This window comes from Triticum aestivum, chromosome 7B, assembly GCF_018294505.1.
Source record: "Triticum aestivum cultivar Chinese Spring chromosome 7B, IWGSC CS RefSeq v2.1, whole genome shotgun sequence".
Classification (NCBI taxonomy): Eukaryota; Viridiplantae; Streptophyta; class Magnoliopsida; order Poales; family Poaceae; genus Triticum; species Triticum aestivum.
Genome location: NC_057813.1, coordinates 414,592,318 through 414,664,406, shown reverse-complemented (window position 1 = coordinate 414,664,406; position 72,089 = coordinate 414,592,318). Strand labels below are relative to the sequence as shown.

The following is a 72,089-nucleotide window of genomic DNA, read 5'->3' as shown; positions in this document are numbered from 1 at the left end:
TTTGCTCGTGAGAGAAGTTTAGTCAATGGGTCTGTCACATTTAGAGCCGTATGTATTTTGCAAATATTCTATGTCTTCAATGCTCTGCACGGAGCTACTCTAGCTAATTGCTCCCACTATCAATATGTATCCAGATTGAGACTTAGAGTCATCTGGATCAGTGTAAAAGTTTGTATCGATGTAACTTTTATGACGAACTCTTTTATCACCTCCATAATCGAGAAACATCTCCTTAGTCCCCACTAAGGATATTCTTGACCGCTGTCCAGTGATCTACTATTAGATCAAAATTGTATTCCTTTGCCAAACACAGAGCAAGGTATACAATAGGTCTGGTTCACAGCATAGCATACTTTATAGAACCTATGACTGCGGCATAGGGAATGAATTTTCTTTCTCTTTCTATTTTCTGACATAGTCGGGTTTTGAGTCTTACTCAACTTCACACCTTACAACACAGGCAAGAACTCTTTCTTTGACTGTTCCATTTTGAACTACTTCAAAAAATTTATCAAGGTATGTACTCATTGAAAAACTTATCAAGCGTCTTGATCTATCTATATAGATCTTGATGCTCAATGTGTAAGCAGCTTCACCAAGGTCTTTCTTTGAAAAACTCCTTTCAAACACTCTTTATGCTTTCCAGAAAATTCTACATCATTTCCAATTAATAATATGTCATTCACATATACTTATCAGAAATGCTGTAGTGCTCCCACTCACTTTCTTGTAAATACAGTTCTTTCCAAAAGTCTGTATAAAACCATATGCTTTGATCAACTCATCAAAGCGTATATTCCAACTCCGAGATGCTTGCACCAGTCCATTGATGGATTGCTAGAGCCTACACACTTTGTTAGCATCTTTAGGATTGACAAAAACTTTCTGGTTGCATCATATACAACTCTTCTTTAATAAATCCATTAAGGAATGCAGTTTTGACATCCATTTGCCAGATTTCATAAAATGTGGCAATTGCTAACATGATTCAGACAGACTTAAGCTTCGATATGAGTGAGAAAATCTCATCGTATTCAACACCTTGAACTTGTTGAAAACATTTCGCAACAAGTCGACCTTACTAGATAGTAACATTACTATCAGTGTCCGTCTTCCTCTTGAAGATCCATTTATTTAACATGGCTTGCTGATCATTGAGCAAGTCAATCAAAGTCCATACTTTGTTCTCATACATGGATCATATCTCAGATTTTATGGCCTCTAACCATTTCATGGAATCTGGGCTCATCATCGCTTCCTCATAGTTCGTAGGTTCATCATGGTCTAGTAACATGACTTCCAGAACATGATTACCGTACCACTCTGGTGCGGATCTTACTCTGGAAGACTTACGAGGTTTGGCAGCAACTTGATCTGAAGTTTCATGATCATCATCATTAACTTCCTCACTAATTGGTGTAGTAATCACTGGAACTGATTTCTGTGATGAACTACTTCCAATAAGGGAGAAGGTACAATTACCTCATCAAGTTCTACTTTCCTCCCACTCACTTCTTTCGAGAGAAATTTCTTCTCTAGAAAGGATCCATCTTAGCAACGAATAACTTGCCTTCGGATCTGTGATAGAAGGTGTACCCAATAGTTACCTTTGGGTATTCTATGAAGACGCACTTCTCCGATTTGGGTTCGAGCTTATCAGGTTGAAAACCTTTTTCATATAAGCATCGCAACTCCAAGCTTTAAGAAACGACAGCTTAGGTTTACTACTAAACCATAGTTCATACGGTGTCATCTCGACGGATTTAGATGGTGCCCTATTAAACGTGAATGCAGCTGTCTCTAATGCATAACCCCAAAACGATAGTGGTAAACCGATAAGAGACATCATAGATCGCACCATATCTAGTAAAGTAGGATTACGACGTTCGGACACACCATTACATTGTGGTGTTCCAGATGGCGTGAGTTGTGAAACTATTTCAAATTGTTTCAAATGAAGACCAAACTCATAACTCAAATATTCGTCTCCACGATCAGATCGTAGAAACTTTATTTTTCTTGTTACGATGATTTTTCCACTTCACTCTGAAATTCTTTGAACTTTTCAACTATTTTAGACTTATGTTTCATCAAGTAGATATACCCATATCTGCTCAAATCATTTGTGAAGGTTAGAAAATAATGATACTTGCCACGAGCCTTAACACTCATCGGATCGCATACATCGGTATGTATTATTTCCAATAAGTCAGTAGCTCGTTCCATTGTTCCGGAGAACGGAGTTTTAGTCATCTTGCCCAAAAGGCATGGTTCGCAAGCATCAAATGATTCATAACCAAGTGATTCTGAAAATCCATCTTTATGGAGTTTCTTCATGCGCTTTACACCAATATGATGCCACAAATAAGTTGCACTATCATTATTAACTTTGCATCTTTTGGCATCAATATTATGAATATGTGTATCACTACGATCGAGATCCAACAAACTATTTTCATTGGGTGTATGACCATCGAAGGTTTTATTCATGTAAACAGAACAACAATTATTCTTTGACTTTAAATGAATAACCGTATCGCAATAAACATGATCAAATCATATTCATGTTCAACGCAAATGCCAAATAACATTTATTTAGGTTTAACACTAATCCCGAAAGTATAGGGAGTGTGCGATGATGATTATATCAGTCTTGGAACCACTTCCAACACACATCGTCACTTCACCCTCAACTAGTTTCTGTTTATTCTGTAACTCCTGTTTCGAGTTACTAATCTTAGCAACCGAACAAGTATCAAATACTCAGGGGTTACTATAAACACTAGTAAGGTACACATCAATAACCTGTATATCAAATATACCCTTGTTCAATTTGCCATCCTTCTTATCCACCAAATATTCAGGGTATTTCCGTTTATAGTGACCATTTCCTTTGCAGTGTAAGCACTCAGTTTCAGGCTTTGGTTCAGCTTTGGGCTTCTTCGTGGGAGTGACAACTTGCTTGTCATTCTAGTTGAAGTTCCCTTTATTTCCCTTTGCCCTTTACTTGAAACTAGTGATCTTGTCAACCATCAACACTTGATGCTCTTTCTTGATTTCTACCTTCGTCGATTTCAACATCACGAAGAGCTCGGGAATCGTTTTTGTCATCCCTTGCATACTATAGTTCATCACAAAGTTCTACTAACTTGGTGATGGTGACAAGAGAACTTTGTCAATCACTATCTTATCTGGAAGATTAACTCCCACTTGATTCAAGCGATTGTAGTACCCAGACAATCTGAGCACATGCTCACTAGTTGAGTGATTCTCCTCCATCTTTTAGCCATAGAACTTGTTGGAGACTTCATATCTCTCAAGTCGGGTATTTGCTTGAAATATTAACTTCAACTCCTGGAACATCTCATATGGTCCATGACGTTCAAAACATCTTTGAAGTCCCGATTCTAAGCCGTTAAGCATGGTGCACTAAACTATCAAGTAGTCATCATATTGAGCTAGCCAAACATTCATAACGTCTGCATCTGCTCCTGCAATAGGTCTGTCACCTAGCGGTGCATTAAGGACATAATTCTCCTGTGCAGCAATGAGGATAAACCTCAGATCACGGATCCAAACCGCATCATTGCTACTAACATCTTTCAACACAATTTTCTCTAGGAACATATCAAAATAAACATATGAAAGCAACAAGGCAAGCTATTGATCTACAACATAATTTGCAAAATACTACCAGGACTAAGTTCATGATAAATTAAAGTTCAATTAATCATATTACTTAAGAACTCCCACTTAGATAGACATCCCTCTAATCCTCTAAGTGATTACGTGATCCATATCAACTACACCATGTCCGATCATCACGTGAGATGGAGTAGTTTCAACGGTGAACATCAATATGTTGATCATATCTACTATATGATTCACGCTCGACCTTTCGGTCTCCGTGTTCCGAGGCCATATCTGTTATATGCTAGGCTCGTCAAGTTTAACCTGAGTATTCCGCGTGTGCAACTGTTTTGCACCCGTTGTATTTGAACGTAGAGCCTATCACACCCGATCATCACGTGGTGTCTCAGCACGAAGAACTTTTGCAACGGTGCATACTCAGGGAGAACACTTCTTGATAATTTTTAGTGAGAGATCATCTTAAAATGCTACCGTCAATCAAAGCAAGATAAGATGCATAAAGGATAAACATCACATGCAATCAATATAAGTGATATGATATGGCCATCATCATCTTGTGCTTGTGATCTCCATCTTCGAAGCACCGTCGTGATCACCATCGTCACTGGCGCGACACCTTGATCTTCATCGTAGCATCGTTGTCGTTACGCCATCTTATTGCTTCTACGACTATCGCTACCGCTTAGTGATAAAGTAAAGCAATTACAGGGCGTTTGCATTTCATACAATAAAGCGACAACCATATGGCTCCTGCCAGTTGCCGATAACTTCGGTTACAAAACATGATCATCTCATACAACAAAATATAGCATCACGTCTTGACCATATCACATCACAACATGCCCTGCAAAAACAAGTTAGACGTCCTCTACTTTGTTGTTGCAAATTTTACGTGGCTGCTACGGGCTTAGCAAGAACCGTTCTTACCTACGCATCAAAACCACAACGATAGTTTGTCAAGTTAGTGCTGTTTTAACCTTCGCAAGGACCGGGCGTAGCCACACTCGATTCAGCTAAAGTGAGAGAGACAGACACCCGCCAGCCACCTTTAAGCACAAGTGCTCGTAACGGTGAAACCAGTCTCGCGTAAGCGTACGCGTAATGTCGGTCCGGACCGCTTCATCTCACAATACCGCCGAACCAAAGTATGACATGCTGGTAAGCAGTATGACTTGTATCGCCCACAACTCACTTGTGTTGTACTCGTGCATATAACATCAACGCATAAAACCTAGGCTCGGATGCCACTGTTGGGGAACGTAGTAATTTCAAAAAAATTCCTACGTACACGCAAGATCATGGTGATGGCATAGCAACGAGAGGGGAGAGTGTTGTCCACGTACCCTCGTAGACCATAAGCGGAAGCGTTATGACAACGCGGTTGATGTAGTCGTACGTCTTCACGATCCGACCGATCCAAATACCAAACGTACGGCACCTCCGAGTTCAGCACACGTTCAGCTCGATGACGATCCCCGGGCTTTGATCCAGCAAAGCTTCGGGGATGAGTTCCGTCAGCACGACGGCGTGGTGACGATGATGATGCTCTACCGGTGTAGGGTTCGCCTAAACTCTGCGATGATATGACCGAGGTGAAATATGGTGGAGGGGGGCACCGCACACGGCTAAGGAACGATCCGTAGATCAACTTGTGTGTCCTTCCTAGAGGTGCCCCCCTGCCCCCGTATATAAAGGAGCAAGGGGGGAGGGGGCGGCCGGCCTAGGAGGGGCGCGCCAAGGGGAGTCCTACTCCCACCGGGAGTAGGATTCCCCCCCCCCCCTTCCAAGTAGTAGGAGTAGGAGTCAAGGAAAGGGGGAAGAGAAGAGAAGGAAGGAGGGGGCGCAGCCCCTCCCCCTAGTCCAATTCGGACTAGGCCTTGGGGGGCGCCCAACCTCTCCTCTCTCTTTCCCCTAAAGCCCAATAAGGCCCATATACTCCCCGGCGAATTCCCGTAACTCTCCGGTACTCCGAAAAATACCCGAATCACTCGGAACCTTTCCGAACTCCGAATATAGTCGTCCAATATATCGATCTTTACGTCTCGACCATTTCGAGACTCCTCGTCATGTCCCCGATCTCATCCGGGACTCCGAACTCCTTCGGTACATCAAAACTCATAAACTCATAATATAACTGTCATCGAAACCTTAAGCGTGCGGACCCTACGGGTTCGAGAACTATGTAGACATGACCTAGAACTATTCTCGGTCAATAACCAATAGCGGAACCTGGATACTCATATTGGCTCCTACATATTCTACGAAGATCTTTATCGGTCAAACCGCATAACAACATACGTTGTTCCCTTTGTCATCAGTATGTTACTTGCCCGAGATTCGATCGTCGGTATCCAATACCTAGTTCAATCTCGTTACTGGCAAGTCTCTTTACTCGTTACGTAATGCATCATTCCGTAACTAACTCATTAGCTACATTGCTTGCAAGGCTTAAAGTGATGTGCATTACCGAGAGGGCTCAGAGATACCTCTCCGACAATCGGAGTGACAAAACCTAATCTCGAAATACGCCAACCCAACATGTACCTTTGGAGACACCTGTAGTACTCCTTTATAATCACCCAGTTACATTGTGACGTTTGGTAGCACCCAAAGTGTTCCTCCGGTAAACGGGAGTTTCATAATCTCATAGTTACAGGAACATGTATAAGTCATGAAGAAAGCAATAGCAATATACTAAACGATCAAGTGCTAGGCTAACGGAATGGGTCATGTCAATCACATCATTCTCCTAATGATGTGATCCCATTAATCAAATGACAACACATGTCTATGGTTAGGAAACATAACCATCTTTGATTAATGAGCTAGTCAAGTAGAGGCATACTAGTGACTATATGTTTGTCTATGTATAATTCTAGCATGAATAATAAACATTTATCATGATATAAGGAAATAAATAATAACTTTATTATTGCCTCTAGGGCATATTTCCTTCAGTATCTTGGGATCGTTCCGATATTCTTATGACGAGAACGTTGTTCTTGGTGCCTCCTGACATTTAGGGGTTGTGGCAGTGTCCCGGGGAGTTGAGCTCCAAGGTGTTGTCGTCATAATTTTATCGTTGCAGTTCTGGAATACCTGAGTTTGCCGACATCGAAAATCTCTGTTATGCAGTTGTTGGTGAGATAACCTCGACGTTACCCAGTACTGGGGAGTTCGGGAGTATTGCCATAGCTCGTATAACGGATGCTTTTCGAAGGTTGAGGTACATGATTTCCGGAGTTTTCTTGGTTATGTGTTGACGGATGGATACAGCTGGATGTAGGGATTGTTAGTTTGGGTGAGATATATTGCTTCCCATGTATCCCCAACACCAGATTACATAACCAGAAAGTTTCGGAAGTTTTATAGGTGGGAACTCAAGTAGCTCCTAGAATATCTTTCCGACAGATGCATGATATGGGATTGGGTAAATCTCTATCATATGTATTTGTTCCGGCTTATTTCTGCAAGCCAATCCTTTGTTTTGTTTTGAGTTGTGGTATTCGAGTTGCTTCAATGTCAAGTGTTGATTCCATACCTTTTCTAAACGGTGTTCTCATATTTCTATGGGAGTACTAATCCTTCATGATCATCGAGGTCGTCATGTTAATTCTTTTCCAACCGGCGTGCTTCTCTTCAAGTGGATCCGATCATTCCAATATTTGCGAGATCAATTCTAAGTTTTCTCAACGGTGTTTGTTTCATCTTCCCCAAGTTGCCTTTGTTTTCCCTCCCTCCCACCATTTTCTTCAAGGACTCAGATATCTTAATCAAGTATCCATCTTATTGATGGGAAGTCTCAACATTCTTTTTCGTCAATGTTCTTATCCGGTGATTTCCCATGAAGATGCTCGACAGTTTCAAGTCCATCATCCTTCATTGTTGTTTCTTCTCCGGTGGATCCAATTCAAGCTTTCGATATTTATCATATTCTTTTCCTCGTTTCTAATGCTTTCTCATGCCGATGCACCTCTTAATCATTCACTTCTTCCTATTCATTTGTTCTGGAGTGTTGAAGATATCTCACAAGACTTGTGTTTCCATTCTCAATCCGTTCAAGATATTTCGAGGTTGTTATCTCATTCAAGCCATTTAATTCAACCGGTGCAACCTCTCTTTAAAATTGTTCAACGGTGTTTTCTTTTGAGTGGGCCCTAACCCACAGGTCTTTTCCCAGGATCTTACCTGACTCTTCTAATTCTTCCGGAGTTATTCTCAATTCTTTTCAAGTGTGACGGAAGAATGGATCCCATCAGTCACATGCCTTCTCCAAGATCGATTTCAAATTATTTCATTGTTGCCTCAACCTCTTCGCTTTTCATTCTCCAGGAGTATCTCAACAATTTTGGTGTTGTTTCTCCTCGTCATTCTCGGATTTGAAGACCGAAGAAGAGTTCCTCTTAAATCCTTACCCGTTCTTCCAAAGATGTGTAGTTCAAGTTCGATGCCATCCTCTTATAATTGTTTTAGATTGTGGGAATTCTTTTCAGCCATCCGAAGCATTTCATGAGTTGTTTCCATTTCTTTCCTCCGAAGGCCATCATGTCATAATTCTTCATTCTCAGCGTGTAGTTATCGTTCTCCAAATCTTATCGGTGAATCGTTCAAATATCCTCTAATCAGTTCATGGCCTCTTCGTTCTCATGTATCTAAATCCCCTCAAGTATCTTCATTCGTTTTCCCATTCTTCCTGTTGAATTGTGCCTTTGCTACTCTCTTTTCCAATTTTTATGGTGGTTCGTTCAAGATTTCACTTCCTTTGTTATCATACCAATTCATTCGTTGTTTCCAAATCCCACTGGTGGTTCCATCAATACCTTCTCAAGTTCGCGCTATATCTCTCTTTAATCATTTCCAACACGAATAAGTAATATGCAAAATCCATTGCTTGCCATCAATTTAATTTGATGAAGGATAAGCATACAATAAATCTTATTCTTATTTCCTCGAGGTGATTCAATTCTTTTCTTCCGGAGATTGTTCATGATGAAGTAATTCTCGGTTCTAGTGTTTCATCTTTTCCTTTTCCGGAGTTCCAAGTTTTCCGCATTATCTCATCGCGAAGCTCCATCTAAATCATCGCAAGGCTTCACCTTGTTCTTTCAACTTCTCTTCCTTTCTATCATTCTTTTATTATTGGAGTTCTTCATGGAGGTTCTACATGGTGCTTCATCAAGGATTTAATTCATTCTCGAATTGCTCTTCAAGATCCTTGTTGGGGGAGTTCAAGCATTCTTCATCTTGCATTCCAAAGTGCAATTCTTTCTACCTTATCTTTTGAGGTGGTGTTATATCATTCTTGACAATTTCCATTCATGTTTTGTGATTCACATGTTGTCAAGAATGAGGTATTCTAAATCCATTAATCTCTTCGCTGGAGTTATCTTGTGTCATATTTCACCTAAAGCCTTCCCTAAGGAATGTTGCTATTGTGGTGCTTATCAATGACCCAAGTTCTCCAATTATCCTCTTGGTGAAAGAAGTTTCTCTTATCTTCATTGATCTCAACCAATCAATTGTTTCTGTTAGTGGCCGGTTGTCACCTCATCATTTTGAGGTGTTTGCCATAAGCCCATAACAAGCTTATCCTTTCGTTGTTGATAAACCAACAACTTCGTTCTAGCATTTCCTGTAAGCGTGCTCTTTCAAGATCAAGTTTTCCTCCGTTCATTCCATTCCATTCTTTTATTTCTTCCGGAGGCATTGTGATGTCGTGCTCTTCACCCATCACCTCGTTTTGTCAAGATCATGTTATTTTTCCTGCTTATCCATTTAACCGGAGTGTTGTGTCATCTCTTCAAGTTCTTTTCATCTTATCAAGTTTTCCTTCTTCTTTCAGTCGGAGTGCTGCCCAAATTATATCAATCTTATTCCTTCTCTATCTAGTTTTAACCGGAGTGGTTTCAATATCTATCTTATCAATAAACCTCTTGGTACTCGTCGTATCCCTTGTTCCTCTTTTCTAACGGAGTGTTTTCAACTTTGTTCATCTTTGTTGTTCTCTTTCTTTCATTTTGCTCAACCTCTCAATGTTCATGGTTTCACTCGTTTGTCGAAGAAGCAACTTAGTTTACCTCTTATCTTCCTCTTCCTTTTCCCTCCGGTGCCATCCTAGATCTCGGGACGAGATCCTCTCGTAGTGGTGGAGTGTTGTAACGCCCCGGATACAACTTTCCATATTCGTAACTCCAACTCTTGCCTTTTTCGGAGATGCGATATGATATTTCCTTTGTGGTTGGGTTTTTGTCTTTTGTTTTGCATTTTGTTCTTGTCATGCATCTCATCTCATGGCATCATGTGCATTGCATCCGCATGTTTTCGTAAAAATCGCACCCGTTTGTAGTTGCCGCGTTCCCCTTGCCTCCTTTGACCATTCCGAGACCAACCGGGTGTTTTCGTTCCCCTTTTGTCCGACCACCTAACCTCTCTTGCCAGCTCGCAGCCCCCCTCGCGCGCGTGTCTGAAACTCCCCCGAACCCAACCCGCTCTGTCGTTACCGTTGAGTCCGGATCATCCCCTAACATCTATAAAACATCTCTGTTTTCTTATTTGGACTCTCCCGGTGTATTTTTCTCGACCGTTCGATCTTGATCGGAGGGTCTGTTTTGCCCCTAAGCTAGTCCACCTAGCTATTTAAACAGCCCAACCCTAATTTCTAGGCCTCATGTCTCGTCCATCCCCACGCCGCCGCCACTCCACCGAATCCCCTCGGGATCCCTTCTCCTCGTTTTCCTCCAGCTACCAACCAGCTCTCCCCACTGCTCCTCCTCGATCTAGGTGCCCGCGCCCCTGATCCAAACTCCCCTTCGATCTCTCCTTGCCAACTAGTGCCTCCCCTGGATCCCGTCGTCTTCGTGTGCCACGCTGGAGTTCCACCTCGCCGGAGCACAGGACCTCCTCTGCCGCCGGTGAGATGCCCTGCTGCTGCTCCTCCGTTTTCCCCTGCACCTCCCGTGCCTCACATCTCTCTCTCGACCTCCTAATGCAGCACCATGGATGGCTGCAGCCCAAGCTCACGCCCGACCCTCTTAGATCCACCTTTGCTCCGCCTCAAGTCACGTCCTCGCCGGGCCTCTCGCGCGCCCGAGCCCCACCTTGCGCATGAGCCTCCTCGCTCTCCTCATCGACCCAGGGAGAGGAGCTCCTCCGGAAGCCCTTTTCGTCATCGCCGTTCGGTGCCGTCGGTGAGTCGTCCACCAAGCTAGCCCTCGCGCCCCTCTCCTTCATCTCCCTCTGCTCTAATCTCTCTCTCTCTCTCTCTCTCCCGGAGCTCTCATCTCTCCCTCCGCTTCTTCTAGCAGGAACCGGACAAAGCCCCAGCTCCCGTCGCCGCCCTGCTTTGTTCGTCATCTTCTCCGCTCGATCCAGCAAGGCTCTGCGTCTCCGGCCTCTTCCCGCCTCCAGGTCGCTGCGCCTCCGCCCGCCGCCATCTTCTTCCCGGAGGTCGTCCATCGCGGCAAGTCCCGCCGTCGTTCCGCTCTGTCTTGGCCAGTTCGAGCGGACGAGCGCTCGCCCGTTGACCGCATCGACCTCCCTTGCTTCTGCATCGAGCAGGAGAGGACGCGCGCGCCCAGCCGCAGATCCTCTACTCGTTGACCCTCCGCGCTGACCCGATCCCTTGCCTCCACTTCGATCTGCCTGCCAGGCCCGCAACCGCAGCATGCATCAGGCCCAGCTCGGCCACTTCCTCCACCAGATCCGGCCTCGCTCGGCCTGCCTCCATCAACCTGGGCCAGACCCGCTGGGTGAGCCTCCAGCACCCGCACCCTGGGCCAGATCTCAGTTTCGGGCCGTAGTGTTTTTTTCCTGCTGCTGCGATTTTCGCATTTATCCAGAGAAAGGTTGTTTTACAGATTGCACCCTCATGTTCATGCATTTAATAACTCCACAACCGTGCATCGGATTAAAATGATTTAAACATGTAAAATGCTTAGAATTTCGTGTAGTTTAATAATGTGCCATTTTCATCCATGTTTGAAACGTTTAAAGTGCTGTTGATTAAATTTGCTCAAATGTCATGCTAAAATGATTTATTTCATAACTAAATAACCGTAGCTCCAATTTTAATAAACTTCATATGTAAATGGGGTGGAAAAATGCCTAGTTTAACATGGTGCACTTTATTTTCCTGTTTAACAACATTAAAATATGTTTTAGGGCAGAACAGTAGCTAATTCAAAATATGGACATGAGGATTTTCCGGAATTGTTGTTTGTTATTCCGGCCTCATTTAAACCTTTCTAGATAGTTAATTTTTCATGTGCTTCACCCCTTGCCATCTTAATAACATTTAATATTGTTGGGTACATAACCGAGAGAGAACTAAACAATTGATGTGGTGTTTCGTCAATATGCAACTCGTTGCATATTGAGCTCCACTTAACTTGTAGTATTGTTTGTTGCACTTTGCCATGCCATGCCTCATTAAACCGGACATGCATCATACTTGTTTGTGCATCATGCCATGTTTGTGTTTGTGCATTTACCATGTTGTTTGTTTCTTTCCGGTGTTGCTTCTTAGTTCTGGTAATGTTGCGATTGTGAGGATTCGTTCGACTACTCTCGTTCGTCTTCTTCATGGACTCGTTCTTCTTCCTTGCGGGATTTCAGGCAAAATGACTGTCACCTTGGATCTCATTACTATCATTGCTATGCTAGTTGCTTCGTTCTATCGCTATGCTGCGCTACCTATCGCTTGCTCTTCAAGCCTCCCAAATTGACATGTCAGCCTCTAACCTTTTCACCCTTCCTAGCAAACCATTGCTTGGCTATGTTACCGCTTTGCTCAGCCCCTCTTATAGCATTGTTAGTTGCAGGTGAAGTTGAAGATTGCTTCATGGTGGACAGGATTATGTTGGGATATCACAATATCTCTTATTTAATTAATGCATATATATACTTGGTAAAGGGTGGAAGGCTCGGCCTTATGCCTGGTGTTTTCTTCCACTCTTGCCGCCCTAGTTTCCGTCATACCGGTGTTATGTTCCTGGATTTTGCGTTCCTTACGCGGTTGGGTGATTTATGGGACCCCCTTGACAGTTCGCTTTGAATAAAACTCCTCCAGCAAGGCCCAACCTTGGTTTTACCATTTGCCTCACCACCACCTATACCTTTCCCTTGGGTCGGCCAACCCGAGGGTCATCTTTATTTTAGCCCCCCCGGGCCAGTGCTTGTCTAAGTGCTGGTCCGAACTGAGCTGCCTGCGGGGCCCCATCGGGGAAACTCGAGGTCTGGTTTTACTCGTAGCTAGTCTCATCTGGTGTTTCCCTGAGAACGAGATATGTGCAGATCCTATCGGGATTTGTCGGCACATCGAGCGGCTTTGCTGGTCTTGTTTTACCATTGTTGAAATGTCTTGTAAACCGGGATTCCGAGACTGATCGGGTCTTCCTGGGAGAAGGATTATCCTTCGTTGATCGCGAGAGCTTATCATGGGCTAAGTTGGGACACCCCTGCAGGGTATTATCTTTCGAAAGCCGTGCCCGCGGTTATGTGGCAGATGGGAATTTGTTAATGTCCGGTTGTAGATAACTTGACACCAGATTCGACACATCAACCGTGTGTGTAGCCGTGATTGTCTCTTCTCGGCGGAGTCCGGGAGGTGAACACGGCTTTGGGTTATGATTGACGTAAGTAGGAGTTCAGGATCACCTCTTGATCATTGCTAGCTTCACGGCCGTTCCATTTGTTCTCTTCTCACTCTTATTTGCGTATGTTAGCCACCATATTATGCTTAGTCGCTGCTGCAACCTCACCACTTTACCCCTTCCTTCCCATTAAGCTTTGCTAGTCTTGATACCCATGATAATGGGATTGCTGAGTCCTCGTGGCTCACAGATTACTACAACAACAGTTGCAGGTACAGGTTATGCGATGATCATGACGCGAGAGCGATGTTTGCTTGTTTTGGAGTCCTTCTTCTGCTTCTTCTTCGATCAGGGGATAGGTTCCAGGTCGGCAGCCTGGGCTAGCAGGGTGGATGTCATTTGAGTTTCTGATTGTGTTTCATCTGTAGTCGGATGTTGCTCTTATGTATTGTGATGTTGTATTCATGTGGCATTGTATGCCTTTTGTATGTATCCACATTTATTATGTAATGTTGATGTAATGATATCCACCTTGCAAAAGCGTCTTCAAGATGCGCTTCTATCCTTGTTGGGACCTTCGAGTTCCTTTAGGATAGGGTCGCATCTTGGGCGTGACAGCTGTGCAACACAATACATTGACGGGTGCATCAGACACGTATATATGAGTACAAAAGGGGGGTCACAACCTCAACTATACAGAGAAACTAGGAGATGGACCCAAGACACAATATACACGTACACAATATATTCAACAACCTGGATGTGTGGACGTACTAGAAAAAAGGACCCCACTACAAATCTGACGTCATATTTTTTACCATAGTAAATTGAATGTTTTTTATGATAAATTATGTTCTTCGAGAAGGACAAGTTTTGTCGGTGAGCATAACAAGTTCACCTCAGCTAAAAAAATTATCAGAAAATTCTTTATAGGAGTAATGGCATGCATAATTGGAAGAAAAAAAGATGGCCGCACCAAATACAAAATGTATCTAGAAATCTGGGTGTGTAGATCTTTGATACAACTATGTGATGCTTAATTGCAACCAAATTGTTACTCTCTCCGTTTAATAATTCTTTTGTGGTTTTACTTTCCGATGGGCTGCGAATGGTGTTGTGTATATACACTGTCGATATTCTGCAACGTACTGTCATTTTGCTAGTTCCTCGTAAATTCAGGCAACCCCTCCATTTTTCGCTCCCAAAGGGGCCTAAAATGCGGACACGGCCAATAAATGGGAAACATGCGTGCGTTGCATCTAGGCGAACTTGGCGAGCTCGACGGCGAACGCGGCCGCATGAGGCTCCTCGACGCAGCGGAGCACCACCCGTATGCCCCCACGCTTTGGCGCCGGCGGCCTGACGTAGTTGAGCGACGCGACGAAGTTGACGTGGTCGTTGAGCGGGAACACGTACCCTGGCGCGCCGAAGCCGTAGTCCACCTCGTGGAAGCCGACGCGGCTCCAGTCTGACACAGTCACCGTGCTGTAGTCGAGCGGCACGTCGTAGTGATCGACGCCGCGCATCCAGCCGGCGAACCGCGCCGGGACCGCCTCCTTCGCTTCCCGTACCGCGCCGACGACCTCCGCCAGCGACGCCTCCCGGACCGCCTTGCCTGCCTTAGTGACGCACGCCAGGTACACGCAGTTGCCGTAGTAGCCGTCCACCGCCAGCAGCACGCCGTGGAGAAGGTGCCGCGTGCCGGCGGCGAAGGCGACCCGGACAGCGGCATCGTCAGGGAGCGCCGACGCCAGCGCCAGCGCGCGGCACTTGAACAACACGGCCGTCACCGCGTCAAAGGTGGAGCACACCTCCCCCCTCGATGTCGCGGCAGCCTGCTTGAACTCGTCCTTGACGCGCGCGATGCTCTCTGCCGATATGTCGGCCACCTGGGTCACGAGCCTGAACTCCGTGAGCTGAGGCGGCGGCGGGCTTGGAGGGTCCGGGATCGCGTCGCGGTCCCACACCGGAGTCACTGACGGCACCTGGAGCCCCCGCGCTAGCTCCCCCACCGCCGTGAGGAACTGCGCCGCGCCCTGGCCGTCGAACACCGCGTGGCTGAAGCTGATCCCGACGGCGAAGCCACCACAGGTGAACCTCGTCGCCTGGACCATGAGGATGAGGCCATCGAGCTTCTCGCCGGGGGGAGGGCGCGGGAGGAGGAGCTCCCCGGGGATGAGCAGCGGGCAGCAGTCGAGGCCGTCCACGTCGGCAAGCGCGCAGCTCGCGGCGGCCTCCACGAACCAGACGCCCTCACCAGTACAATCGACTGCAAGGCCACTCGGGGCGACGCGGCCGGCCACCGGGTACACGGTACAAGCGCCCTCGTGAGCCCGTCGCGCATCGCGGCCACGGCCGTGCCCGGCTCCTTGCGGGCGGCGGTGAACGAGGGCGGGGGAAATACCTGGATGAGGTTAACCAAGCCGGCGCCGCCGGCGGTCCTGTCAATGGAGGAGAGCGCGAGGGTGCCGCCTGGGGTGGGCACTGCCGGCGCGATGACCTCCGGCGGCGACTTGGCAACGGTGGGCCTGCTGGTCGAGCCAAGGAGGCAAAATGTAGCGTTCGCGGCGGCGGGAATGCAACTGGAGGCGAAGAGATTTGCCCCCCTCGGTGTATTATACTCCGCATCTTTGAATTTTCAGAAGAGTGCCTCGCCGGCGGCGACTTGGCAACGGTGGGCCTGCCAGTCATACGGAACTCGGTAATGAGCCAGTGTGGCCAAATGTCGTCGTTGGCGGCCGCGGAGACACAGAAATTTGTCCCCTCGGTGTCACCTGTTTGAACTTTCAGAAGAGTAACATTGTGTTGTGGTAGTATCTCCGGCCTGTGTTTGTCCACTGTCTTGTGATTAAAATTCAGAGATACTACTGCAACTCCGGAGACACTTTTTTTGCAGCAAGCAATTAATTAGTCCGAGCAAAATCCTCTCCATCAACTAGTAGTCTCCAAGAAAAGAAACGGACCCCGCGATAGCTAATTACATGTACAAGGTAGCGGCGAGGACGACGATGGCGAGCGAGAGAGCGAGCGCAGGATTTGATTTAAATGCTATGCTAGCTAGCTACAAGTAGGATGGCGCGACGCGGAGGCCCCTGGCGTCGGAGGGCAGGAGCACGAGCAGGAGCAGCACGGCCAGGATGGCGACGGGTACGAACAGGAACAGCGGCGGCGGCGGCGGCAGCGGGGGCAGTAGAAGCGGCAGCACCAGCAGCGCCGCCGTCATCAGCGCCAGCACCACCGCCGCCTCCGCGCCGAAGTACCCTCCTCCGTCGCTCTTCCCGCCGTTCCCCGCCGGCGCCGGCGCGCGTCGTTGCTTGGCGGTCGCCGCCGGAGCCGGAAAACTCCTCCTGCCGCTGCTGCCGTAAGAGGTGGGACCGGCGGCGTGGCCGCCCATGGTGGCGTCGCACCGGAGCAGGACGGCGTCTCGCATCTACTCCCAGCAATGCCGCTAGCTCGGAGATCCACCCGGCTGGACGCGCTGGCGTACGACCTGGATGTCTGGACTGGAACGGAACGGAACGGAAGCGGGGAAGATGAATTGTTGCGAGGCGATTGCTTCGTTGGGCTGGATTTGGAGTGGTTGTTAGCTTTGCGGCGAGCCGGCGAGGTCAATATATACTCCGTCACTCTCCTTCAATACAGGAGAGGGGGGATGAACCAGCCAGCCGCACGGCAAGGATGGCCATGTGGCACATTTGGCCACTTGGCCAGCGGCACCATCCACGTCCGTAAAAAGGAAACTATACTCGTATTTTTTTGAAGGAAAAAAACTTTTCTTAGAATCATTTGTAACCTTATTCAAACTCTTATTCAAACGTGAATAGAGCATATCTCGGTTGGTTAGGTTGAAACCAAACCACTAGTGTTCGCATTTTTCTGAATTTATTTTAGATTTATTGTAGATGTTTGTCCAATGACGGGACATGTCCCACTCGAAGACCCCTTGCCTCGCCGCACATGACGAAAGATGAGAGAACGAACAGGATCGCAGCAGATGCTCAAACCCTAATCGGCGCATGTCTTCCATGGGAGAAGAAGGGAAATTGTTTATCGAGATTCAAGAAAAAAAATGAATGTACTAGAAAAAGGACTCCACTACAAATGAGAGAACAAACGTTTTTTATGATAAATTATGTTTTTCGAGAAGGACAAGTTTAGTAGGTGAGCATAACAAATTCACCTTAGTTAAAAAAAATATCAGAAAATTGCCATGCTCACAAACTAAAATTGTCATTATCGCACCAATATAAATTGCAATGGAAAACATCAGATTTGTCATGCTTAGAAATCTGACGTTGGATTTTTAGTGTTTCTGTAGAAAAAGAATGCATGTTATTTTGCTTATGGAAGAATTGCAAATGTCATCATGCTTCCGGTCCCATAAATGAAATGAACGCGGACAATCCGGTTAAATTCTCACGTCCCCAAACAAGCGTTCATGTTTGTTCACAAAGGCGCGTGGTGCCACAACCAACGAGCGATGGACCCGACCCGACCCAGCCCAAGCGGTAGGGCAGGGATGCTGTCCGCACCAGCAAGCAAGCAAGCAAGCCGATGCATGCATCTGTCAGCAGGCAGGAGAAGGACGAGGCAGATCGGGCATCGGAAGAGAGATACTATCGTTCATTCATCATGTGGTGGTGGGTCGTGCCACCGCGACGATGGACTCGACTGGACTGGACTGGACCCGTCCCACTCCGCGGCAAAACCACGGGCGAATCCGTCCCCTGTTTCCGCAAGGTGCATGCACCTCCGTACCAATCTCTTCTTCTTCTACTTTCTTCTTGTGCTGCTGCTGCTGCTACGCTATCACTGTTCAGCATCGGTTCCCTGATCTGCCCTGCCATGTCCTCCTCAACTAGGGCGGGGAAAAAGCTCGAAGCTCGCGAGCTAAACAAGCAGCTCGTAACTCGGCTCGAATCGACTCGAACTCGAAGAATAACGAGTCGAACCGAGTTTTAGTTTAAAATCGTTTATAGACCAAGTTAAACGAGCCAATCTCACGAGTACTCGTGTAACTCGTTAGGCTCGGTACAATAGATCAGCCACTCCCAATACAAAAAAAGATCAGCCACTAAACAACTTGCGTCCCAGACGCACAACCCACGGCCCAAACATTGAAGGCCTAGCCTCCTAGGATACTCATGCGTTACAGGAAAATTACAATCGTTTGATGATATATATGTTTAATATATACATAATCATTTTTATCATATTTTGAAGGCTTTATATTTATATCTTTAACGAGATTAACAAGTTAAACGAGCCAACTCGCAAGTTATACGAGTCGAGCTAATCTTGGATTTGAGCTCGTTATAGTAACGAGAACGAATGCGACCGCCTGCTTTCTTGCTTGCTACTACTACTAGTACTAGTGCTAGTAATGCCTCCCTCCCAAAGCTGGTGGCGCGCGTGCATGCACCCAGGACAGGGTTAACTCAACCGCTAATTGCGCCTTCCCGTCCCGTTCGCACGTGTGGCGCTGCTGCTGCTGCTGAACTACTGCTACTAGTGATGAACTAATCATCCACCTGCCATATCTTTTGCATGATTCTACTCCTAATTCCTCCAGCTAATTAGGAGAAGTGCGCTTAGTTAGTCTTGCGATTAAACTAGTCCATGAGCATCATCGGTCCACAAATGGCTGCTCCATCCATGGAGCCGGACACGAATCGCGAATTCTCGATCTACCCTGTCTCCTTTGCTTAGTTGGTACATAGATTAGGCTAATATAGCTGTCAGCTGGTGCACAGGACGAAGCAAAGCTAGCAAATGGCGAGCCACGGAATTTTAATACGGCCAAGTGTGCGTCTCCTCCCTACGTACGTGATGGGGTTTATCATTACAATTCCAAATTGCCACATGATGAAACAAATAAAGCTGCTAATTATGCGTACGCTGGTCTGATTAACACAAGTGGATTGGACGGCACACCAACACATGCTGGAATTGACACTTGATCCCGCATAGGTTAACGCCATCTGTAAAAATAATTCTACTTGCCTTGATTATAATGTCCACGTATCGATTTTGCAAATATGAGAGATCAAGCGGGACGGGCGGGGAATAGGAACATCGATAGGTCGGTCGGTCGGTTCTTCGGCCGTCCTGACTTCCTCACTGATGTGGGTTGACACGAACAACCGATGTGTCCCTGCATGTCAGCCGAGCGCACTGTGTGCAGGAGCCAATTTTGCAAGGAAAATCCACATGGACGAACACGTGCCTACATTACTGCCTTGAGAACCACCCATGTGCACGTTGAACATCTTTGGCCAGCACAACCATGTCTTCGTCTGCGTTTTTGGGCGGCCACGGCCACTGTTCCAATTGCGGCACATGCATGCGTGGAGTGTGTGTATGCTGCGTGACCTCGACTGAACTATGTATGGTCCACGGGAAATGGATCCACGTTCTTGTGTTGGACACCTGGACGCACGTCGCTGAGTGGACCAAGTTATGGGCTCAGTCGGCGACCCGTCATTCAACTAGCTATAGCTGATCGGTGGTGGTCAATATGTTCTGACGTCACTCTTTCTCTAATGAAACTGAATCGCTGCAAAATTCTCTCCGTCCGGATTTATTAGGTCCCTTTTATTAATAAAATATAAAATATATGCCACAAAGATTATAATGTGGAAAACCTCTTTTGCAGCACGCCATCACTAACTTTGATCTAATATAAGAGTGTTGGCAGCCTCGTTGTTCCTCAAATAATTTCACTTCTCTGTCCATAAAAATATTCTCCCTAGCTAGCTTCTCTTAGTTTTTGATCTTCCCCTCCAAGCTATGTGGCCGGTAGTGGACCCACCAGATCTTGTAGAAGTGACACCTGCCCCACGTGTGAGCCCACGTCGCCGAGAGTGTTGGAAGATTGGAGCTCTGTCGCCTCTGCCCTTGTGGGCTCCGCCATGAGCTCACCAATCCAACATTATACTTTTTTAGCATATAATTCATATATTATTAGTCATATAGATGGTTAAAGTTTGACCCAAAATACGAGTAGCCCAGTAAACCTGGACGGAGTAAAAGTGAAGGAGAAAACATTTCTATGGTTACACTATTCATCCATTTGACTTAACAGAATGGACCACACTAAAAACCAAGAGTTTCTTTCCTTTGGTTTGAGTTTCATAGGAACGAATGAATTTTACAATCCACTCCAACCTCACAAAGGCCAAGACAAAAGGCCATAACTAGCGCATATTAACTTAATCTTACCTTTGCATATGTTTTAACCTCATAATTTGACTACTTTATGGGATTCATGTGTTTTTCTTATTCTTGTGAATCAAACATGCAATAATGCAAATTCATGTGTTTTCAATTTTTTTTTGTACATGCAATCCTATCATATTGATACGTCTTTCCTATTTTTATGTTTTTTTTAAAATCCCGAGTATTCTCATGAGATTTCTAAGGGTTTCTTTCATTCAACTGATTCTCCAAGGAGTTTTGGAGGATTTAATCCTTAGCAATTTTTCCTACTCAAGTTTTTTTATTCATAGGATTGTAAACCATAAGATTTTTTTTCATTGGATTCATTTCCACTAAACTTCATACGAAATTTTCCATCCACTCCAACCTCTCCAAATTATTTTTTGCATTTGCACAATTGAAGGTGGCATGCCATTCTATTTCCACATTTTTTTTCTATTCCTGTGATTTGAAAATCATGTGAATCAATGAGACCCAAAAGAAATGGAGGAATATGACCCTTAGTATTTTTTTTCTTAATGATAATCCATAGGAATTATCTTAGGATTCATTTACCCTAGATTTTATAGAAAAAAAATCATCCACTCGAACCTCTTGTTTAAAATGCCACGGCCGTATAGTCAAACATCCAAAAAAATATCCAGCATTAAAGATGGCCTGACATTCCATTCATGTGTTTTTCATGTTAAGGCGTTTAGAAAATCATGAAAATCAAAGAGGCCATAACCTTCCCTTTGCTAGCTCTACGATCAGCCCCACATGATTGTTGTGGTGGACATGGTCGAAATACCGGTGTGCTTAGTTTCCTACATAAAAACACTGTTGGGGAACGTGTAGGGTACAATAGTTATGAATCAAAAGTTTCTACCGCGTCACCCAGGAACAATATGTGAGTGTCATGAGTCTACCGCTTGACGGTTGATACGTCCAACGTATCTGTAATTTTTGTAATGCTTCGTGCATATCATCATTCAGCTGTGCAATTTTAAAACTTTTTAGGAACTAACTTTTTAATTCGGTGCCTAAGTTCCTTAATTATGTTATTTTTAAATTTCAGGAAATAAAATATCAATAGACTCCAAAAATCCAAAAACAATCGAAATACCTTAGGATGCCCGAAGAGGCACTGTGGCCAAGGCCCAATACCTACACACCCTAGGGCTCCCCCTCTTGCCTTCAGTGCTGCTTCCCTTGGAGTTAACGGCCATTTTTTCGCCGTCGCTACTTCAAGTACCGAGGCAATCTTCGTTTACTCCGCCGGAGTGGGAATTCATCTCCATCTTCACCAGCGTCTATCCTCACGCGCCTAGTTGTGACTAGTCCATCCCCTGGGCTACAAGTTCATGATAGTAGCCAAGATGTAATATCACCCTTTTGTAGATAAATACAATAACCATATAAGTTGGCCTACATGATTATGTTAATCTGATATAAATTCTAGGGTAATGTTGGTCATGTGATGAATTATTATTTTTAGATTTATGGATGCTTTATGTCTGATTTATAGATGCATAATTCTCTTTAGTTGCATGCTTAGTCTTGGTCAGTTTAGATAGATAATACATACCGGGAATGATGTGCATTAGTTAGTTGGGTTTAATCTTGCAAGTAAAGTATTGAAGTGCCAGAAAGTAAAAAAAAAACTTGTGTTGTATTACTGTCACTAAGGATAAATGTTTGTATGAGGACCGAAATGATTCATATGAACAATAGTATGTCATGTTGCTTTAGGTTGTTATTTGTGTTTCATACTTAAAATTTGGATGATGTAGAGGGTATCTCGACCCATGAACGGATTATTAGCTATTGATGCAGAGAATGTCTCGATCTATATATTTGTGCGCTATTGCTTATATAATATGAACACATCACTTTTTTTTTGAAAAGGACATATCACATATAATGTGGCATGATATATTTCATTCTGCATTTTTTCACATGACTATGTCACTTGCCACATTTTTATGCATTGGAGAGATATACACCGGATGAACCTATGAAACCCAATCCAGTCTTTAGCATAAAAAACAACTTCCAGTAATTTTTCCTACGCTTTTATTTCTAGTTATATTTTATTTTTGACAATACAAAAATATTGTCTACCACTTTATCTTTTAGTTTCCTAAATGATAAGTGCCACACATCAGGTGTGTGGCACTCCGGCCCTGGCGTTTTTTGATGACAATTCCTGTCACGCGAGGATGACGGATTCCGATGACACATGACAAGTTTCCGACAAAAAATAAACTGAAACATGAAGTTGGCATGCTTGCCAACTAAAGTTGTCATCTTCACGTAACTAAACTTATAATGAAAAAAACGTTCACAATTGTCATGTGTTAGTACCTGGCATGTGACACTTATCAGGGTCCTTTAATTAACTTGTACAACTAAGGCCAGTAGGGTTGACATCAAATATTTTTTGTGGGATCCTTGTTGGTATTGTTAAGACACAAGTTGTAGAAATTTATCCTGTTGCAGAACACCATTATCTTTATAGACTGATTGATACCTTGATTTTCATTGAAGGGGCTTGCTGCAAACACCTGTACTTGAAAGCTCAATTCACCGTTGTTGTTTTTTTTTTTTGCGGGAAACTCACCATTAAACTATGTAATATTCCTAGAGATGGTGCGGATATTTCGAAACCACGATCGATGCATTTCGTCTCGACTTGGGAAGAGAAGAAGCGACAAATCTGCACACCGCACCGTCGTCCTCTTCACTCCGCCGGTGCAAGCTGCGCATTGCTTCGTGGCGTGGCATCCCAGCAGGTTCAGCTCACTTGGCCCCTCCATGTGCCCTAGAACCTGAAAGCTCAAGCCCGAAGCCACTCGCACGTTGACATGGACCGTCATCACCTCGATCCGTACGCGCATTAGCGTACTGATCCTGTGTCGCAGGGAAAACACGTTGGTCGATCGAGTGCACCGGACGCCGGCACGTAGACCGCCGTCGCACCGCACAACCGGAAAAGGGAGCTGGTAATTGCGTGCGCGAACTGCGAACAGAACGCCTAGCGCTTATTGGGCGCTTACTTGTTCGTCACTGCACAGTGCCGTGCGGTTAATGCGTCATCCGTCTCCCTGTTCCTTGGCTTCCTTTCACCCTCACCTGTCTGCTGTCACTCCTGTTGATGGCACGACGCCGAGCTCCAGCAAGTGTTCTCGGAAAAGAAAGTTTGTTCCCGCTTGTACTACTATATGATGATGGAATAAGGTTCCGTCTGGCACGCGGGGAACTTTCCTGGTCGGTCTCGATGGAAATGAGCTTATTTGAAAGAAATGGTTAACACGACTGCAGCTTCCGGCTGGGAAGAACACACGGAGACGGAGATATCTTTGGTCGTGGACGGAGAAGATACGGGCGATCTGCGAATCGGATTTGTTAGCACATGACAGTATCTTCTCATCTTTATAGGGGCTAGGGACGAGCTGATACGATTCCGACTTTTCAATCCCAGCCGACCAACGCAATCACAAACGATAAACAAAGGTTAAAGGTTCTCAGGGTACGATTCACAGCACAGTTCCCCGGTGAAAAGATTCAGGGACCAATAATCCTGCAGCGTCAGGCATACTACGTGGAGAGGGGCTCTATAAGATTGAGAGACGAAAGATTTGCAGTGGTCTTTACAAGGCACAAGGATATGTTCCAGCACAAAAACGATTCTATCGTAACATTTCCGTGTCTACAGGATGCGGTCGACGTCAATTTGAACAACGCGTCTTTTTAACAGAGAAAACATATCATACACCTACTTTCTGGTATGCTGCACCATTGATCAGGGCATAGACAATGCTAATTAACCGTGAGGATCCAATGGCCATAAGCCGAGGAAAAATGAGCATGCTACAAACACAACACTTTCCAAGCCGGTATTGTAGTCTATCATCATCCTATAGACTGCGCACGTTTTGACGGGTGTGCTTTCTCCAACGCCGCAGCATATGAATGCAGCCCCCGGCAGACAAAAGGCCACAGGCTGCAAGGCCTAGAATGGTTGAATTTGCGATGTTCCCATGGTAGGCGCCCTGCACACACAAAATAAAGAGTGCTCTCAACCACTGTGTAAACATGCTGCACATCAAGATTTTACCGCCAAGAGTTCCCTCCAACAAACAAGAAAAAAAAAAGATTTACCACCAAGAGAGAGCTACCTGTATTAGGAAAATGAACATAGGTGCATTTCCCAGTGCTAGGGAAAAGCTCATCATGCCTCCACGTAGTTCATTTGGCAGGTACCTTCAGCAGTGTCAACCATGTAAATAGAAAGCTCTAACAAGTGACTTCAAGTTGAACTCTATTGACATCATTATTCAAAAACAAAAACAAAACTCTATTGACATCATTCCCCTTACATTGTCCTAAATCTTGCGAGCAAAGGTAAAATAAAGCCCATGGACGCATGGAAGATGCAGAACAGTATCACCAGTGTTCCAATCTCCTGTCGAAAGAAACAAGACTCATTAGACTCACGACACAAACTTTAAACTGTAGATGTATGTTGGCTTGCAGATATACATGGGCATTACGGTGTACCTGATAATCATAAGCCACAATTGACAAAGCAAGTCCAGCAGCAATGTATGCTGTTGTCAGGCTATCCTCGTTTTGGAAAGGAGCCATGGCTCCATAAAACCATGGAACAGCAGCACTTCCAAGCATTCTCGAGACCAGGAAACATGGGTAGATTAGTGACAGAGGAGCATCCCTTCCGTCAGCCTGTTACATTAACAGATCTGTGAGTGTATAAGTGTGACTTTGGTCTTCAATCAAACCCTGATCAAATGCAACAACATAAGGACAACTAGCAGAAAAAACTAATGTACAAACTCATACCACTATCGTTGGTGCCCAGAGGAACCAAAAGGCTGATACAGAGAACTGGACACTTGCTTGAGCTAAGACCAGAATCAGCACTCTTTTGTCTGAAACAAGCAGGAAATTCTTGTGAGAGATGAAAGTGAAAAGTGCAGACAATTGGCTGTAATCCAAGCATAGTCCAAGAAACACAAATAGTATCATATTGTTAAGGATAATAATACAGAAATCTCAATAGCCTCAAACGCAAAGCCACGAGACAATGACAGGACACTTCATACCTCTGCCTACCTCATCCTTTAGTTATTCGAGGACATTACCTTGCTAACAGTATTAAAGATCCATTAACAAAAATGATACAGAAAGCATGACAAAATAAACAGGATGGTATACTCACCACTCACCTCTGAGGACATGAGCATAAAATGATTTTTGGTAGCTTCCAATGACAGATGCATGATGGGCGGTACTGATACTTGGTGCTTTTCTGATATACAATATTCCTATTACTGACACTAAGGCTGCAAACGTATACGGAAGCAAGATTCCTTTGTTATCATCATCAAGCAATAAGTTTGTGATTCCTTGACTTCCAACAAGGGATATTGATTCAAAGAATGTCATCAGCCAGAAGGTATCAAACAGCGACTCTTGCTTCTGGCCTTGCTGAAAATTCGGCATAAAATGGTTAAAACTGGGACACCATTTGATGAAGGCAGAAATAGCAACAGAAAATGTCTAAGCAAACACAAACCTTCTCATGCTCCAGCACAATCCATGTCTCAAAACAGAAGCAGAACATTGAGGATGCAAGAGCCAAAATGAAATTGTTGACCCATGCACAACGAAGCCCACTGAAACTCTTCAAGGCACCCACTGCAAGCTGAAGCATCCAGTAGAATATGCAAGCATTCTGTGGTCCTCTATGAATTTTAGTAAACAAATGTATATACCGATTAGAACAATAAAAATAGATTCTCGTTTTACACAATATCAATAGGGAGAGAGAAGAATCAAATTATCCAATGGGCCTGAAATCCATGGAGATGCACATAACAGAAAATCATAACATATTACTCCCTCCGTAACAGTAACACAGACCAACTGATGTGGAACAGAAATATACAGAGGTACGCTATACAAACAATTAATTATACCGGTTTAAAGAAACGCTTAATCATACCAAGTTATAAATGTCCTTGGTAGTATGACCTACTCTCTGTATTATCAAAATTCTCACGTGACACTTTCCTTTAAGTTTTTGAACTTCGTATACCATTTTACAGATCATACTTTTTGGAAGAACATCTTAAAGGAGAATGGATGAGTAACAAATATAGTGCTAAAGGGGCGTGCATACTTAATAAACAGGTTACTTATACAGTTATTCTATATCTCATTCCACAGGCTTTTGTGAGGTGGGACATGACATAATGAAGAAATATAACTTTAATATGGACCCTTGATCGATAGAAACATAACTCTAATATGGAATCAGTCAGACTAATACCCTACTCTACTGAACAAAACAGCATAGAATTTCTAAAGTCGAAGCAGAGCTCTATAAACAGGCACCTACCAAGGCAGAAACTAGTTGCCAGGATTATGTTCTATTTAAACATTGGAATGTGGTTGAGAGTTGAGACTGTTCTAAGTTGCAATGCTATACAACTCACATATGCAGGCTATGAACATGAAACAATTTACAGAAAATATTTCACCATTCGATGTAAACTAATGATCCAGAATAGAGAACTCACAGTTTGTCGGAGACAACGCCAGATGCACCGCCGAGAAAGAGCGCAGCGGTCGTGGCCGCGGCAAGGCGCGCGGCCATCTGCTCCCTGCCGTACCCGCACCGCACGAACTCATCCTCCCCGAACACCGACTGGATCCCCTCCACCACTGCACAGCAACAGAAAACATCATTAGAGCTCCCCTCGCCAACTCTACAAAATGCAGGGGGGGCATGGGTGGTGCTTACCGGATGCAAGGCAGAAGAGGAGGAGGAAGGCGCGGCGGAAGCGGAGGAAGGGGGTGGTGCCCACGTCAAAGGGGGAGGGCGAAGAAGGGGTGACTACGGCGGCGTGTCACCGGGAGAAGTGGGGGAGGAGGAGGACAGCGGCGAGTGATGCGACTGAGAGGAGCGGGTAAGCGAGGGGGGTGAGCACCCACTCCTCCGTCTCAATCACCATCCCCATCAGCGGGATCGATCGACGGGGGAGCCCTAGGATGCCCGAAGATACCCTAGGATGCCCTAAAATATCAATAGACTCCAAAATCCAAAAACAATCAAAATACCTTAGGATGCCCGAAGAGGCACTGTGGCCAAGGCCCAATACCTACACACCCTAGGGCTCCCCCTCTTGCCTTCAGTGCTGCTTCCCTTGGAGTTAACGGCCATTTTTTCGCCGCCGCTACTTCAAGTACCGAGGCAATCTTCGTTTACTCCGCCGGAGTGGGAATTCATCTCCATCTTCACCAGCGTCTATCCTCACGCGCCTAGTTGTGACTAGTCCATCCCCTGGGCTACAAGTTCATGATAGTAGCCAAGATGTAATATCACCCTTTTGTAGATAAATACAATAACCATATAAGTTGGCCTACATGATTATGTTAATCTGATATAAATTCTAGGGTAATGTTGGTCATGTGATGAATTATTATTTTTAGATTTATGGATGCTTTATGTCTGATTTATAGATGCATAATTCTCTTTAGTTGCATGCTTAGTCTTGGTCAGTTTAGATAGATAATACATACCGGGAATGATGTGCATTAGTTAGTTGGGTTTAATCTTGCAAGTAAAGTATTGAAGTGCCAGAAAGTAAGAAAAAAACTTCTGTTGTATTACTGTCACTAAGGATAAATGTTTGTATGAGGACCGAAATGATTCATATGAACAATAGTATGTCATGTTGCTTTAGGTTGTTATTTGTGTTTCATACTTAAAATTTGGATGATGTAGAGGGTATCTCGACCCATGAACGGATTATTAGCTATTGATGCAGAGAATGTCTCGATCTATATATTTGTGCGCTATTGCTTATATAATATGAACACATCACTTTTTTTTTGAAAAGGACATATCACATATAATGTGGCATTATATATTTCATTCTGCATTTTTTCACATGACTATGTCACTTGCCACATTTTTATGCATTGGAGAGATATACACCGGATGAACCTATGAAACCCAATCCAGTCTTTAGCATAAAAAACAACTTCCAGTAATTTTTCCTACGCTTCTATTTCTAGTAATATTTTATTTTTGACAATACAAAAATATTGTCTACCACTTTATCTTTTAGTTTCCTAAATGATAAGTGCCACACATCAGGTGTGTGGCACTCCGGCCCTGGCGTTTTTTGATGACAATTCCTGTCACGCGAGGATGACAGATTCCGATGACACATGACAAGTTTCCGACAAAAAATAAACTGAAACATGAAGTTGGCATGCTTGCCAACTAAAGTTGTCATCTTCACGTAACTAAACTTATAATGAAAAAAACGTTCACAATTGTCATGTGTTAGTACCTGGCATGTGACACTTATCAGGGTCCTTTAATTAACTTGTACAACTAAGGCCAGTAGGGTTGACATCAAATATTTTTTGTGGGATCCTTGTTGGTATTGTTAAGACACAAGTTGTAGAAATTTATCCTGTTGCAGAACACCATTATCTTTATAGACTGATTGATACCTTGATTTTCATTGAAGGGGCTTGCTGCAAACACCTGTACTTGAAAGCTCAATTCATCGTTGTTGTTTTTTTTTTTGCGGGAAACTCACCGTTAAACTATGTAATATTCCTAGAGATGGTGCGGATATTTCGAAACCACGATCGATGCATTTCGTCTCGACTTGGGAAGAGAAGAAGCGACAAATCTGCACACCCCACCGTCGTCCTCTTCACTCCGCCGGTGCAAGCTGCGCATTGCTTCGTGGCGTGGCATCCCAGCAGGTTCAGCTCACTTGGCCCCTCCATGTGCCCTAGAACCTGAAAGCTCAAGCCCGAAGCCACTCGCACGTTGACATGGACCGTCATCACCTCGATCCGTACGCGCATTAGCGTACTGATCCTGTGTCGCAGGGAAAACACGTTGGTCGATCGAGTGCACCGGACGCCGGCACGTAGACCGCCGTCGCACCGCACAACCGGAAAAGGGAGCTGGTAATTGCGTGCGCGAACTGCGAACAGAACGCCTAGCGCTTATTGGGCGCTTACTTGTTCGTCACTGCACAGTGCCGTGCGGTTAATGCGTCATCCGTCTCCCTGTTCCTTGGCTTCCTTTCACCCTCACCTGTCTGCTGTCACTCCTGTTGATGGCACGACGCCGAGCTCCAGCAAGTGTTCTCGGAAAAGAAAGTTTGTTCCCGCTTGTACTACTATATGATGATGGAATAAGGTTCCGTCTGGCACGCGGGGAACTTTCCTGGTCGGTCTCGATGGAAATGAGCTTATTTGAAAGAAATGGTTAACACGACTGCAGCTTCCGGGCTAGGCTGAGAACACACGGAGACGGAGATATCTTTGGTCGTGGACGGAGAAGATACGGGCGTCTGCGAATCGGATTTGTTAGCACATGACAGTATCTTCTCATCTTTATAGGGGCTAGGGACGAGCTGATACGATTCCGACTTTTCAATCCCAGCCGACCAACGCAATCACAAACGATAAACAAAGGTTAAAGGTTCTCAGGGTACGATTCACTGCAAAGTTCCCTGGTGAAAAGATTCAGGGACCAATAATCCTGCAGCGTCAGGCATACTACGTGGAGAGGGGCTCTATAAGATTGTAAGAGACGAAAGATTTGCAGTGGTCTTTACAAGGCACAAGGATATGTTCCAGCACAAAAACGATTCTATCGTAACATTTCCGTGTCTACAGGATGCGGTCGACGTCAATTTGAACAACGCGTCTTTTTAACAGAGAAAACATATCATACACCTACTTTCTGGTATGCTGCACCATTGATCAGGGCATAGACAATGCTAATTAACCGTGAGGATCCAATGGCCATAAGCCGAGGAAAAATGAGCATGCTACAAACACAACACTTTCCAAGCCGGTATTGTAGTCTATCATCATCCTATAGACTGCGCACGTTTTGACGGGTGTGCTTTCTCCAACGCCGCAGCATATGAATGCAGCCCCCGGCAGACAAAAGGCCACAGGCTGCAAGGCCTAGAATGGTTGAATTTGCGATGTTCCCATGGTAGGCGCCCTGCACACACAAAATAAAAGAGTGCTCTCAACCACTGTGTAAACATGCTGCACATCAAGATTTTACCGCCAAGAGTTCCCTCCAACAAACAAGAAAAAAAAAGATTTACCACCAAGAGAGAGCTACCTGTATTAGGAAAATGAACATAGGTGCATTTCCCAGTGCTAGGGAAAAGCTCATCATGCCCCCACGTAGTTCATTTGGAAGGTACCTTCAGCAGTGTCAACCATGTAAATAGAAAGCTCTAACAAGTGACTTCAAGTTGAACTCTATTGACATCATTATTCAAAAACAAAAACAAAAACTCTATTGACATCATTCCCCTTACATTGTCCTAAATCTTGCGAGCAAAGGTAAAACAAAGCCCACGGATGCATGGAAGATGCAGAACAGTATCACCAGTGTTCCAATCTCCTGTCGAAAGAAACAAGACTCATTAGACACACGACACAAGCTTTAAACTGTATATGCATGTTGGCTTGCAGATATACATGGGCATTAAGGTGTACCTGATAATCATAAGCCACAATTGACAAAGCAAGTCCAGCAGCAATGTATGCTGTTGTCAGGCTATCCTCGTTCTGGAAAGGAGCCATGGCTCCATAAAACCATGGAACAGCAGCACTTCCAAGCATTCTCGAGACCAGGAAACATGGGTAGTTTAGTGACAGAGGAGCATCCCTTCCGTCAGCCTGTTACATTAACAGATCTGTGAGTGTATAAGTGTGACTTTGGTCTTCAATCAAACCCTGATCAAATGCAACAACATAAGGACAACTAGCAGAAAAAACTAATGTACAAACTCATACCACTATCGTTGGTGCCCAGAGGAACCAAAAGGCTGATACAGAGAACTGGACACTTGCTTGAGCTAAGACCAGAATCAGCACTCTTTTGTCTGAAACAAGCAGGAAATTCTTGTGAGAGATGAAAGTGAAAAGTGCAGACAATTGGCTGTAATCCAAGCATAGTCCAAGAAACACAAATAGTATCATATTGTTAAGGATAATAATACAGAAATCTCAATAGCCTCAAACGCAAAGCCACGAGACAATGACAGGACACTTCATACCTCTGCCTACCTCATCCTTTAGTTATTCGAGGACATTACCTTGCTAACAGTATTAAAGATCCATTAACAAAAATGATACAGAAAGCATGACAAAATAAACAGGATGGTATACTCACCACTCACCTCTGAGGACATGAGCATAAAATGATTTTTGGTAGCTTCCAATGACAGATGCATGATGGGCGGTACTGATACTTGGTGCTTTTCTGATATACAATATTCCTATTACTGACACTAAGGCTGCAAACGTATACGGAAGCAAGATTCCTTTGTTATCATCATCAAGCAATAAGTTTGTGATTCCTTGACTTCCAACAAGGGATATTGATTCAAAGAATGTCATCAGCCAGAAGGTATCAAACAGCGACTCTTGCTTCTGGCCTTGCTGAAAATTCGGCATAAAATGGTTAAAACTGGGACACCATTTGATGAAGGCAGAAATAGCAACAGAAAATGTCTAAGCAAACACAAACCTTCTCATGCTCCAGCACAATCCATGTCTCAAAACAGAAGCAGAACATTGAGGATGCAAGAGCCAAAATGAAATTGTTGACCCATGCACAACGAAGCCCACTGAAACTCTTCAAGGCACCCACTGCAAGCTGAAGCATCCAGTAGAATATGCAAGCATTCTGTGGTCCTCTATGAATTTTAGTAAACAAATGTATATACCGATTAGAACAATAAAAATAGATTCTCGTTTTACACAATATCAATAGGGAGAGAGAAGAATCAAATTATCCAATGGGCCTGAAATCCATGGAGATGCACATAACAGAAAATCATAACATATTACTCCCTCCGTAACAGTAACACAGACCAACTGATGTGGAACAGAAATATACAGAGGTACGCTATACAAACAATTAATTATACCGGTTTAAAGAAACGCTTAATCATACCAAGTTATAAATGTCCTTGGTAGTATGACCTACTCTCTGTATTATCAAAATTCTCACGTGACACTTTCCTTTAAGTTTTTGAACTTCGTATACCATTTTACAGATCATACTTTTTGGAAGAACATCTTAAAGGAGAATGGATGAGTAACAAATATAGTGCTAAAGGGGCGTGCATACTTAATAAACAGGTTACTTATACAGTTATTCTATATCTCATTCCACAGGCTTTTGTGAGGTGGGACATGACATAATGAAGAAATATAACTTTAATATGGACCCTTGATCGATAGAAACATAACTCTAATATGGAATCAGTCAGACTAATACCCTACTCTACTGAACAAAACAGCATAGAATTTCTAAAGTCGAAGCAGAGCTCTATAAACAGGCACCTACCAAGGCAGAAACTAGTTGCCAGGATTATGTTCTATTTAAACATTGGAATGTGGTTGAGAGTTGAGACTGTTCTAAGTTGCAATGCTATACAACTCACATATGCAGGCTATGAACATGAAACAATTTACAGAAAATATTTCACCATTCGATGTAAACTAATGATCCAGAATAGAGAACTCACAGTTTGTCGGAGACAACGCCAGATGCACCGCCGAGAAAGAGCGCAGCGGTCGTGGCCGCGGCAAGGCGCGCGGCCATCTGCTCCCTGCCGTACCCGCACCGCACGAACTCATCCTCCCCGAACACCGACTGGATCCCCTCCACCACTGCACAGCAACAGAAAACATCATTAGAGCTCCCCTCGCCAACTCTACAAAATGCAGGGGGGGCATGGGTGGTGCTTACCGGATGCAAGGCAGAAGAGGAGGAGGAAGGCGCGGCGGAAGCGGAGGAAGGGGGTGGTGCCCACGTCAAAGGGGGAGGGCGAAGAAGGGGTGACTACGGCGGCGTGTCACCGGGAGAAGTGGGGGAGGAGGAGGACAGCGGCGAGTGATGCGACTGAGAGGAGCGGGTAAGCGAGGGGGGTGAGCACCCACTCCTCCGTCTCAATCACCATCCCCATCAGCGGGATCGATCGACGGGGGAGCCCTAGGATGCCCGAAGATACCCTAGGATGCCCTAAAATATCAATAGACTCCAAAAATCCAAAAACAATCAAAATACCTTAGGATGCCCGAAGAGGCACTGTGGCCAAGGCCCAATACCTACACACCCTAGGGCTCCCCCTCTTGCCTTCAGTGCTGCTTCCCTTGGAGTTAACGGCCATTTTTTCGCCGCCGCTACTTCAAGTACCGAGGCAATCTTCGTTTACTCCGCCGGAGTGGGAATTCATCTCCATCTTCACCAGCGTCTATCCTCACGCGCCTAGTTGTGACTAGTCCATCCCCTGGGCTACAAGTTCATGATAGTAGCCAAGATGTAATATCACCCTTTTGTAGATAAATACAATAACCATATAAGTTGGCCTACATGATTATGTTAATCTGATATAAATTCTAGGGTAATGTTGGTCATGTGATGAATTATTATTTTTAGATTTATGGATGCTTTATGTCTGATTTATAGATGCATAATTCTCTTTAGTTGCATGCTTAGTCTTGGTCAGTTTAGATAGATAATACATACCGGGAATGATGTGCATTAGTTAGTTGGGTTTAATCTTGCAAGTAAAGTATTGAAGTGCCAGAAAGTAAGAAAAAACTTCTGTTGTATTACTGTCACTAAGGATAAATGTTTGTATGAGGACCGAAATGATTCATATGAACAATAGTATGTCATGTTGCTTTAGGTTGTTATTTGTGTTTCATACTTAAAATTTGGATGATGTAGAGGGTATCTCGACCCATGAACGGATTATTAGCTATTGATGCAGAGAATGTCTCGATCTATATATTTGTGCGCTATTGCTTATATAATATGAACACATCACTTTTTTTTGAAAAGGACATATCACATATAATGTGGCATGATATATTTCATTCTGCATTTTTTCACATGACTATGTCACTTGCCACATTTTTATGCATTGGAGAGATATACACCGGATGAACCTATGAAACCCAATCCAGTCTTTAGCATAAAAAACAACTTCCAGTAATTTTTCCTACGCTTCTATTTCTAGTAATATTTTATTTTTGACAATACAAAAATATTGTCTACCACTTTATCTTTTAGTTTCCTAAATGATAAGTGCCACACATCAGGTGTGTGGCACTCCGGCCCTGGCGTTTTTTGATGACAATTCCTGTCACGCGAGGATGACAGATTCCGATGACACATGACAAGTTTCCGACAAAAAATAAACTGAAACATGAAGTTGGCATGCTTGCCAACTAAAGTTGTCATCTTCACGTAACTAAACTTATAATGAAAAAAACGTTCACAATTGTCATGTGTTAGTACCTGGCATGTGACACTTATCAGGGTCCTTTAATTAACTTGTACAACTAAGGCCAGTAGGGTTGACATCAAATATTTTTTGTGGGATCCTTGTTGGTATTGTTAAGACACAAGTTGTAGAAATTTATCCTGTTGCAGAACACCATTATCTTTATAGACTGATTGATACCTTGATTTTCATTGAAGGGGCTTGCTGCAAACACCTGTACTTGAAAGCTCAATTCATCGTTGTTGTTTTTTTTTTGCGGGAAACTCACCGTTAAACTATGTAATATTCCTAGAGATGGTGCGGATATTTCGAAACCACGATCGATGCATTTCGTCTCGACTTGGGAAGAGAAGAAGCGACAAATCTGCACACCCCACCGTCGTCCTCTTCACTCCGCCGGTGCAAGCTGCGCATTGCTTCGTGGCGTGGCATCCCAGCAGGTTCAGCTCACTTGGCCCCTCCATGTGCCCTAGAACCTGAAAGCTCAAGCCCGAAGCCACTCGCACGTTGACATGGACCGTCATCACCTCGATCCGTACGCGCATTAGCGTACTGATCCTGTGTCGCAGGGAAAACACGTTGGTCGATCGAGTGCACCGGACGCCGGCACGTAGACCGCCGTCGCACCGCACAACCGGAAAAGGGAGCTGGTAATTGCGTGCGCGAACTGCGAACAGAACGCCTAGCGCTTATTGGGCGCTTACTTGTTCGTCACTGCACAGTGCCGTGCGGTTAATGCGTCATCCGTCTCCCTGTTCCTTGGCTTCCTTTCACCCTCACCTGTCTGCTGTCACTCCTGTTGATGGCACGACGCCGAGCTCCAGCAAGTGTTCTCGGAAAAGAAAGTTTGTTCCCGCTTGTACTACTATATGATGATGGAATAAGGTTCCGTCTGGCACGCGGGGAACTTTCCTGGTCGGTCTCGATGGAAATGAGCTTATTTGAAAGAAATGGTTAACACGACTGCAGCTTCCGGCTGGGAAGAACACACGGAGACGGAGATATCTTTGGTCGTGGACGGAGAAGATACGGGCGATCTACGAATCGGATTTGTTAGCACATGACAGTATCTTCTCATCTTTATAGGGGCTAGGGACGAGCTGATACGATTCCGACTTTTCAATCCCAGCCGACCAACGCAATCACAAACGATAAACAAAGGTTAAAGGTTCTCAGGGTACGATTCACAGCACAGTTCCCTGGTGAAAAGATTCAGGGACCAATAATCCTGCAGCGTCAGGCATACTACGTGGAGAGGGGCTCTATAAGATTGAGAGACGAAAGATTTGCAGTGGTCTTTACAAGGCACAAGGATATGTTCCAGCACAAAAACGATTCTATCGTAACATTTCCGTGTCTACAGGATGCGGTCGACGTCAATTTGAACAACGCGTCTTTTTAACAGAGAAAACATATCATACACCTACTTTCTGGTATGCTGCACCATTGATCAGGGCATAGACAATGCTAATTAACCGTGAGGATCCAATGGCCATAAGCCGAGGAAAAATGAGCATGCTACAAACACAACACTTTCCAAGCCGGTATTGTAGTCTATCATCATCCTATAGACTGCGCACGTTTTGACGGGTGTGCTTTCTCCAACGCCGCAGCATATGAATGCAGCCCCCGGCAGACAAAAGGCCACAGGCTGCAAGGCCTAGAATGGTTGAATTTGCGATGTTCCCATGGTAGGCGCCCTGCACACACAAAATAAAAGAGTGCTCTCAACCACTGTGTAAACATGCTGCACATCAAGATTTTACCGCCAAGAGTTCCCTCCAACAAACAAGAAAAAAAAAAGATTTACCACCAAGAGAGAGCTACCTGTATTAGGAAAATGAACATAGGTGCATTTCCCAGTGCTAGGGAAAAGCTCATCATGCCTCCACGTAGTTCATTTGGCAGGTACCTTCAGCAGTGTCAACCATGTAAATAGAAAGCTCTAACAAGTGACTTCAAGTTGAACTCTATTGACATCATTATTCAAAAACAAAAACAAAAACTCTATTGACATCATTCCCCTTACATTGTCCTAAATCTTGCGAGCAAAGGTAAAACAAAGCCCACGGATGCATGGAAGATGCAGAACAGTATCACCAGTGTTCCAATCTCCTGTCGAAAGAAACAAGACTCATTAGACACACGACACAAGCTTTAAACTGTATATGCATGTTGGCTTGCAGATATACATGGGCATTACGGTGTACCTGATAATCATAAGCCACAATTGACAAAGCAAGTCCAGCAGCAATGTATGCTGTTGTCAGGCTATCCTCGTTTTGGAAAGGAGCCATGGCTCCATAAAACCATGGAACAGCAGCACTTCCAAGCATTCTCGAGACCAGGAAACATGGGTAGATTAGTGACAGAGGAGCATCCCTTCCGTCAGCCTGTTACATTAACAGATCTGTGAGTGTATAAGTGTGACTTTGGTCTTCAATCAAACCCTGATCAAATGCAACAACATAAGGACAACTAGCAGAAAAAACTAATGTACAAACTCATACCACTATCGTTGGTGCCCAGAGGAACCAAAAGGCTGATACAGAGAACTGGACACTTGCTTGAGCTAAGACCAGAATCAGCACTCTTTTGTCTGAAACAAGCAGGAAATTCTTGTGAGAGATGAAAGTGAAAAGTGCAGACAATTGGCTGTAATCCAAGCATAGTCCAAGAAACACAAATAGTATCATATTGTTAAGGATAATAATACAGAAATCTCAATAGCCTCAAACGCAAAGCCACGAGACAATGACAGGACACTTCATACCTCTGCCTACCTCATCCTTTAGTTATTCGAGGACATTACCTTGCTAACAGTATTAAAGATCCATTAACAAAAATGATACAGAAAGCATGACAAAATAAACAGGATGGTATACTCACCACTCACCTCTGAGGACATGAGCATAAAATGATTTTTGGTAGCTTCCAATGACAGATGCATGATGGGCGGTACTGATACTTGGTGCTTTTCTGATATACAATATTCCTATTACTGACACTAAGGCTGCAAACGTATACGGAAGCAAGATTCCTTTGTTATCATCATCAAGCAATAAGTTTGTGATTCCTTGACTTCCAACAAGGGATATTGATTCAAAGAATGTCATCAGCCAGAAGGTATCAAACAGCGACTCTTGCTTCTGGCCTTGCTGAAAATTCGGCATAAAATGGTTAAAACTGGGACACCATTTGATGAAGGCAGAAATAGCAACAGAAAATGTCTAAGCAAACACAAACCTTCTCATGCTCCAGCACAATCCATGTCTCAAAACAGAAGCAGAACATTGAGGATGCAAGAGCCAAAATGAAATTGTTGACCCATGCACAACGAAGCCCACTGAAACTCTTCAAGGCACCCACTGCAAGCTGAAGCATCCAGTAGAATATGCAAGCATTCTGTGGTCCTCTATGAATTTTAGTAAACAAATGTATATACCGATTAGAACAATAAAAATAGATTCTCGTTTTACACAATATCAATAGGGAGAGAGAAGAATCAAATTATCCAATGGGCCTGAAATCCATGGAGATGCACATAACAGAAAATCACAACATATTACTCCCTCCGTAACAGTAACACAGACCAACTGATGTGGAACAGAAATATACAGAGGTACGCTATACAAACAATTAATTATACTGGTTTAAAGAAACGCTTAATCATACCAAGTTATAAATGTCCTTGGTAGTATGACCTACTCTCTGTATTATCAAAATTCTCACGTGACACTTTCCTTTAAGTTTTTGAACTTCGTATACCATTTTACAGATCATACTTTTTGGAAGAACATCTTAAAGGAGAATGGATGAGTAACAAATATAGTGCTAAAGGGGCGTGCATACTTAATAAACAGGTTACTTATACAGTTATTCTATATCTCATTCCACAGGCTTTTGTGAGGTGGGACATGACATAATGAAGAAATATAACTTTAATATGGACCCTTGATCGATAGAAACATAACTCTAATATGGAATCAGTCAGACTAATACCCTACTCTACTGAACAAAACAGCATAGAATTTCTAAAGTCGAAGCAGAGCTCTATAAACAGGCACCTACCAAGGCAGAAACTAGTTGCCAGGATTATGTTCTATTTAAACATTGGAATGTGGTTGAGAGTTGAGACTGTTCTAAGTTGCAATGCTATACAACTCACATATGCAGGCTATGAACATGAAACAATTTACAGAAAATATTTCACCATTCGATGTAAACTAATGATCCAGAATAGAGAACTCACAGTTTGTCGGAGACAACGCCAGATGCACCGCCGAGAAAGAGCGCAGCGGCCGTGGCCGCGGCAAGGCGCGCGGCCATCTGCTCCCTGCCGTACCCGCACCGCACGAACTCATCCTCCCCGAACACCGACTGGATCCCCTCCACCACTGCACAGCAACAGAAAACATCATTAGAGCTCCCCTCGCCAACTCTACAAAATGCAGGGGGGGCATGGGTGGTGCTTACCGGATGCAAGGCAGAAGAGGAGGAGGAAGGCGCGGCGGAAGCGGAGGAAGGGGGTGGTGCCCACGTCAAAGGGGGAGGGCGAAGAAGGGGTGACTACGGCGGCGTGTCGCCGGGAGAAGTGGGGGAGGAGGAGGACAGCGGCGAGTGATGCGACTGAGAGGAGCGGGTAAGCGAGGGGGGTGAGCACCCACTCCTCCGTCTCAATCACCATCCCCATCAGCGGGATCGATCGACGGGGGAGCCGAGAGGCCTCCACCTGACCGCCCCGGTCCACGGCTGGGTGGGATCCAGAAGCGGCGGCGGCGGCGGCGGCGCTGGTTTCTGGCGAGTTGACGTTTCCGGCGACACGGACGGGGACGAGCAAGAGGAATGTGGTGGTCGCGGAGTCAGCTGTATGGGCCGATCTGGATAACAACTGGGCTCTTTGGGGTAATGGTAATATGGGCTTTGGACGCGGATCTTTGGGTCTCGGATGCACCCTACCCCTCAAAAACAAAAATGCACCCGGATCGAAAAAAAAGTCAAAAATTTCTGAAACTTCTTGGAAACAAGAATAGTAAAGTGTTATATTCGTGTGAAATGTCTTGTGAAGGAATGAATTCCATGGTATTCTAGGCAACACAAAACAAAATTGACACTATTTAAACGTTACTATTCACACTTTTTTTACTCATTTTGTCTTTTTGTCCAAGAGTCCACGAAAGTCACTCCGAGAAATTTTTTACATGAGTATAGCACTAAACCATTATTGTTTCCAAAGTTTTCAGAAAATTTTCACTTATTTTGCAATTTCTAAATAATTATTTTCAAATCAGGTGCAAATGGGACCCAAGATCGATTGGGTATTTTCGCTTCTGGATGCTTCTCTTTGTGTTATAATATATTCTTTTCCGGGTCCCTAATTTGTAATACAAGAATTAGAGTACAATTATTCTCTAACTAATTCATGCCAAATTGTTGGCAAATTCTTTTTTAGGGGAAAAATATGTAAAATTTAGCTTGACTTGTACTCCCTCGGTTCACTGTTGTAAGATGTTTTGGATATTTTAATACTGAAATGAATGAACAAGCACACTAAAATGCGTCTGTATACATCCAGTTTCAGAAAAAGTTAGAACATCTTATAATAGTGAACAAAGGCAGTACCTGTTAAAGTATAATGGGCATGATGTTATATTTTGAGTTTGGGTGGACGAGGTTGATGATCAATGCGGGTTTTTTTTTGGAAACGATGATCAATGTGTTGTGATAAGGTACCAATGGCCAAGACAACTCAAATTTGGAAGTCAAACACATTGCTTAGACAAATTAGAGCCTCCTTGATCTGTGTATTTACTTCAAAGGAGCCGTTAATGATTCCTTGTGAAATGCAATAAATATATACACCATTTTAATTCGCTCTGATTTCTGGTAAACAGGCTTGTGTATCAAGTATGCAACTTGAAAAGGTCAATATAGTTAACCAAAATTCAGCATGAGTAGCTAGCGGCTAAAAACATATAAGAAAACTCAACATTTTATTGGATGCATATATCCAACTTGATTTACCCAAGACGAAGTGCAACCTTCAACTTCAAGAGCCAAAAATATATTGTACACCAGTAGTGGCGAAGCCATACATGATTTTTAGGGAGGTAAAACACAAAATTTGGATGTTGGGAGGGGGCAAAGGCCATATTCAAAACTCAAAGCATTTTCTAGACACAAAATTTTGTTTTCGCGATGGATCCCGCTTGTCTGTCGGTGGTGAGCGATGGTTTGATCTAAGCCTAGCCGTGAGGGAATCCATGTCACTTTGTTGGGATTTTGCTGCCACGTGGGGAGAGAGTGAAGCCACAATAGGGGATGGTATGGGGGGTGTCGTCCACGCTTCTGAAAGTGCTAGTATCGACTAGAGGGGGGGTGAATAGGCGATTTTTATGAAAGTCTTCAAAACTTGGCAGTTTCGAAGACAGACAACAGAAACAACCTAATTGATATGCAGCGGAAGATAAACTACCCTAAACAAGCCATAGTCAAGTGAGTAATGATGTGAAAGTACAGGACTAATAGCAGTTAGGTAGTAAGGATCAAGTTGGAAGATAGTGTGAAGCCAATCAACAATAGCAGTCAAGCAATGAAGTCAAACAGATAAACAGATAGGCAATGACTTCATGAAGACAAACTAAAGTAAAGTTGGGAAGGGATAGAACCAGTTGCTTGTTGAAGACACAGGATTTGTTGGACCAGTTCCAGTTGCTGTGACAACTGTACGTCTGGTTAGGGAGGCTGAGATTTAACTCAGAAGACCATGTCTTCACCTTATTCCCCTTGAGCCAAGGACACCCAGTCCTCGCCCAATCACTCTGGTAAGTCTTCAAGAGAGACTTCCAAACCTTCACAGACTTCGTTCACTAGCAATCCACAATGACTCTTGGATGCTCAGAACGCGACGCCTAACCGGCTGGAGGATTCACAGTCCTCAAGTGTAATAAGTCTTCAGGTCACACAGACAGAAAGACTTCAGTGATGCCTAACACTCTTTGGCTCTGGGTGTTTGGGCTTTATCCTCGCAAGGATTTCTCTCTCTCAAATGCTTCGAGGTGGGTTGCTCTCAAACGACAAAAGCCGTGCACAAACTCTGAGCAACCACCAATTTATGGTGTAGGGGATGGGCTATTTATAGCCACTAGGCAACCCGACCTGATTTGTCCAAAATAACCCCGGGTCACTAAGGAACTGACACGTGTTCCAACGGTCAGATTTCAAACACACGCGGCAACTTTACTTGGGCTACAAGTAAAGCTGACTCATCCAGCTCTGGATAAGATTTGCTCCCATTGTCTTCGCTCGAAGACATAGGATTTGGTTGAGCATCACTTCAGTCACTCTAACTTAGTTCACTTGGACCCCACTTAACAGTACGGTGGTTCCTATGACTCAACAAAGAAGAAAAGGAAACAACGAAAACACACAGTCTTCACGCTCCAAGGTCTTCACACAATGTCTTCTCATGTCATAGTCTTCAATATGAATATCTTCTCATACCACCATTGTCTTCAATGTCTTCATACATTTTTAGGGGTCATCTCCGATAGGTAAACCGAATCAATGAGGGACACTACCTGCGTTATCCTGCAATTCTCACAAACGCATTAGTCCCTCAACCAACTTTGTCGTCAATACTCCAAAACCAACTAGGGGTGACACTAGATGCACTTACAATCTCCACCTTTTTGGTGATTGATGACAAACTAGTTGAAGTTTTCAACGGGGATAAAGTATGTGAAATTGAAAGGATAGGGAATTGTCTTCATAAATTGCAAGGGATCCCCCTGAAGATGTGCATATAAGTAATTTGCTTTTGGATTGCAAATGCACATGGCAGGTTGTACTTGTGGAGATCCACTTCAACTTATGAAGATAATTCATCATGCATGAAATGATATAATAAGTAGAATGACATGCATAATGAAAAATGGACGTCTGCAGAATGATCTAAGTGCGGAAGTTATCATCGCACATGCGGAATTTATCATCGCATCAGAGTAAAGCAAACACGTAGCAGAAGTAGCAGACGACCATCAAGTTTAGGTGTTACAACTCAAAGAACCAAATGTTTCAAAACGCAAGAGTTGTAAGCACGCAGCAAAATATAGTGCAACCGCCCATATGAACCCGCTTGAAGACTATCAACTCATACGCTTCTCCCCCTTTTGTCAGTAATGACCAAAAAGGTTTGAAGACATAGAGCATCTACTCGTCATGAGTAGGTGAAGCAGCTGGGTCATTGTTGTTGGTTGGCGGTGCAGATGAACTTGGAGGTGGTGAAGTAGCGTCATCTTCATCATCGATCACTCTGGCATTAACTGTTGCTGCGGAAGAGGAATATTCAGAGTCTTCAAGAGATGGAGTTCGACGCAGGGTAGCAGTCCTTGGAGGAGTGGAGTCGAACTAGAATCTTTCATTGAAGCCATCATCTTGAAGATCAGCTTCAGCACTGAGCAGGGTCAAACTCTTCCATGATCTTCGGCAAGTTTCATGAGCAACAAAGGCATTCTTGGTGGCAAGGTTGCGAATGCGATTGACATCCACCAAGAGACTTTGCATTTGGCGCTTGAGCCAGAAATGATGCTTATCCTGCTTCTAATGAAGAGCCACAAGAAGCTCTCGGTCATTGAGAACACGAGAACGCTTCCGAGGCCTTTGTGCAATGGTGCTTTCAGTGGCTTCAGTTGGCGCTCTGTGAGGCAGACGGGTGTTACCAGCCAGGGGATAGAATCTTGTTGCTGCTTGAACACCTTCAATAGGCTGAGTGAAGCTTTGGTGCTCAATGTTATGAAGACAAAGTGGCGTCTTGGCAGGGTCAGAGTATACAGCATCAACTGACATATCAACCTCGGGCAGAAATATTATGTGATTGCGAGCAGAGGGCTGATAATTGACAGATGAGTGTCGCTTGATGATGCGCATGACCCATGGAGCATAAAATTTCAGACCAAACAGGTCAGAGCCGGAAGCAGCAAGTTGCCTTATGAAGAATTCCTGAGTGTTGAAGTTGATGCCATTGAGAATGTAGAAGACCAAAGTCTTCATAGCTCCTTCAAGCTTGGCCGCTGGTGAGTGTCCCTTGACTGGCCATAGAGTTCGCCTGATGATATGATATATTGTTTGAGGCAGATACTCAAGGTCTTCAACAAAGAAATGTGTGGGATACTCAGCGTCAGATGGCAAAGGCTTCATCATGCTCAGCATCTGGCTCATGTTTGGTTCTGGCTTGTGAAAGATGCTCTCCACGGCATTGCGGTGTAACTGACAGTTAGGCTCATATAGTTCTCCAGGAGTGGCTAGCCTAGTAAGCTCGATGATATCCATAGCTTTGGCTTCATGATGAACATTGCCAGTCATCCACTCGAGAACCCAAGTCTTGATGTTTCTGTAGTAGCCGCGAATGTGCAGAGTGGCATAGAATTGAAGCAATAGCTCTTCATTCCAATGTTCTTTGTCTGTCACAAAATGGAGCAGACCTGCATCACGAAATCAATCAAGTGCTTCTTCCAAGCACGGCAATCCAGCAATAGCTTCAGTGTCAAGACGCATATGGGGGAAAATGCGCCCTTGATCATATAGCACGCATGAGTAATAGCTTCTCTGTCAATAGCTCCAGAACCTATCTGATGAAATCCTTGGCTTGGAGTAGGGGTTCTTGGCGCTGTCAAAGAAGGTATTGTGGCTCTTGAAGCCATTTGCATTGAAGGACCCGTGGGAGTTGGCAGTACCTGGAAACCTTGGCAACCTGGGCTTTGGCTTCTGGACCTGAGGCCGATGCTCAACATGATAATCGAATTGGGGTCCTGAGGCAGAAGGCGGAGGCACCAGAACGGGCCATCGGACAGTGACAAGCTGACCGTGATCGTATGCTTGCTCAATAGTGTGAGGCCTTGGTGGCGGAACAGGAGCAGGGGCAACATCAGAGGAGTCAGGCTGCACAACAGGTGCTTCGGGAGTAGTTGTCATATTGGCTTCGGGTGCAGCATCCTCATTGGCATCAGGTGCAGCATTCTCATTTGCGTCAGGTGCAGCATTCTCATTTGCTGCAGGTGCAGCATCCGCATTGACTTCAGGGGAAACATCCTCATTGGTTTCAGATTCAGTGGCCACATTTGCTTCAGGCACAGTGGCCTCATTGGTTTCAGGCACACTGGTTGGTGCAGGCTCCACATTAGCATCAGCCATGACTACGTCACTGGCTGTATTGGCGTTGATGGTGGCAGCCTCAACATTTTCAACCTCCTCTTGACGAGCAGGAGGGTCGGGCACAGGCACGTTCAGATCATGAACTGCTTCTTGTTCAATTGTTGGGGGAGTTGGGACACGTACTTCTTCTTCATTTTCTTCGGCTGATGTAGCCGGAATGTCTTCAGCAGCATGTGCTTCGGACTCAGAGACGTTCACTGTTGGAGCTGGTTCAGAAAATACTTGGTGTGCAACAGGTGAACGTTGCACTTCTCCTTCGGGAATGCTCGACAGAGGGACTTCAGGCCTTTGTCCTCTGCGAAGCCTGTGAAGTGCTGGCTTCAAGTTGGGAGATGGAGTTGGGTGAGCCTGAAAGTCTTCATCCTCTTCTTGCACTGGGGGAGTAGCTTGTTGTTGTTGTTGGGGAGTACTGGGGGAGTCTTGTTGTTGTTGTGGGTGATCAGCCCACGAAGCATCCTGAGCAATTGGCGTCAATGGACGACCAATGCTGATGAGGTTGCTATTCGTACGAACAGGCGATGATACCACTTGATGTTCAATCTGAGGAAGAACTTCATCATCATTTACATTGTCATCTTGACCAATGTCTTCAGCAGCGGTGTGTTCAGCTGCTGGAATATTTTCAGCTTCATGAGCCTCTGTGGTAGCAGGCTCATGAACAACCATTCTTCGTTCTTGATGAACAGACACAGGGCGAACCACGGAAATGGGTTCAACGACTAAGGGCTCTGTGGAAGCAGCCCTAGTCTTCTTGGTCTTGCGCTTCTTCTTGGAGGGAGCGGCATCAGAGGCTTCAGTATGCTTTCTCTTTCTGGCTTCAGCCTCTGCAGCCCTTGTCTTCTTCTGTTCTGAAGCTGTGGTGGTGACCTTTGGCTTCGAGCCAGTCATGCTGCTTGGGAAGATAATGCGAGGGGCTTCTTGGCTTGAAGGTGCAGGCTGATCAGCAGGGCGCTTGTTCTTCCTTTTTGCAGCCATCCTGGGGTCAATGCCAGGACGGCCAAGTGACTTGCGCTTCTCAGCCTCATTGTAGGCAAGCACACACTTATCAGCCAAAAGCTTCATGCGTTCTCGAGAGCCCTGAGCTTCTTGGCGTTTCTTCAGAAAAGCTTCTTTAAGCTCATTGAGCATGACCTTGAAGTTGCGGACGTCTTGAACACTGAGCTTGGCCACATGCTTCTTGAATTGAGCCTTCTCAAAGTCAATCTTGTTCTTGAGCTCAACTATGCACTGAGCAAGAGCTAGCTCAGAAGCAATGGCGCCATTGAAGGCGACACTGAGGCCAATGGGGAGCTGTAAGTCTTCAAAGCTGACGTTGGGGGTGTCGAACCACTCATCAATGAAGTTGTGAATGATGGCCACATCAAAGAGAGGCAGGTTGCTGAAGATTTCAGCTTCTTCTTTGCTCTTTATCAGCTGCTCAAGGGCATCATCAGCAAGATCTTCATCACTTGATAGATCAATGGGTTCGTCACGCAGAATTGCGGCAGGAGTCAAGGCTCTTTGATCAGATGGCCTGACAAGCTGCTTCTTCTTCTCCGTTCTCTTGGAGACATGGGACAGATCTTTAGATTGCACACTGGCTTCAGGAGGTGCAGTGGCCAGTGGCTTCGCACATGAGGTCTTGGGAGGTGCAGCTGAGGTTGAAGCCTTTGACTTCTTTTGCTTCTGCGGCTTTGGAGGAGGAGCTGGGGCTTCATCAAAGTCAGCACCATTGTCAGAATGATCTACTCTGGCGCCTTGGACCATGATGTAGGTGATGAGGCCGTCAAGGTTGGCGTAGGGGCCAATGACATTGGGATTGGCTTCACGGGAGCCATCAGCACGGGGAGCAGAGGGACCTGGGTTGAAGTCTAAACCCAAAGCCTTCTTGTTCTTCTTGGCCGAAGCCACAGCAAACTGATAGTTGCGCTTGAAGAGCGAATCGTCATGACACCATAGTAGTGAAGTGGGATCTGCATTCGCTGGCTGTGGCCCATGGACCATACAAGGATAGAAGCCTTGTTCAATGGCTTCAGTTCGGCTCTTGGGTTGAAGCCCTCGATAGAGGATATCACCCCAAGGTCTCTTGATGGCATTTTTCTCTGCATATTCCTTCATCACAAACTTGTACTTGAACCACTCCTCAGCCCAATAGCGTCGAATCCATTGGATTCGCGTCTTTCTCTGATGATAGTTCTCTTCAGGGTTAGTCTTGTACAGTTCAGCTAAATCATCAGGCAGATCTTTAGATGTTCCTTCTCTGCGCTGTCTGCCACCCTTCCTTGCTGATTTTTCTGTTGCCATGAACTTCAAGCTGAAAGGCTTCAATACGTTCAAAGGCTTCAGAGATTTGCGCTTGCTGGTCAAGCAGGAACTGGCTTCAGGAGAATTTATATGATGCTGTAAGTATTCTGCAAACCAATGCAGACTATGAGAACCAAGGGATTCTCCCACGGACATGTACCTGTGACAGCATTAGAGATGCGAGGGAAGGGGAAGAGGTCATATGCATTCTCAGAAGATTTTGAAGATAAATCAGTTTGAAGACATTGACCTCATGATGCGAAGACATTCACTTATATAGGTGAGTTGGTTCCAGATTTGTACCAATCCGTGAATAAGTACAAGTGAGGAATCAAACTAGACAAGAAATCTAAGTGAATCGACTAAGCAGTATGAGATGCAGACGGAATAGATCTAGCTTTGGATATACAGAAACTACTTTCGGTAAACAGGATGAATCTTGAAGATCAAAAAGGTGGTAAAAATAGAGTTTTAATTTTTAATTACCGCACGAAGAACTGCTAGATGGAGGAATAGGAGACCGAGCAGTTCAGCCCACCGTGCCCTAACTTGGCGACGGAGGACACCTACGGCGACGGCGGAGAGGACGATGTCCACGGCCGGTGTGAGGACGGTGTCGGAGAAGTCGCGACAGCTAAGCGCTTCGTCGCCGGCGTCATCGCGAGCTAGCGGTGGCGCTAGGGTTTTGACGGAGGTGGAGAGGTGGAAGGAGTATTTCTTTACCGCAGGGGACAGGTATTTATAAGTAGGTGAGAGACACAGCGCAATTACGCTGGTGCCCCTGGCGGTTCACATCTGAGGGGCACGTGGCAAGCATGCAACACACTCAGGGTTGTCCCACGTTCCCACACCCGCCAGGCATGTCGGAGAGTTGTTCCGGCTTCTCCGGATTTCAACAGTAAAGATAAGCCATTTAAAACAGATTTAATGTTTGTCTCTTAGCCTTCTACTGACTAGGACGCAGAGAAGACATTCGACAGTTTCAATAGAATGCATATGATTTGGACAGATAGATTTTGAGGTAGGAAGCATAGAGAGGTTAGGGTCCGATCACATTCACTTAGTTCAAAAGATCCAATCTTGAAGACATAGCTATAAGTGAATGCTGTAGAGGATAGAACACTAGTATATATATATCAGAAAGCAATCAAATCATCATAGTGCAGAAAGTCATGAAGACAAATTGAAACTGAAGACAAACCAAATGCGAAGTCATTGCAATATAATGCCTTGAGTAAAACACTTCAAATAAAGAGTTGGTGGTGGCGTTACCCACATATAGGAAGTATTAGACCCAGACACGGCGCATAATTATCGTGGCGCTCCGAAGTCAATTTCCATGTTAATGTATTCACACTCATAGTGTAAATCTTCATTGATTGAAGATATACCTTACTTTGTGTGTTGCACATCTAAGTCATCAACATGCATAAGTGTTAGGATGTGTGCCTGATCACAGGACATTAGAGGATTCTAAGATATTTAGGTCACACCGTAACTTGCAAAACCTTTTCTCATCCAAGGGCTTTGTGAAGATATCTGCCAGTTGCTCTTCAGTGTTGACGTGAATGATATCGATATCTTTATTCATAACATGATCTCTGAGAAAGTGATGACGAATTTCAATGTGCTTTGTCTTCGAGTGTTGGACTGGATTGTTGGCTATTTTGATGGCACTCTCGTTGTCGCAGAAGAGAGGTACTTGTTTCAGGTTGATGCCATAATCCTTGAGAGTTTGCTTCATCCATAGAAGCTAAGCACAACAGGATCCAGCAACAATGTATTCAGATTCAGTAGTTGAGAGTGATACACAGTTCTGCTTCTTCGAAGACCAACAGACAAGTGATCGACCAAGAAAATGACATGTGCCAGATGTAGACTTGCGATCCACCTTGTCACTAGCATAATCAGCATCCGAGAATCCAACCAAATCGAATCTTGAGCCCTTGGGATACCATAATCCGAGTGTTGGGGTGTACGCCAAATACCGAAGAATTCGCTTCACAGCTAAGTGATGCGATTCCTTTGGTGCCGCTTGGTATCAAGCACACATGCAAACACTAAGCATAATATCTGGCCTAGATGCACATAAATAAAGCAAAGAACCAATCATGGAGCGGTATACCTTTTGATCGAACTCTTTACCATTGTCGTCGGGACCAAGATGGTGTTTGGCTGGCATTGGCGTCGTGTAGCCTTTGCAGTCTTCCATACCAAACTTCTTCAGGCAATCTTTGAGGTATTTCTCTTGAGATATGAAGATGCCATTCCTCTGTTGACGAATTTGAAGACCAAGGAAGAACTTCAGCTCACCCATCATGGACATTTGATATTGCTCTTGCATCATGTACCCAAACTCATCACTATACTTCTGGTTGGTGCATCCAAAGATTATGTCATCCACATATATTTGGCACACAAACAGTTCACCATCATATGTCTTCGTGAAGAGAGTGGGATCGAGGGATCCGGGTTTGAAGCCTTTGCTCTTCAGGAAGTCTTTGATTGTATCATACCAGGCACGAGGAGCTTGTTTGAGGCCATACAATGCCTTGTTTAGCTTGTACACCATATCAGGATGTTTTGGATCTTCAAAGCCAGGTGGTTGTGCGACATACACTTCTTCTTCAATCTTGCCATTGAGAAATGCACTCTTTACATCCATTTGATATAACAAGATATTGTGATGATTAGCGTAGGCTAGCAGTATGTGAATAGCTTCAAGCCTAGCAACAGGAGCAAATGTTTCATAGAAGTCAATTCCTTCAACTTGAGTGTATCCTTGAGCCACAAGACGTGCTTTGTTTCTGACGACTTGACCATGCTCATCTTGCTTGTTTCGATAGATCCATTTTGTTCCAATAATGTTATGCTTGCGTGGATCAGGTCGCTTGACAAGTTCCCAGACATTATTCAGTTTGAATTGCTGAAGTTCTTCTTGCATGGCTTGAATCCATTCAGGTTCCATAAAAGCTTCGGCAACTTTCTTGGGTTCTGATATTGACACAAATGAAAAGTGCCCACAGAAGTTTGCTAGCTGTGTTGCTCTTGATTGAGTTAGCGGACCGGGTGCATTGATGTTGTCAATTATCTTCTCTATTTGAACTTCATTTGCAACACATGGATGAACAGGACGAAGATTTTGCTCTGGCTGACCATTGTCATCATTGGGAGGATTGTCTTCGGACTGAGCATTGTCTTCAGGTTGATTTGGTGCAGAGATGATAAGTTCCTCTTCAGGTTGAGCTTCAGAGGGCATGATTTCACCAGTTCCCATCAACTTGATTACCTCATTTGAAGGAGCTTCATCCAGTGTGCTTGGCAGGATCTCTCTCTGTGAACCATTGGTTTCATCAAATTTCACGTCCACAGTTTCAACGATTTTGTAGAGATACAGGTTGAAGACTCTGTAGGAGTGTGAATCCTTTCCATAGCCAAGCATGAAGCCTTCGTGAGCCTTAGGTGCAAATTTTGATTTGTGATGGGGATCCTTTATGCAGCATCTTGCTCCAAATACTCTGAAGTAACTGATGTTTGGCTTCTTGCCAGTAAGTAGCTCATATGATGTTTTGTTCAGAAGCTTATGGATGTATACACGGTTGATGATGTGACATGCTGTATCAATAGCTTCAGGCCAAAACTTTCTTGGTGTCTTGTACTCATCTAGCATTGTTCGAGCCATCTCAATGAGGGTTCTGTTTTTGCGCTCAACAATGCCATTTTGCTGAGGTGTGTATGGAGCAGAGAACTCATGAGTGATTCCCATTGTATCCAGGTACAGATCAAGTCCAATGTTCTTGAATTCAGTGCCATTGTCACTTCTGATGTGCTTGATCTTCACACCATAATTGTTCATTGCACGATTTGCAAAGCGTCTGAAGACATCTTGCACTTCAGTCTTGTATAGAATTATATGAACCCATGTGTATCTTGAGTAGTCATCAACAATGACGAAGCCATAGAGACAGGCAGTTGTTGTGAGGGTGGAGTAGTGAGTAGGTCCAAATAAGTCCATGTGTAACAGCTCGAAGGGTTGAGATGTTGTCATGATTGTCTTCGAGGGGTGCTTTGCCCTTGTCATCTTTCCAGCTTCACAGGCACCACACAGATGATCCTTCTTGAACTTGACATCCTCGATGCCAATGACATGCTTCTTCTTGATGAGTGAGTGTAAGTTCCTCATGCCAGCATGTCCCAGCCTTCGATGCCAGAGCCAGCATTCTGAAGCTTTTGTGAGAAGACAAACGGCAAGCTGTGGACCTGCTGAGAAATCTATCATGTATAGATCATCTTTTCGATACCCTTCAAAGACTAGAGATTTGTCAGATTCCATTAGTACAAGGCAACAATATTTGCCAAATATCACAATCATGTTCAAGTCACAAAGCATTGAGACAGACATCAAGTTGAAACCAAGGGATTCAACAAGCATCACTTTATCCATGTGTTGATCCTTTGAGATTGCAACTCTACCTAGACCCAATACTTTGCTTTTACCAGTGTCAGCAAATGTGATGTGACTTCTGTCGGATGGACGTAAGGTTGAGTCCATGAGAAGACTTTGATCACTAGTCATATGATTTGTGCATCCACTATCCATTATCCACTCTGAAGCTTTTGATGATGTACCCTACAGTGCAGTTAGGAGGATAGGCTTCACACAAGTGTTGTGAAGCATATGCATTGGATACATATAGGGACAGTCACAGCTTATATCAAGATTAGGACATAGTATGACTGATAAATTCAGATGAGAAGCATATAGAATGATATTTTAACGTGCGTCCTTAATGAGTTTTAGGTCCCCAGCAATAGTATAGGACGCCATTGATTGCTGGCTGGAGACCGTTTTCCTGCAAAAGAGAGTTAGTTCTTCTTTGCCACCCACATCTTCAGTGGGGGCTTAGAAGCAATGAGTCTAAGTGTAGCATCTGAGAATTTTGGCTTTGAAGCCCTAGCAAATAGCCTTGCAGGAGATGAATGATACTCATATGAATAAGCAGAAAAGTTCTTAGTCCTATGAACATAGCGGTTCGAAGATACACGCTCATATTCATAAGTCTGAGCATGATTTCCCTGCAAAACATTAGCGTTAAGGTGACTCATGTGAGTCATGTATCTGTATGAAGCCTTGGGGCCATATGAAGCTATAGGTCTGGGGTTTGTCTTCTTCCTTGGTGGTGTCATGACGACATTCACAGGAAGATTCTCAATGTACTGCTTAGGTACCCAAATCTTCTTCATAGGTGGTCCATTCCTGCAGTTAGTACCAATGTACCTGGCAAACACTTCACCATTCTGATTTTTGAACAACTTATAGTTTGCGTCAAAGGATTCATCAATGATAATAGGATTAGCACAGGTAAAGCCAGATAAGGTAGATGGATCTACTGAAGGTTCCTTTGCAGCAACCCATGTGGTTTTGGGGTACTGCTCAGGCTTCCAGTACGAGCCATCAACATTCATTTTCCTTTCGAACCCAACACCCTCTTTCCTAGGGTTTCGGTTCAGAATCTGCTTTTTGAGGACATCGCAGAGAGTCTGATGTCCCTTCAAACTTTTGTACATCCCTGTTTCAAGCAATGTCTTCAACGTAGCATTTTCATCAGCAACAACAGTGGTATCCTCCGCAGAGGGGTTCGTAACCACATCAGTAGGTGAAGACAATGAAACAGTAGCAGGAGTGGAACATTCAACAATAGATGTAGCGTTATCACGCTCAATGCATTTTAGACATGGTGGTTCAAATCTATCCTGTGTAGCGCTGATTTGTTGAGCAAGTAATGAATCTCGCTCCTTTCGAAGATCTTCATAATCCACTCTTATCTTTTCAAGGTCTAGCTTTCTTTGAAGACATTCGGAAGAAAGCTTCTCATGATCAGACAAGAGAGCATTATGTTGATCTTGAAGAGCGTCAAACTTGGCATGAAGTTTCTGAAGACTATCAGCCAAAGCTTTTGACTGATCCATTTCTTCACCCAACATATCATCGCTCTTACTAAGCATGTCTTGAACCTTTTCCAAGAGTCTTTGTTGTTTAGTGGCAAGGGAAGCAAGCTTGTCATAACTGGGGCCAAATTCATCACCTGATTCATCATCACTAGATTCAGAGAGATAGCATTCAGTTACCTTATCACCCCTTGCCATGTGGCATGATGAGGATGATGATGATTCAGGTGCAAAGGTCATTTCCTTGAGAGATTCCTTGTAGTCCTCAAACCGCGGATCATGACGAGTGCGATGACCTTCGTATACGTCAGAAAGCCGGTCCCAGATTAGCTTCGCGTGATTGAGGTGCATAACATTCCTGAACTGATTTCTGGACAAATGACAGCAGATGACATCCTTCGCTGTGAGGTTCAGTAGCGTATACTTGCGAATGTCATCAGCCTCTGCCATCTTGCATAGATCAGTGAGTCCAATCTCAGTGACGGTCCACAGTTTGCTATCCTTGGACATGAGTAGCTTCTTCATTATGGCCTTCCATCGGGGATACTCATGACCGTCAAAGATCGGACACGGTATGTTCCTCAATCCTGCAGTCGACATAGCTGAAACTCCAGGTGGTTAAACCGAATCACACAGAACAAGGGAGTACCTTGCTCTGATACCAATTGAAAGTGCTAGTATCGACTATAGGGGGGGTGAATAGGCGATTTTTATGAAAGTCTTCAAAACTTGACAGTTTCGAAGACAGACAACAAAAACAACCTAATTGATATGCAGCGGAAGATAAACTACCCTAAACAAGCCATAGTCAAGTGAGTAATGATGTGAAAGTACAGGACTAATAGCAGTTAGGTAGTAAGGATCAAGTTGGAAGATAGTGTGAAGCCAATCAACAATAGCAGTCAAGCAATGAAGTCAAACAGATAAACAGATAGGCAATGACTTCATGAAGACAAACTAAAGTAAAGTTGGGAAGGGATAGAACCAGTTGCTTGTTGAAGACACAGGATTTGTTGGACCAGTTCCAGTTGCTGTGACAACTGTACGTCTGGTTAGGGAGGCTGAGATTTAACTCAGAAGACCGTGTCTTCACCTTATTCCCCTTGAGCTAAGGACACCCAGTCCTCGCCCAATCACTCTGGTAAGTCTTCAAGGGAGACTTCCAAACCTTCACAGACTTCGTTCACCGGCAATCCACAATTACTCTTGGATGCTCAGAAAGCGACGCCTAACCGACTGGAGGATTCACAGTCCTCAAGTGTAATAAGTCTTCAGGTCACACAGACAGAAAGACTTCAGTGATGCCTAACACTCTTTGGCTCTGGGTGTTTGGGCTTTATCCTCGCAAGGATTTCTCTCTCTCAAATGCTTCAAGGTGGGTTGCTCTCCAACGACAAAAGCCGTGCACAAACTCTGAGCAGCCACCAATTTATGGTGTAGGGGGTGGGCTATTTATAGCCACTAGGCAACCCGACCTGATTTGTCCAAAATGACCCTGGGTCACTAAGGAACTGACACGTGTTCCAACGGTCAGATTTCAAACACACGCGTCAACTTTACTTGGGCTACAAGTAAAGCTGACTCATCCAGCTATGGATAAGATTTGCTCTCATTGTCTTCGCTCGAAGACATAGGATTTTGTTGAGCATCACTTCAGTCACTCTAACTTAGTTCACTTGGACCCCACTTAACAGTACGGTGGTTCCTATGACTCAACAAAGAAGAAAAGGAAACAACGAAAACACACAGTCTTCGCGCTCCAAGGTCTTCACACAATGTCTTCTCATGTCATAGTCTTCAATATGAATATCTTCTCATACCACCATTGTCTTCAATGTCTTCATACATTTTTAGGGGTCATCTCCGATAGGTAAACCAAATCAATGAGGGACACTACCTGCGTTCTCCTGCAATTCTCACAAACAAATTAGTCCCTCAACCAACTTTGTCGTCAATACTCCAAAACCAACTAGGGGTGGCACTAGATGCACTTACAGCTTCCCTATCACTCTACCCGCGCTTGGAGGAAGCCTTACATGGGAGTGGCTATGTCTGATGATGATTGGTTCATGGTACGCTTGTTGTCAATCTCACCGGTTCTCCAACTAGTGCTTCTCTTTTCCCATGTCTTAGATCATATGATGCAAGCATTATTTTTTTAGAGAAAAAACATAAATGCCCAATTCCAAATTAACGAAGCCATCAACCGGCTAGGATACAATGGTGCCGATTACAAGGCAAAAGCTTGATAAAAAATGAAAGATAACAGACGTTTAGAGAGCAGAGCACCACCGTCGCCACTAGACACATCACAACGGGTCCGCAACCCCCACCCTTCCCTTGAATGATGCCTCTAGGGAGGACTATGGTGCCAGAATGCCATTGCCATCCGACCAACAAGGCCAAGGCTTTCACCTCGGGTTCAGGAGGAGGAGGAGGGGCGGACAGGGAGCCCGACACATCCTTACAAAGGATATCGACACAGGAGAGCCATCCATCAAGGTTGATGTGCGGGGGACCAAGGGTTCCCCCCATTCCTAGATGTCCACCACCCCACCTTAGCTACTAGATCTAGTGTCCTAGAAGGATCATTGACCAGATTGGTGAGGGAGGACCACAATGAGGGAGAGGAGGCTGGTGTTATTTTTAAGCTTCATGCACGAGCCAACACAACCAAAAGTCCGAACTGATGGAAAGGGCTAGGCAATCTGCATATGCACTTCAACAGTCGGGACACAGATCAACCGAGGCCAACAGAGCAACCCCGAGCAGCGATGATCCTCTTCCACCCACACGGCTGGTAAGGAGGGCCAACTGAAAGTACATGTAGTCCCCATGTGTGGTTTTGATAATTAAATGACAATCCTAATGGACTAATGTTTGCACTGAGATATACATTTGAAGGAAAGTTCCATTTGCAATGCATGAAGAATATTGGATGAATTGGTGGATGAAATCCATCAACATCTATATATGCATTGAGACTTGATAATGAATGACAATTCCTATGAAGAAACAATGACATCAAGTTATATAGGAAGGTTTGTTCCATGGGTGATGCAAGAAGGATATTGAATGGATTCGGAATGAATGCCATATACATGTAGTTGTGCATCAAGATTAATCATGGAGCAAAGATTAAGGTTGACCAAGATGAAGATCGAAGATTGAATTCAAAGATGGTCAACACACAAGCGCAAATCATGTGCCATGTGAGATCTTGTGGTATGGTAAGAATTTGTCAATTGCGCTTTGTGTACTAACCCATACTATGTGTTGCCTACGTTTTTGAGAGGAGATTCTCATGGGCTCGCATCGAGAGAGATATTTCAAGTGTCTATGAGAGCATGACATCAAGTGTTGATGATCATGGTTGACAAGGGCAAGTTCAAGATAACTATCCCGAAGGATTACATGCTTGAAGCTTGTGGATGATCACATGATGGACACATGAAGATAAATACAAAGCAAAGCTTCCCACATTGTGTATGGGGGAGCTACTTGAAGACTTCACCAATGTCTTGCCATTCAACTTGATCCAAGAAGAAACTTCAACTTCAAGCTCAAGTGAAAGGCTCGAGTCAAATGTATTAGTTCCTTCGACGTTAGTGTTGTGGAGTGATGAACACCGAAAGAACACATACACTCAAGAATGGATTATTGATAGCTATGTAGTGTAGACCTTTTATGATTCTTGAGTTATAGGGATCCCACACTATTAAGAGGGGATCAAAGGGGTTCGTGATAGATTTGCTCAAGTCAACATCTTCTCTACACAATTCCACTCATATCCTATATACCAAAGAAAATCCAAAGCCAAATAGGTTACCCAAATACATGATAAAACCTTTGCATATTTTGCATCCTCCATTTTGGTTCATCTTGGGTGGTTCTCTATGTGAGGACCTGGGTTTTTTTCATAGCTTCAAAACGAGCCCAAGATCATCAAAATCGGAGTCCGGATGTAAAAGTTGTGCCTGTTTCAGTTTCTAGGCTGCAGCAGTTTGGTTTGGCCGGATCATCCGGGTCCTCTCCCATATCATCCGGGCTTTGCCCGGATCATCCGGGTTCCTGCCCGGATCATCCGGGTTATTCGTAAAATTCATCACAGAAGCTTATTCCGCTAGCCGGATCATCCAGCTACCCACCCGGATCATCCGGCTATGTCCCCGGACATCCGGGTATCTACTTCACCACATTGTATATTGACCTTCCCGGATCATCCGGGCATTGCCCGGATCATCCGGGTATGCGTCCAGATCATCCGGGCAGGTCAACAACTGCGGGAAACGGCTCTATTTTCTTTGGGGGTATAAATATCCCTCTCCCACTCCGGGGGAGGGTTGAGCACTTCATCCCAAATCGTCCCAAGAACACAAGTGGCTCCCTCTCACTTCTCCTACACCAAATCTTAGATCCCGGAGAGATTAGTGAGTGTTCTTGAGAGTTGTTCCAATCAAAAGATAGATCCTCTCCCTCTCCCTCTTGTGACCAAAGCAATTCGTGATTTGAGCAAGTCTTGAGCATTTCCCCTTGATCTTGTTACTCTTGGAGGTTGGAGACTCCTAGGCGGTAGGAGTGCTCCGGTGAGGAATCAACTTGTGATTTGTCCCCCGGAAAGTTTGTGAAGGTTTGGAGGCCGCCTCAAGGTCTACCACTAGTGGTTGAGAATTGCCTTCGTGGTGATATCTCAAGGAGAATAGGGTGAGCCTTCGTGGCGTTGGTGTGCCTTCGTGGTAACATCCACCTCTCTAACGGTGACTAGCTTCCCTCCAAGGAAGTGAACATCGGGATACATCCTCGTCTCCGTGACTTTGGTTATCCCTAACCCTAACTCCTTACTTGTGGTTGACTTTGGTCATTTGACCGTGCATTCACTATATCTTGTTGTCCTCATTATATTGTGGTGGTTGATTATATTGTGTTGGCCATCTCCTTGTAGAGATTATTTAGGCCTACACTTCATATTCCGCAATTCAGACTTGCTACTATTGATATACATTGTGATTAAGTGTGAATTGCTAACTTGTGTTATAAACTTCCATATATTGTGATATTGCTCAAGTAAGTTTGTGTAACTTACTTGAGTTTGCTTGTATCATTAAATTCCATATATTGTGATACAATTTGTGTAAGCTTGTATTGCTTACTTGTGGTTGTGTGTATTATTCATTTCCATACCTCGTGATATACACTGAGTAAGTTTGTGTGACTTACTTGTGCTTACTCATATCCTGTTGTTCTCATCTTGTTTATGCTAAGTTGTTGGTGCACTTAGTGAGCCTAGTATATTTAGGATTTGTGCTTGAAAAGTATCCGCTTAGTTTATTTCCGCATTAGGATATAGCCAAATCCGTAAAAGATTTTAAAACGCCTATTCACCCCCCCTCTAGGCGACATCGTGGTCCTTTCAATTGGTATCAGAGCTAGGTCTCTCCTTATTAGGCTTAACCGCCTAGAGAGTAACGATGTCGACTAGTGAACTAGTGCACGATGACACATTTTGTTTTAATGGCACAAATTACATTATGTGGAGATTACGCATGCTTTGTCACTTTCGGGCCATGGGTCCAAATGCTTTGCGGATTGTGGTTGTAGGGAATTCAAATCTAAAGGATGGACAATCTCCATCACTTGATGATATGCATCTTGATTGTGAAGCTTTAAGTTTCATTCACCAAGCTATAACCTTCGAGGTGTTCAAGTCAATCTCGTCTTGTTCGTTGGCTCATGATGCTTGGACCAAAATTGAAGATATATATGGTGGGTCCAATCTTCATGAAGACAATATTCTTTTTGGGGAGTTAATGGAGGAGTTCTCCACATTTTTAAATCATGAAGAGCTCTCTATTGCTTCCACCTCCGATTACTTGCATACCCCAACATCTTTCACTTCACCAACATGTGGCATACCACAAGGTAATGACATGGTGAGTGAAGAAATATCCTGTAATGATGGTGTTAAGCTCATTTGTGATGATATGCTTGATCTCCCATGTTGCCATGATAGAAATATCGTGATTCCCTCTAGTTCTATTTGTGAAACTAACCATGTAGAGGAAATCAAGAAAAATGAGGCATGCTTGGTTGATGAAGAACCCTCTTCTCCAAAAGAATCATCATCAACCCCTTGTGTTCACATGTGCCTCATGGCAAGAGGTAATGACGAGGTATCATCTTCTCTTAGTGACAATGATGATAGTTGTAATGAGGAAGATGATGAAGTCTTGACTCAAAATCTCTATGAGATTGGGAAAACTCTTCGTAGAGCTAAAAATAACACTTATAAAAGGTTCCAAGATGTTCTTGCTTGCTTTCAAAAACGTAATGACTTATTTCTTTACGAGCAAGCAAAAAGTGAACAACTTGAACATGAACTTGCTATGGCTCATCAATGTCTTAGTGACTTGAGGTCTTTAAAAGAAGAGATTGAAGTTACGCATTGTAAACTTAAAGAGGATTTTGAGCCCCTTGACCTTGACTACAAGAAGGTCAAAGGAGAGCTCATCAAACTCTCTAAGTCTCATGAGGAACTTCAAGCTACTCATGCGGAGTCTCTAGCTTCTACATGCTCCTCTCATATTGATAATGATGCTTGTGCTACTAACTCTATCTTGTGTGAAGCATCGATATTAAAAGAAAATGTTGACCTAAGGACTCAACTTGATTTGCTAACTAGCAACTATGGGAAATTGGAAGAAAGTTATGAAAAGCTCTCGGGCACTCATGAGGATCTTATAATCTCTCATGATGGGCTAAAGTTAGCTCATAAGGCTATGTGGACCAAGGTAAAATCGTGTGAGTCTCATGTGGATATTAGCACATCTTCTACTCGAAGTGCCTTATTGCCATGTGCTAGTCCTTGCAATTCCTCTCTACATGATATTGGTACATCTTGTGATGAATTGCTCACCATGCCTTGTTGCTCTAACAATGAAGTTTCTACTTCCTCTAGTTCTTTTGTTAATACTAACCTTGTAGAGGAAAATAAAGAGCTCAAGGCCCAAGTCACCAGTTTGAAGAAAGACTTGGAAAAATATTGTGATAATATCTTGAGTGTGCAAAAGGACCCTCAAGACAAAATTGGACTTGATTTCATCTCCAACAAGAAGAAGTCCAAGAACAAGAAGAAGGGACGAGATCAAGTCAAGAATTCGGCCAACATTATTTGCTTCAAGTGCAAGAATGTTGGACACCATGTGAGATCTTGTCCATTGAAGAAGAAGGCTTCAAGTGTGAAGCATCAAGGGAAGTGGCCTCAAGTTCAATATCAAGATAATGAAAGGCCTCTTCCCATGCCTAACCAAGATAATGCTCTCCAAGTTGAAAAGGTAAAGAAGAAGAGAAAGGGGAGCACATGTTGCTATATTTGCCGTAAGAAGGGACACATAGCTTCATCTTGTTCCAACGGTAACATATCTAAGCCTCCTATAGTCAATAATCATTATTTGCTAAAGAAGGATATTGTTGGCAATGTGTTTGCCAAGTTTGTGGGTTCCCAGAGAAGTTTGAAAGTGGACAAGACCATTTGGGTTGCCAAGCCTATTGTTACTAACTTCTTAGGACCCAACTTGGTTGGGGACCATCAAGCTCAAACTTGATCAATAGGTGTGTGGAGGGCATTGGAGACTTGGCTACTTCATGAAGAAAAACTATTTTCACCATATGTTATGGTTAATGCCAAGTCAAGTGGATTATCATCATATCTATCAATCCAATGCTCCTCTTTGCGGTAACTTGTACTTGCATTGTTTACATTGAAAGTTACTGTGTCCCTTGCATGTTTAGGTTTTGTACCTAGCATGTGCTTTTTTAGTTGTGCTTCCTAGTATGCTTGATTTGTGTTATCTAGCATGTGTAGGTCACAATGCACTTCATATATTTGTGCGTGTGTGGTTTCAAGCCTTTATTGCTTCATTAGTTGAATCTTCCTTGGCTGGATCATCACATTATGGGGGAGTGCTATGTTTTACGGATATCACAAACCTTAAAGGTGTATGTATGTGGGATACCACCTAGTATTGTTAGTGCTATATTATCAAGGTACTATGTGGTATGTAAAGCTCATTTGAAACTCAAATTCTCATCCATTAATTATCCTTAGTTGGGTTTCATTTGCTTCTTGTGGATAATACATGGATCATCATATTATGGGGGAGTGATATGCTTTGTGCATATCACAATCCTTGTTAATATGAACAATTGAGGGATGCCACCTAGAATTTATATTTGAGATTATCTTATATCTCCGTGGCATGCAATGTCTTGTTTACGTATGGCATTCTTGTGCGGTTTTGCCCATGGTTATCTTTAAAACCATATTTGGAAAATCATTTGATTAAAGCTATTCCAATTATTGCTTTTCATGATTATCTATCTAGTCGGAATGTTAATATTATGCTATCCAAGCATTGTGGTTATTCCTAAACTCTCATGTTATGCTTGTGTTAGTATAGATGATCATGTACTTATTTGGTTTCTACACCCAATGATAACCCGAAATACCATTTTGTTCGAATTCATCTTATTGCTCTATATGAGAGTTTGTTATCTCATTGTTTATAGTGTCCTATATCTACTTGAGTGGGATATTCCTATGAGTATGTGTGCAATGCATATCTTATATGCTCATTGTTTTTTTCCTTGGTTCATATGTTGAACTTTGTGTGCTATCATATGTTGATTTGTCACTTTGATTCATTTTGGACAACATGAATGACTAGTGTTGTTATTGGAAGTATTAACAGTTATGTGGTCATTTGTCCAATTTATATCTCCCTGGATTTTGGTAGGCTTATGCATGCATATTTACTATGTGTAAATTCACATGCCTTGTTTGCCTTATTTGATCCAATATATATATATGGTAAATCCATCAAATTCTTAATAGCTATGATGTGCATGAAATTCAAATTCATATCAATAGGCACATATTTAAGTGGTTTTACCCTATGTGTTGTAGTTATGCTAACTACGTCGGACCCAATAAGTTTGGGGACCATATTGTACTTAAAATGTTTTAGGTACATTTGAGAAGCATTGGGTGCTTGGCTTATTCATGAAGGTGGTGGCACTATGAGGAAATTAGAGCCAAGCTTGGACATTTTATTTGATCTACAACTTCATACCAATGCTATCTCGGTAACAAGTATTTACTTCATGCATATATATAGAAATGGGGTTAACCTTGTGTAGGTTCCATCATGGCATGAATTTCTTGACTCGTTCCTGTGATACTTGTTTCCTTTCTCAAAGCATCCCAACAATGATCTCTTGTTGCTAGTTGTGATGTCTTTGATGGTTGTGTGTTTGGAGTTCATTAATATACAATAAGATTATATTAAGCCATGTGCCATGCTTTCAAGCAAAGATCTCATTGGTATATTTTATGACTCCCGTTTTGATATCTTATTCCTTCCTTTTGTAACTATTTTATGTGTACATCCTTCTTTGTGGATATCATCTACCTAGTATCTTATACACGTGAGAGAAGTTACATCTCTAGTTGATATCCCTATTCTTTCATGTCCACCATTTCATTCACTTTTTATATCTTTTTGGTGGCTCCATGGAAGCATTTGTTGAATGAGTGCATGTCTTACCTCTTTCCATCTTAGTGCACTCATGTTTGGTGAAGATTGTTGTTCTCATGCTTGTCTTGACAAGCCTATTATTTCCTATCTTCATCATGGGTTGTCACAAGCTTTGATTTTTAGTTTGCTATTAGTGAGCTTGTGAACCCATTTTCTTGATGTGTGTGTGACCTTCTTAACTTCATGTGTGTGGGAAGGACATGTCTTGCACCTTGTATCTCATTTACTCAAGGCTATGTTGATGCTTAATTCTCATCCTTATACTAGTCTTCTCAAGTGCTTTGACGTGTCTCACACACATCATTTTGGTTGTGCCTATTCTTAGGTTGCCTCATGTACATGTTGCTCAACCATATGTTTGTTGCAAATGCTAGGCTTCTTTTCTTATCTATGTTTGCTTGCAATTGTTGTGTGTTCCTATTGATTTTGGGGGAGTGATGATCCTATTTTGTGCACTTGTATCCAAATAAAAAAAATTCAATTGTGCACAAATCATGGGGAGCTTCTCTATTTTCCTTAGAACACTCCTTTACCCAAATCGTAATATTCTTTTATTCTTTTGGCTCATCGGATCTTTTGATTGCTTGCTTCACTTTGTGTTATGCAAATGAGATCAATTTGTGCCATGTGTTTGTGCCATGTGCCTTGCTATTATGACTAGGCTCAAGTTGTATAATAGTGGATTCACTTGTGGATATCATGTTCTTATCAATTGCAACCTTTCTTTTTGTGTATACGAGTTTCTTTGTGGATACATATCATGATTATTATAGGCCACTTAGAAATTTTTATACATGAAAAAGTTCATATCTTCGTATCTGGTTGCATTCTATAGATTTCGAGCTCCTTTAATTGTTCATCATTGAATATGTGCATTTGTTTTCACTCACATTTTGTTATATGCACACATCAAGGAGGAACTCATACTATATTGGTCTGCTAGATGTTTTGTCTTCCATTTTGGCATTTGTTGCCAATGGGGGAGAAGTTTAGAGGGTTTAAGATAAATATCTTTTCTAGTTCTTGTTGTCACTCATGCATATCTACCCTTGTTATATATTCTTATTGCATGGATGAGTCTTGTATATAGAGAAATCTTCTCCTAGTTTATGTCAACCAATATATGCAATGACATTCAAAGTTCATTCACAAATTCATATATTATGGGGGAGTTTGCTCTATATACTATGGGTGTACTATCATCAAATGCTTGTGTAGTGTATTGATGATAGTACAACCATCCCAAGTATACAATTTATCCTTGGATAAATTTCATGCTTGTTTAAAAATTCATTATATAAACCCTCTTGTTGAGATTGTCATCAATTACCAAAATGGGGGAGATTGAAAGTACATGTAGTCCCCATGTGTGGTTTTGGTAATTAAATGACAATCCTAATGGACTAATGTTTGCACTGAGATATACATTTGAAGGAAAGTTCCATTTGCAATGCATGAAGAATATTGGATGAATTGGTGGATGAAATCCATCAACATCTATATATGCATTGAGACTTGATAATGAATGACAATTCCTATGAAGAAACAATGACATCAAGTTATATAGGAAGGTTTGTTCCATGGGTGATGCAAGAAGGATATTGAATGGATTCGGAATGAATGCCATATACATGTAGTTGTGCATCAAGATTAATCATGGAGCAAAGATTAAGGTTGACCAAGATGAAGATCGAAGATTGAATTCAAAGATGGTCAACACACAAGCGCAAATCATGTGCCACGTGAGATCTTGTGGTATGGTAAGAATTTGTCAATTGCGCTTTGTGTACTAACCCATACTATGTGTTGCCTATGTTTTTGAGAGGAGATTCTCATGGGCTCGCATCGAGAGAGATATTTCAAGTGTCTATGAGAGGATGACATCAAGTGTTGATGATCATGGTTGACAAGGGCAAGTTCAAGATAACTATCCCGAAGGATTACATGCTTGAAGCTTGTGGATGATCACATGATGGACACATGAAGATAAATACAAAGCAAAGCTTCCCACATTGTGTATGGGGGAGCTACTTGAAGACTTCACCAATGTCTTGCCATTCAACTTGATCCAAGAAGAAACTTCAACTTCAAGCTCAAGTGAAAGGCTCGAGTCAAAGGTATTAGTTCCTTCGACGTTAGTGTTGTGGAGTGATGAACACCGAAGGAACACATACACTCAAGAATGGATTATTGATAGCTATGTAGTGTAGACCTTTTATGATTCTTGAGTTATAGGGATCCCGCACTATTAAGAGGGGATCAAAGGGGTTCGTGATAGATTTGCTCAAGTCAACATCTTCTCTACACAATTCCACTCATATCCTATATACCAAAGAAAATCCAAAGCCAAATAGGTTACCCAAATACATGATAAAACCTTTGCATATTTTGCATCCTCCATTTTGGTTCATCTTGGGTGGTTCTCTATGTGAGGACCTGGGTTTTTTTCATAGCTTCAAAACGAGCCCAAGATCATCAAAATCGGAGTCCGGATGTAAAAGTTGTGCCTGTTTCAGTTTCTAGGCTGCAGCAGTTTGGTTTGGCCGGATCATCCGGGTCCTCTCCCATATCATCCGGGCTTTGCCCGGATCATCCGGGTTCCTGCCCGGATCATCCGGGTTATTCGTAAAATTCATCACAGAAGCTTATTCCGCTAGCCGGATCATCCGGCTACCCACCCGGATCATCCGGGAATTGCCCGGATCATCCGGCTATGTCCCCGGACATCCGGGTATCTACTTCACCACATTGTATATTGACCTTCCCGGATCATCCGGGCATTGCCCGGATCATCCGGGTATGCGTCCAGATCATCCGGGCAGGTCAACAACTGCGGGAAACGGCTCTATTTTCTTTGGGGGTATAAATATCCCTCTCCCACTCCGGGGGAGGGTTGAGCACTTCATCCCAAATCGTCCCAAGAACACAAGTGGCTCCCTCTCACTTCTCCTACACCAAATCTTAGATCCCGGAGAGATTAGTGAGTGTTCTTGAGAGTTGTTCCAATCAAAAGATAGATCCTCTCCCTCTCCCTCTTGTGACCAAAGCAATTCGTGATTTGAGCAAGTCTTGAGCATTTCCCCCTTGATCTTGTTACTCTTGGAGGTTGGAGACTCCTAGGCGGTAGGAGTGCTCCGGTGAGGAATCAACTTGTGATTTGTCCCCCGGAAAGTTTGTGAAGGTTTGGAGGCCGCCTCAAGGTCTACCACTAGTGGTTGAGAATTGCCTTCGTGGTGATATCTCAAGGAGAATAGGGTGAGCCTTCGTGGCGTTGGTGTGCCTTCGTGGTAACATCCACCTCTCTAACGGTGACTAGCTTCCCTCCAAGGAAGTGAACATCGGGATACATCCTCGTCTCCGTGACTTTGGTTATCCCTAACCCTAACTCCTTACTTGTGGTTGACTTTGGTCATTTGACCGTGCATTCACTATATCTTGTTGTCCTCATTATATTGTGGTGGTTGATTATATTGTGTTGGCCATTTCCTTGTAGAGATTATTTAGGCCTACACTTCATATTCCGCAATTCATACTTGCTACTATTGATATACATTGTGATTAGTGTGAATTGCTAACTTGTGTTATAAACTTCCATATATTGTGATATTGCTCAAGTAAGTTTGTGTAACTTACTTGAGTTTGCTTGTATCATTAAATTCCATATATTGTGATACAATTTGTGTAAGCTTGTATTGCTTACTTGTGGTTGTGTGTATTATTCATTTCCATACCTCGTGATATACACTGAGTAAGTTTGTGTGACTTACTTGTGCTTACTCATATCCTGTTGTTCTCATCTTGTTTATGCTAAGTTGTTGGTGCACTTAGTGAGCCTAGTATATTTAGGATTTGTGCTTGAAAAGTATCCGCTTAGTTTATTTCCGCATTAGGATATAGCCAAATCCGTAAAAGATTTTAAAACGCCTATTCACCCCCCCTCTAGGCGACATCGTGGTCCTTTCAATTGGTATCAGAGCTAGGTCTCTCCTTATTAGGCTTAACCGCCTAGAGAGTAACGATGTCGACTAGTGAACTAGTGCACGATGACACATTTTGTTTTAATGGCACAAATTACATTATGTGGAGATTACGCATGCTTTGTCACTTTCGGGCCATGGGTCCAAATGCTTTGCGGATTGTGGTTGTAGGGAATTCAAATCTAAAGGATGGACAATCTCCATCACTTGATGATATGCATCTTGATTGTGAAGCTTTAAGTTTCATTCACCAAGCTATAACCTTCGAGGTGTTCAAGTCAATCTCGTCTTGTTCGTTGGCTCATGATGCTTGGACCAAAATTGAAGATATATATGGTGGGTCCAATCTTCATGAAGACAATATTCTTTTTGGGGAGTTAATGGAGGAGTTCTCCACATTTTTAAATCATGAAGAGCTCTCTATTGCTTCCACCTCCGATTACTTGCATACCCCAACATCTTTCACTTCACCAACATGTGGCATACCACAAGGTAATGACATGGTGAGTGAAGAAATATCCTGTAATGATGGTGTTAAGCTCATTTGTGATGATATGCTTGATCTCCCATGTTGCCATGATAGAAATATCGTGATTCCCTCTAGTTCTATTTGTGAAACTAACCATGTAGAGGAAATCAAGAAAAATGAGGCATGCTTGGTTGATGAAGAACCCTCTTCTCCAAAAGAATCATCATCAACCCCTTGTGTTCACATGTGCCTCATGGCAAGAGGTAATGACGAGGTATCATCTTCTCTTAGTGACAATGATGATAGTTGTAATGAGGAAGATGATGAAGTCTTGACTCAAAATCTCTATGAGATTGGGAAAACTCTTCGTAGAGCTAAAAATAACACTTATAAAAGGTTCCAAGATGTTCTTGCTTGCTTTCAAAAACGTAATGACTTATTTCTTTACGAGCAAGCAAAAAGTGAACAACTTGAACATGAACTTGCTATGGCTCATCAATGTCTTAGTGACTTGAGGTCTTTAAAAGAAGAGATTGAAGTTACGCATTGTAAACTTAAAGAGGATTTTGAGCCCCTTGACCTTGACTACAAGAAGGTCAAAGGAGAGCTCATCAAACTCTCTAAGTCTCATGAGGAACTTCAAGCTACTCATGCGGAGTCTCTAGCTTCTACATGCTCCTCTCATATTGATAATGATGCTTGTGCTACTAACTCTATCTTGTGTGAAGCATCGATATTAAAAGAAAATGTTGACCTAAGGACTCAACTTGATTTGCTAACTAGCAACTATGGGAAATTGGAAGAAAGTTATGAAAAGCTCTCGGGCACTCATGAGGATCTTATAATCTCTCATGATGGGCTAAAGTTAGCTCATAAGGCTATGTGGACCAAGGTAAAATCGTGTGAGTCTCATGTGGATATTAGCACATCTTCTACTCGAAGTGCCTTATTGCCATGTGCTAGTCCTTGCAATTCCTCTCTACATGATATTGGTACATCTTGTGATGAATTGCTCACCATGCCTTGTTGCTCTAACAATGAAGTTTCTACTTCCTCTAGTTCTTTTGTTAATACTAACCTTGTAGAGGAAAATAAAGAGCTCAAGGCCCAAGTCACCAGTTTGAAGAAAGACTTGGAAAAATATTGTGATAATATCTTGAGTGTGCAAAAGGACCCTCAAGACAAAATTGGACTTGATTTCATCTCCAACAAGAAGAAGTCCAAGAACAAGAAGAAGGGACGAGATCAAGTCAAGAATTCGGCCAACATTATTTGCTTCAAGTGCAAGAATGTTGGACACCATGTGAGATCTTGTCCATTGAAGAAGAAGGCTTCAAGTGTGAAGCATCAAGGGAAGTGGCCTCAAGTTCAATATCAAGATAATGAAAGGCCTCTTCCCATGCCTAACCAAGATAATGCTCTCCAAGTTGAAAAGGTAAAGAAGAAGAGAAAGGGGAGCACATGTTGCTATATTTGCCGTAAGAAGGGACACATAGCTTCATCTTGTTCCAACGGTAACATATCTAAGCCTCCTATAGTCAATAATCATTATTTGCTAAAGAAGGATATTGTTGGCAATGTGTTTGCCAAGTTTGTGGGTTCCCAGAGAAGTTTGAAAGTGGACAAGACCATTTGGGTTGCCAAGCCTATTGTTACTAACTTCTTAGGACCCAACTTGGTTGGGGACCATCAAGCTCAAACTTGATCAATAGGTGTGTGGAGGGCATTGGAGACTTGGCTACTTCATGAAGAAAAACTATTTTCACCATATGTTATGGTTAATGCCAAGTCAAGTGGATTATCATCATATCTATCAATCCAATGCTCCTCTTTGCGGTAACTTGTACTTGCATTGTTTACATTGAAAGTTACTGTGTCCCTTGCATGTTTAGGTTTTGTACCTAGCATGTGCTTTTTTAGTTGTGCTTCCTAGTATGCTTGATTTGTGTTATCTAGCATGTGTAGGTCACAATGCACTTCATATATTTGTGCGTGTGTGGTTTCAAGCCTTTATTGCTTCATTAGTTGAATCTTCCTTGGCTGGATCATCACATTATGGGGGAGTGCTATGTTTTACGGATATCACAAACCTTAAAGGTGTATGTATGTGGGATACCACCTAGTATTGTTAGTGCTATATTATCAAGGTACTATGTGGTATGTAAAGCTCATTTGAAACTCAAATTCTCATCCATTAATTATCCTTAGTTGGGTTTCATTTGCTTCTTGTGGATAATACATGGATCATCATATTATGGGGGAGTGATATGCTTTGTGCATATCACAATCCTTGTTAATATGAACAATTGAGGGATGCCACCTAGAATTTATATTTGAGATTATCTTATATCTCCGTGGCATGCAATGTCTTGTTTACGTATGGCATTCTTGTGCGGTTTTGCCCATGGTTATCTTTAAAACCATATTTGGAAAATCATTTGATTAAAGCTATTCCAATTATTGCTTTTCATGATTATCTATCTAGTCGGAATGTTAATATTATGCTATCCAAGCATTGTGGTTATTCCTAAACTCTCATGTTATGCTTGTGTTAGTATAGATGATCATGTACTTATTTGGTTTCTACACCCAATGATAACCCGAAATACCATTTTGTTCGAATTCATCTTATTGCTCTATATGAGAGTTTGTTATCTCATTGTTTATAGTGTCCTATATCTACTTGAGTGGGATATTCCTATGAGTATGTGTGCAATGCATATCTTATATGCTCATTGTTTTTTTTCCTTGGTTCATATGTTGAACTTTGTGTGCTATCATATGTTGATTTGTCACTTTGATTCATTTTGGACAACATGAATGACTAGTGTTGTTATTGGAAGTATTAACAGTTATGTGGTCATTTGTCCAATTTATATCTCCCTGGATTTTGGTAGGCTTATGCATGCATATTTACTATGTGTAAATTCACATGCCTTGTTTGCCTTATTTGATCCAATATATATATGGTAAATCCATCAAATTCTTAATAGCTATGATGTGCATGAAATTCAAATTCATATCAATAGGCACATATTTAAGTGGTTTTACCCTATGTGTTGTAGTTATGCTAACTACGTCGGACCCAATAAGTTTGGGGACCATATTGTACTTAAAATGTTTTAGGTACATTTGAGAAGCATTGGGTGCTTGGCTTATTCATGAAGGTGGTGGCACTATGAGGAAATTAGAGCCAAGCTTGGACATTTTATTTGATCTACAACTTCATACCAATGCTATCTCGGTAACAAGTATTTACTTCATGCATATATATAGAAATGGGGTTAACCTTGTGTAGGTTCCATCATGGCATGAATTTCTTGACTCGTTCCTGTGATACTTGTTTCCTTTCTCAAAGCATCCCAACAATGATCTCTTGTTGCTAGTTGTGATGTCTTTGATGGTTGTGTGTTTGGAGTTCATTAATATACAATAAGATTATATTAAGCCATGTGCCATGCTTTCAAGCAAAGATCTCATTGGTATATTTTATGACTCCCGTTTTGATATCTTATTCCTTCCTTTTGTAACTATTTTATGTGTACATCCTTCTTTGTGGATATCATCTACCTAGTATCTTATACACGTGAGAGAAGTTACATCTCTAGTTGATATCCCTATTCTTTCATGTCCACCATTTCATTCACTTTTTATATCTTTTTGGTGGCTCCATGGAAGCATTTGTTGAATGAGTGCATGTCTTACCTCTTTCCATCTTAGTGCACTCATGTTTGGTGAAGATTGTTGTTCTCATGCTTGTCTTGACAAGCCTATTATTTCCTATCTTCATCATGGGTTGTCACAAGCTTTGATTTTTAGTTTGCTATTAGTGAGCTTGTGAACCCATTTTCTTGATGTGTGTGTGACCTTCTTAACTTCATGTGTGTGGGAAGGACATGTCTTGCACCTTGTATCTCATTTACTCAAGGCTATGTTGATGCTTAATTCTCATCCTTATACTAGTCTTCTCAAGTGCTTTGACGTGTCTCACACACATCATTTTGGTTGTGCCTATTCTTAGGTTGCCTCATGTACATGTTGCTCAACCATATGTTTGTTGCAAATGCTAGGCTTCTTTTCTTATCTATGTTTGCTTGCAATTGTTGTGTGTTCCTATTGATTTTGGGGGAGTGATGATCCTATTTTGTGCACTTGTATCCAAATAAAAAAAATTCAATTGTGCACAAATCATGGGGAGCTTCTCTATTTTCCTTAGAACACTCCTTTACCCAAATCGTAATATTCTTTTATTCTTTTGGCTCATCGGATCTTTTGATTGCTTGCTTCACTTTGTGTTATGCAAATGAGATCAATTTGTGCCATGTGTTTGTGCCATGTGCCTTGCTATTATGACTAGGCTCAAGTTGTATAATAGTGGATTCACTTGTGGATATCATGTTCTTATCAATTGCAACCTTTCTTTTTGTGTATACGAGTTTCTTTGTGGATACATATCATGATTATTATAGGCCACTTAGAAATTTTTATACATGAAAAAGTTCATATCTTCGTATCTGGTTGCATTCTATAGATTTCGAGCTCCTTTAATTGTTCATCATTGAATATGTGCATTTGTTTTCACTCACATTTTGTTATATGCACACATCAAGGAGGAACTCATACTATATTGGTCTGCTAGATGTTTTGTCTTCCATTTTGGCATTTGTTGCCAATGGGGGAGAAGTTTAGAGGGTTTAAGATAAATATCTTTTCTAGTTCTTGTTGTCACTCATGCATATCTACCCTTGTTATATATTCTTATTGCATGGATG

General features: G+C 43.3%; 2 protein-coding genes and 3 pseudogenes across 2 annotated transcripts; all 5 read right to left on the bottom strand.

Annotated features, from left to right (window-relative positions):
* Positions 1-14,140: 14,140 nt before the first annotated feature.
* LOC123162242 (acyl transferase 4-like) lies at positions 14,141-15,722 on the bottom strand (annotated as a pseudogene).
* Positions 15,723-16,089: 367 nt separating this feature from the next.
* Positions 16,090-16,846, bottom strand: LOC123162244 (protein ORGAN SIZE RELATED 1). The gene has a single exon (XM_044580019.1). The coding sequence runs from the start codon at positions 16,669-16,671 to the stop codon at positions 16,303-16,305; it is 369 nt and encodes a 122-aa protein (XP_044435954.1). The 5' UTR covers positions 16,672-16,846; the 3' UTR covers positions 16,090-16,302.
* Positions 16,847-24,109: 7,263 nt separating this feature from the next.
* LOC123156506 (molybdate-anion transporter-like) lies at positions 24,110-27,484 on the bottom strand (annotated as a pseudogene).
* A 2,648-nt stretch (positions 27,485-30,132) lies between these two features.
* LOC123156507 (molybdate-anion transporter-like) lies at positions 30,133-33,508 on the bottom strand (annotated as a pseudogene).
* Positions 33,509-36,150: 2,642 nt separating this feature from the next.
* Positions 36,151-39,718, bottom strand: LOC123156505 (molybdate-anion transporter). Its single transcript, XM_044574625.1, has 9 exons — positions 39,311-39,718; positions 39,087-39,231; positions 38,081-38,249; positions 37,731-37,992; positions 37,345-37,433; positions 37,045-37,227; positions 36,864-36,949; positions 36,662-36,746; positions 36,151-36,534 (listed from the first exon to the last, which is right to left on the bottom strand). The coding sequence occupies exons 1-9, from the start codon at positions 39,525-39,527 to the stop codon at positions 36,400-36,402; spliced, it is 1,371 nt and encodes a 456-aa protein (XP_044430560.1). The 5' UTR covers positions 39,528-39,718; the 3' UTR covers positions 36,151-36,399.
* Between the last annotated feature and the right edge of the window lie 32,371 nt (positions 39,719-72,089).

Coding starts and splice junctions, on each gene's coding strand:
- LOC123162244 (XM_044580019.1), bottom strand. CDS start 16,671: ATGCGAGACGCCGTCCTGCTCCGGTGCGACGCCACCATGGGCGGCCAC.
- LOC123156505 (XM_044574625.1), bottom strand. CDS start 39,527: ATGGGGATGGTGATTGAGACGGAGGAGTGGGTGCTCACCCCCCTCGCT. Junction 39,232..39,310: donor CCTCTTCTGCCTTGCATCCG/GTAAGCACCACC, acceptor GTTGCTGTGCAG/TGGTGGAGGGGATCCAGTCG. Junction 36,535..36,661: donor TGTTCATTTTCCTAATACAG/GTAGCTCTCTCT, acceptor TTGTGTGTGCAG/GGCGCCTACCATGGGAACAT.